Below are 72089 nucleotides of genomic sequence, written 5' to 3'. Positions count from 1 at the left end.
GGCTGACGCCGGCTGGACCAGGACTGGGACGCCGCTGGACCACCGGACTGGACGCCGCTGGACTCACCGGACTGGACGCCGGCTGGACCACCGGACTGGACGCCGGCTGGATCACCGGACTGGACGCCGGCTGGATCACCGGACTGGACGCCGGCTGGACTACACAGGACTGGACACAGACTGGACGACACAGGACTGGACACAGGACTGGACACAAGACTGGACCCGGCTGGATCGCCGGCTGCACCGGACTGGACTCGACACTAGACACGACACTGGACACCGGACTGGGCATCGGCTGCACCAGACTGGACACCGGCAGCACCACCGGACTGGACGCCGGCTGCACCGGACTGGACGCCGGCTGCACCGGACTGGACTTCCCCCTCCTCAGCTTCTTCTTCCTGGACCGGCCCACAGGACATGTGGCCGGTTGTTGAGAAGCGGTGGGGGGCACGGCTAGCTCCGTGCTAGAGGAGTCAGACGGGGAGTCCCACGACTCCCTCCGTCGGCGCCGTCCACGGAGACTGGTGGGCGGAGGAGGGACTGAGTTCCCCAATGTGGCAATGGCCAGGACGCGACCCTCTGGCACAGTAGCTAGCGGGCGGGAAGCCCGGGCCGGTGCAATGGACTTAGGGTTGTCCCGGTCAGCCAAAATCCAGACCAGGTTGTCAAAACTGGGGAAACCCAGCATCCTCATCTCGCTAGGGGAGAGGGGTTCGGTGAGGCCACGATTAAAAATGAAGCCAAGCTCCTCCTCACCGAACACCCAATCTGCTGACGCATCCAGGAACTCATCCACATAGTCCATGGAGGACCGGCTCCCCTGGCGGATCCCGAAAAGGCGGTGAGTCAGGGAGGATCACTGGGAGTCAGCCATGCTGCCTGCTGGGTTCAATGTGGCTCGTGGATTCAGTCACGATCTGGCAGAGTGGAAGAACCCAAATGCAGGCAGACAGTAAGGGGTTAACAAGAATATTTATTTTACACAAAACACGCAAAACAAAAACCCACAGTGGGGAACAAAACACGATAATAAACGGAGGAACAAAACAGGCACATAAACTCACTAACCTAAAATACAAAGACTAAGGACCACACTGGAAAGACTACAATAAACTAACAGACACTAAACTCACGGAACAGGAACACACAGCACTAGGCACGGAATCAAGACAACAGGCAAGAATACAATACACAGTACAATCCACGAGCACAAGACAAAGAAACAAGAGGGTATTTAAAGGGAAGACAAACGAGGGATAACGACACGGGGCAGGTGTGGGTAGTCAAACACTTAGGGAAGGATAACGAGGAAACGAGATGGATGGGGCCAATGACAAGACGCTGGAGAGAACGTATATTATTGTCAAACGGACAATATGTTTCTCTCCACACATAACCAAAGACTTTGTCATGACTCTGCTACAGTACCAAGAAAAACATAACTAAATGAAGCAGAGCCATGACAGTCAATGGTGTCGAATGCAGCACTAAGGTCTAGCAGCACCAATAACGAGATACAACCTCGGTCAGACGCCAATAGCAGATCATTTGTAACTCTGATCAATGCTGTCTCTGTACTGTGACATGCTCTAAATCCAGACTGGAATTCTTCATTGATGTCATTCCTTTGGAGGAAGGAGCATAATTGAGTTGAAACTAACTACTTTTTCCAGAACTTTAGATATGAAAGGTAGATTCGATATAGGCCTGTAGTTCCATAGTTCTCTAGGGTCGAGTTGGGTTTTTTTGACAAGGGGCCTTATAACAGCCACTTTATATGCTTTAGGCAAATGTCCTAATGTCAGAGATAAGTTAATAATACCAAGAAGATGATCTATAATTTCTGGAAGCATCTCTTTCAGTAGATTTGTAGGTATAGGGTCTAGCATGCATGTTGTTGATTTAGACAGCTCATCTTAATCTACGGTATAAAATAATTGCATTTTCTCCTTAAGGGCGCTGTAGTTAGTTTGTTCAGCGGGTTTCACTTCTGATTGCATTGTTATAATTTTTTCTCTAATATCTTGGATTTTATATGTGAAGTAGTTCATAAATTCATCACTGCTATGCTGATATACAGGATCAGAAGTCAGTGACGATTTTTTTTTACATTCATAAATACATAATGTTTACCTTCCCCAGTATTGTTGCACTGTAGGAATAGTGGTTTAAGCAAGGGAAGTTTGTATAGTGCATTGTGTTGCATACTTCTTGTACACAGCAGGTTTTTAAGAAAAAAGCGATAGAAAAAGTAATGGGGGGCATGTGCCCCAGTAGAGCTTTAGTTCTAGCAACGCCCCTGGTTCAGTGAGTCTGCTACTTTATTTCTACATTTACTCCTGACGGGAGGCTTCCGTAAATATTTAGTTTATACGTAACGTTACGCTTCAACTAAGTTGAATGGTGCCGATCAAATTACTTAGTAGTGCGTACATTGTAACTTAGTGCCCATTTAAGTCAAAACTATGCTAAATTGTAATTTAGTCACAATTGGTGCCACTGGCCCAGTAGTGTAATCTGCATAGATTAATGAATTTCTCACATTTTTTGTGTTTAGTCACGTGACTGGCAAGTGCGCCTAAACGTGGGGCATGTTCAAGCTCAAACCGGTGCGCAACGTTTTGCTACGGTTTCCGGTTTGAATGACACGTTACCTGGAAACGGTTTGCAACGGTGTGCAACAGGGTTTGAGATGCGTTTTCTCTTGTTTGGTGGGTGTGTCAAGAATGTCAGCCCAATCAGCAGCAACATGTATATAACCCACGCGGTATTAAAGAGACGGCTCGCACAATGGGTCCAACTAAAGTCGTTTAAATGTGTCCACTGCAGCTAGGTATACGCAACAATTTAAGATATTAGAAGAGATGTATTTTGCAGTACTCAACACGTATTTATACCGATTTCATCAGGCTCCGAAATTCTTCAAAAAGAACATTAAGAATGGACTTCTCAGCTTCCATAGTTCAACTCTTGCGTCATCACAACAGAGTGTTCAACCGCCCCACCGTTTCCGTTTAAAAAACGTTTTGCAACGTTTTATCGGGGCTGAACGCAGCCCTGATCACTCTAGCTTCAAAGAGACATTTTTTCGCTATTTATAAACTCTTTAACAAATGCACCTCTTAACACTCGTGCAGAAATAATATTGAACCAAAATTCGATATATTACAGGATTTCAATTTAAACGCGTAATAAATTGAGGTAAATAAACTGTTTTACTGAAAATACAGCTTACACACACACAGTCATCTTTAAGATGTTTTAACACACCTGAGCATATTTATGACAGTATTTACTGTCCTTTACCTGTAAATACTGGAGAAACGAGGAGTCTCGTCTGTCGTCAAAATAAGAGTACTTAACTCTTTAACACAAACAAAAAGCAAATTTTCTTAGGAACACATAGGAATCAATACAACCATTTATAAAATGAGAAATAGTGACCGAAAAAAAATCAACACAAATGTGTACACAATTTGTGTGTATCACACTCTCAAAAACCAAATACAAATTAATTAGCTAAATCTCAAATACAATCAACATAATCAACATACAGTTGTAGTAAACCCATAAAGCGTGTAGATGGGTGGTATGTATGAATTGGGGTAAGTGATGGTTACAGTGTAACTGGGCAAGCCCCAAGCAGGTAGATATGTAATGGGGTAAGCTGTTACAGAGATCACTGTTGCATAGGGATGTACCACAGGTTGACCTAGTGTATCATATGTGTACAGCTGCTCTGGTTGATCTTCTAACCTCAGTTTCTTCCCTTAGTGGACTCTCAGATTCTCTCTCTAAATCTCCTGGGTCACTCCCAGCATTCTACCCCCCTTCTTCGACAGCGGAATTTGGACAGTCGAGGTCAGTATTTGTATTTCTATTTAGTGAACTTTCATTTGCATTTCATTTCACATAAACCATTTTCTCCCAGTAAGAGCGTAGTTTCCCTGGGCCTCCACACACTCCGAGGTTCCTGAGAGAATTTGGTCTCCTGCTTTCTGTACAACTCATCTCGATTTTCGGTTGTATTGCACCTTCTCTCTTGCACTTGCTTATTGACTGTTTGCCTCAGCAATCTTGTATGCTTCAGCCATTCGTGCTGCCCACTTGCTCGAATATCCTTCTGGTGTGATTGCTTCTGTTTGATTCACCAGGCCGAATATCAGGTCTATGGGAAGGTGAGAATGACGCCCGTACAACAAGTAAAAGGGAGAGAACCCCGTTAACTCATGACAGCATATGATTTGAGGCAAGTGATCTTTCCAGTGTTCCTTCTCTTTGTTGGTCAGCGTCCTCAACATCTGTAAGAGGGTCTCATTAAGTCTCTCGACAGGATTCCCTTGAGGGTGGTATGGCGATGTTTGGGAATGGCCAATTCCAGCAAACTGTCGAAGGGTTCTGAAAAGCTCATTTTCAAATTCTCTGCCCTGGTCGTGATGCAATTTGGCCTGGTACCCAAACCGTGGAACGTAATCCTGGAACAAGTGCTCAGCTGCCGTCCGTCCTGACTTATTCTCAGTAGGGTAGGACTGGGCAAATCTTGTAAAGTGGTCCATGACCACCAGGATGTATTCAAATCCTCCATGGCTTGGTTCCAGGTGCAGATAGTCAATGCACACCAACTCCATGGGTGAGTGTGTTGTATTGGACCCCCTGGGCGCCCGGACGTGAACGGTCAGTGTCTTTTATTTTATGCATGGGCACTTCTTGGTCACGTACTTCTCCACTTCAACCTTCATGTACGGTCAGTAAAATCTGTCTCTCACCATACTCAGTGCTCGCTCCGTGCCGACATGTCCCATTTTATCATGAAGATATTCAAGGACGACCTTTTTGTACTTGCTCGGTAAGACGAGTTGTTTCCTCTCCTTTGTTCTTTGGTATAAGAGTTCTCCTTCTAAGTGTAGCCTGTTCCACTCATACATTAAAGGGGTGATATGACACGGCTAAAACTAATATTATCGTTTTTTTTAGTTGTAATGCAATGTGTATACACTATTTAAGGTTTAAAAAATGCTGTATTTTCCACATACCGTGCATGTTTGTATCTCCTCTTTACCCCGCCTCTCTGAAATGCACAGATTTTTTATGAAGCTCATGGCTCTGAAAAGCGAGGTGTGCTATGATTGGCCAGTTAACCAGTGCGTAGTGATTGGTCAAAAACTGCAAGCATGTGACGGAAATGTAATGCCTCTTACCATATTCGGAGCATCATGTTCCCAAGTAATTGTTCTGACAGGTGATGTCATTGGTACTTTCCTTATCGAGCCCGAATCTGATCCGGAAAATGAAGATGATCTAGCCGATACATCAACTTTGTCAGCGCAACTTGAGGTGGATGTAAAGGATTGGTAAGGTTTTTAAAAATATATATTATGTTAAATAGTTAAAACTATAGCTAACTGTTTTACCTTTTATATACAACGTTATAAAGATTTGACATTAGTGATCAACCAGTGTTACATTATGTCTCATCGTGACTCAACAAAGACAATAAACCCCATTATAAACAAGACATTTGTTGCCTCTAGTTGGAACATAATTACTGCTTATTAGGACTTATGTTTTTTTTGTTCACATTGCGCGCGTGTCTGCATTTGCAGATCACACAAAGAAACTACATGCGCTACAAACACACAACAAACTCAACTCGCGTTAGTCCATAACAAAGTCTTTTACAATGAAAATATACTTACAGGCTGCGAATCTGAAACGCCAGACTGTCCTTGCAATGTTGTAATGGTTGGAATTACCCCACTTTTTAACAAAAGGTTTCGTGCACAGCCGGCTTTGATCTCTCCCAGGTTCATGAAGCAATTATCTGTGAAATGTGCTGCACACACTTGAATATTCAGATTGTACTGTTCTGGAACAATATTGTAAATAAAATGTAACCATTTGTTTTTAGTTGTCTCATCTTTTGGAAGGGCAAACAAAGAGGCTTTCTTTTCGCAACGAAACACACAGCGTCTCCACGACATGGCTGCGGCAGCAACGATACAATGAGATTTACAAGTACGCCCACCTCACTTGCGTATAGATTTGGGCGGTCTTAGTCAAGTCATACCACGAAATGACGTAGATTTGTGGGGGTGTGGTTGCACAAGGCATTTCAGGCAGGTCTGTGTGAGCATTCGCTTTTAGATAAAATGCATCTTTTGTTCCGACACTTTAATTTTTACAATGTTATGTGTCTAATACATGCATGGGCAACTTATAACACACCAAAGACACAGAAAAACATGTATTCGCGCCATATGACCCCTTTAACTTTCTGCTGGTTCCCGTCACTCCTCCTCTCTCCATAAGTACAACACTATCCTCTTTCCACTGTCTCACCTGTGAGATTACTGGATCTTCTTTTTGGGCTTGAATCAGCTCATTATGCTCTATTGCTGGCAGGCAGGTGGTAAGTTGTCTAGGTTCTTCCTCAACAGTTGACATGTACAGAGCAGCAACCCAAGCAATGCCCTTTTTTTCAGCTACATGACTTCCTTCCCAAACTGCACTGCCCCCATGGGTAGCCCTTCGGTGCATTCTGACTCATACGCTTCAATGTCCAGGGGAAGCCGAGACAGGGTGTCTGCATCAATGTTGATCCTCCCTGGCCGATACTTGACATTGCCGGAAGTCCAACAACTCCCCAACCCATCGATGGCCTACAGCATTGAGCTTTGCCTTGCTCATCACATATGTCAGGGGGTTATTGCCAGTATACACTGTGAAGTGTGGACCGTAGAGCAGGTAATCCCGAAATTTCTCGCACACCGCCCGCTTTATGGCCAGAAATTCCAGTTTTCCACTATGTAGCCGGTAGTTCTTCTCTGCTGTTGTCAGGGTTTGGGAAACATATCCAATGACCCTCCACTTCCCATCTTGCCGCTAGTACAGGATAGCCCCTAGGCCCCTTTCAGATGCGACAATGTGGAGCGTGAAGGGTAAGTTGAAGTCCGGATATGCCAGTACAGGTGGGTTTACCAGCATATTAATCATCCCCAGAGGTGTAAAGAGTACCTGAAAACCATACTTAAGTAAAAGTACAGATACCTTGCAGTGAAAATTACTCCATTACAAGTTACAAGTCACCAATTCCAAAACGACTTGAGTAAAAGTCTTTGAGTATCTGATTTTAACAGTACTTGAGTATTTTACTCATACTGAATGTAGGTTCAAAGCAGCACTAGTCCTCAACACTTAAGAGACACATCAGTGAAAAACTAGAAACAGTTGATTTGTGAGGTGAGCAATCGCATTTATTTTCTTAAATCATAATAAGACTGAACACCTCAAAATTGCAACAAATCATGGTCGACACCATAACCTACGTCATTATAAACACCCTAAGTCTCATTTAAGCTCAAGTGCTCATAAGTAAACCAAAGTCCTTCAAAAAGGTCTCTTCAATATAACAGATAAATAAAATAATGTTAAGTAGAATTAAAAAGTCAAAGCCTTTTTGCACTGGACATGCTGGTTTGGGCCTCATCGCCAGCTGCAGTCATGTCCTCATTTCACATACACTGTTAGCCCTTACCTGCCATTTCTACAGTAATACATTGGCAACACTGTTGCCAGCTAGTTACTGTAGGTGTTTTACAGTAAACTACTGCAATGGCTGTTTGAAGATACATTATTAAAGAATCTATTAACGCACTTAAGTCACACAGTCTTAGATGAACAAGTGTAAATAACAGATGAACACAATAAATCTGTCAAGATTTCACCAGAGGAGAATTAAACACAAACATCAATAACATCTTCACATATTACAGACACCACTTTCACTTTATTTCTGTCATCTGTGTAAGATCTTATTGAGATTTAACTCTAGTTCATAGTGGTTCAATTATGTTTTAAGTCACCATTATGGCGATCAGTGTTTGCTTTGGTTGGACTCTTTGACTTTCTTGTAGCTTTAAAATGTACACTTATACAATAACACTGAAAGGGACTTTACAGGAACCGCAACTTTATGTTTGCTTAGTAACTGAAGATACATCTGAAAGAATTCAATCATTAAATAATAATAATATAGCATTTAAGATTTATTAAGATATGTTTGGTAAAGTGATTACATGTTATAATGGAAAGATCTCTGTCAGAAAATCTTTCTTTGCAATTGAGACACAGTTAGACACTTGACATACAAACCTCATCAATGGTGACAAACAATCATGAATGAGTTTTGTACTATGTACCCAGCATGCATTGCAGCATGAAGCTGTTCAGTTGATTGTCACCATTGTTGAGATTCATATGTGAATTGTTCATTTCTCTGTGTCCGACTCATTCTATAGGTTAATATTTTGTCTATATAGTGTGAGAGCACTTTTGAAAATTGAAATACTATACATTCTTTTTACTGGTTTACATCACTTCATGGCAATAGTCCCACCATATGGTCAAATTTTGAGCAAACATGTTTAGAGCACATTTAGGAAGAGTTAGTTTTAAAAATAAGAGCTTTTGTAGATGTGTGACCTACAGTAACTAGCTGGCAACAGTGTTGCCAATATATTACTGTAGAAATAGCGGGTAAGGGCTAACCATGTATAAACCGCCAGCGATTGACATCTACCTGATACTGCACTCATATTCATATAAAGAAGCCATGTTGACAAGTTTTTGTAAGTTATGGCAAAATCCACAAGATTGTAGTACCTTCAATGCCCTGTGAATGGCAATATTAATTATAAGATAGTGGCATGCAAAATGTAATGTGTAATTGCATTAGTCATTACAAATGTAGTGGAGTAAAGAGTACATATACTTGTTCAAAAATGTAGTAAGTAGAGAGTAAAAGTTGCTAATATCTTTAATACTCAGTACAACTACAAAGTAGCCAAAAAGATACTTAAGTAAAGTAACTAAGTACATTTACTCCAATACTTTACACCACTGGGTCATCCCTCAGATGTCTGGATGCTCTGTCCACTTTGGAGTCCTGAGGACTTTGGCCCTTGATTTTCTTCCTGCGGGTGATCAGTGACATTCAGGCTTTGCTTGCAACAATCATACAGGCTTTGCTACTTGGAGAATTGATAACACGTAGTATAAGAACAGTAATTCATATGTACACCATTGATCTTTTTGTTAATATCACTGTCATGCTCTGCTTACTCATTTTAGTCAGATTTTCTTGCGTTTAGCCGAGTCATGCAAAGCTTAGATTTTATGTGGAGAGAGATTGTTGACCTTCGGACCTTCCATACTCCTCTCTCTCCGGTCCTCGTTCCTGTTCCCGCCATCTCGTCAGAGGTGGGTAGAGTAGCCAAAATCTTTACTCAAGTAAAAGTACAAGTAACTAGAGAAATTGTTACTCAAGTAAAAGTAAAAGTCACTATTTTAAAAATACTTGAGTAAAAGTAAAAAAGTATGCAATGAAAAAACTACTCAAGTAGCTAGTTACTTAGTTACTTTGTATCTGATTATATAGGCCTACTACATAAAATTAATATTAACGCCAATATTTTAATATTACATTTTAATCAATATTTTTAATTATCATAAGCAGATATCTTTGCAATATACTAGAGAGACTAAAGAATAGACAAACACAGAAGAGACAAGCATTTCTGTAAATTTCATCTAGTCCTGATGTCAATGTAGTTTACACAACTTATTTAGAATAATAGACCATGTCAAACTAAAGCATGAACTAAACTCAGAGCATTTCCTAAGATGATCTAGAACATCTGCAGTGCTCTCTTAAATGAAATACACATTTTTGAACAAAGCTCATGTTTTCTCGTGTTGTGTCACGTGTGTGTTGTGAAACGCTCTTACTTGTAAACAAACAGTAAACAGTGAACCACACGCCCATCAACAAGTTTTCTTCCTTCTGTTCTTCAAATGTATATTTCTGCAAGCCCACGTCTCTGTGTCTGACAGGTAACGCGCATGTTGCTGTGTCTGACGAACAGCTCGCGCGGGTGCGCGCATATTCAATTCAATTCATATGGCGGGCATTTATCATTGCTGGCAAACAATATGACACATTTGCAGTTTTGATTGTATAGATATAGATTAATATCCACTTCATCCAACGCTCTTTGTGTTCTGCGTGTTCTTAAGTTTCGCGCTGCGAGGAGTGAGTAATCCTGCTTCAGATGATTCAGATCGCTCTGCGAACTGAACAAATCATTTGAACTGATTCATTAGCCTATTCAAATGGTTTTGCCCATTGTTCAATTAATGCTTTCAAAAGAATCGACTCAAAAGAATCGATCACTCGGGAATGCCCGTAAAAAGAGACGACAACATTGAAATAAACAACGCGTTTTAAAAAGCTTATTTTAAAATGAAGGAACGAAGGAACGTCACGCAATGTAAGTTATGTAACGAAGTAAAAGTACAGATTTTCTATTAGAAATTTACTCAAGTAAGAGTAAAAGTACACACTTTTAATTTTACTTAAAAAGTACATATTTTCCAAAATGTTACTCAAGTAAATGTAACGAAGTAAATGTAGCGCGTTACTACCCACCTCTGCATCTCGTTTCCTCGTTAACTTTACCTGAGTGTTTGATTACCCTCACCTGCCCTGTGTGGTTATCCCTGGTTTGTATTTCCCTATATATTGACCTCGTGTCTCTTGTCTTGTGCTGATTCATTTTGTATTCACCGCTGTTCCTAGTCCCTGTGAGTGTTGCTTATCCATTGATCCTGTCTTCTTGTGTGTATTTAGTGTAGTCCTGTCTTAGTTTTATATAGTCTGTTTGAATACCCTGTCCGCTTGTTTTGTCCCCCACGTGGGAAGTTTTTGGTTTATATTTTTATGTATTTTTAGCTCTGTTCCCATTTTGTCTCCCCTTTTTGTTTTCTTTTGTTTCTTTTGTTTTCCGTCCACGGTTGTCTGCACCTGGGTCCTCATTTCCACGATCATGACATCAGACAGCTTCCAAGACCTTATGGTTTATCCTCACCCCTTGAGCTGACACCAAGCGCCCAACATACCTGACTTTACTATGAAACATCTCACATTTCTCAGGTTTTAACTTGACACCATGGCGTTAGAGAGCCTACATGCTTCTCAAAGGAACTGGCATAGCATAGGACATCATCCAAGTATGGGATACAACACTCGTCCCGGAGTGAGTCGAGCATCTCTTCCATGCTGCGTTGGAAGGCAGCAGGTGCATTAGATAATCCAAAGACGACATGGACCCACTCATAGAGGCCCCGGGGTGTGATTAATGCAGTCATGTGTCTGGACCCCTCTGCGATGAACCCTTGATACACTTTGCCATGATCCAGGATGCTGAACCAAGTGTGTCCTCCTAGTGTGTCAATCAGATCTTGTATCCTCGGGTCCAAATGGCACTGTCGAGGAAGGGGGATGAATGCTGGGTGCCACCCAGGAGATTTAGAGAGAGCGGCTGAGAGTCCAGTAAGGTTAGAAGATCAACCAGAGAGCGAAGACCGAAGCAACTGTACACCTATGACACACTAGGTCAACCTGTGGTACATCCCTATGCAACAGTGAACTCTGTAACAGCTTACCACAGTGTATACAGTACCTACAGTACCTGCTTGGGGCTTGCCCAGTTACACTGCACCCATCACTTACCCCAATCCATACATACCACCCATCCAAGCGCCTTATGGGTTTACAACAACTATATGTTGAGTATGGTGATTGTATGTGAGATTTAGCTAATTAATTTGTATTTATTTTTTGTAAGGGAGAGTGTGATACACACAAATTGTGTACACAGTTGCGTTGATTGTTTTCGGTCACTATTTCTCATTTCATAACCATTTATACTGATTCCTATGTATTCCTAAGAAAATTTGCTTTTTGTTTGTCTTAAAGAGTTAAGGACTCTAATTTTGAGGGGGAAGTTTACAAACCTACTACATCGTTTCGCTCACACTGAAAAGAGCTGTGAGAGAACAGACGCGGCGACTCGTTCTCAATTTTTTCTCCTGTATTTACAGGTAAAGGACAGTAAATACTTGCATAAATATGCTCTGTTATGTTAAGATATCTGATAGATGACTGTGAAGTGTGTGTGTAAGCTGTATTTTTACCTCAATGTACAGTAACTGCTTTATACGTTTAAAGTGAAATCCTGTAACAATAAATCGAATTTTGGTTCAATATTATTTCTGCACGAGTGTTAAGAGGTGCATTTGTTGTTAAAGAGTTTATAAATTAGTATTATAGTATAGTATATATTAGTATTAAAGTGACAGAGAGGAAAATATATGTTGATGTTGGATACTAATGTGATGTAATAACTGAAATTGAAAGCAGACTAAGTGATGTCATGCAATGTTTTATTCATGATTTGATAAGCCAATTTTATAATTGATGTTTCTGTTATCAAATAAACACACTAAAGGCTAAAACACACTACAAGACTTTTGCTCAGATTTTGCCCAGATTGTCAGTCTGGACTTGTTGCAAGTCTGTGCCAGTCTGCAGATTTTATCAGTTAGTGTGTTTCTATCTGAAACTTTCAAAAAGTCTGCAAGTGATGTCTAGTTTAAAAAAAATCTGTTCAGATTTTCAAAGTCTTGTAGTGTATTCTAGCCATAAGAGAAGAGCTGTGAGAGAACAGACGCGGCTCCTTGTTCTTATTATTTTCTCATGTATTTACAGTGTACAGTAATCTGTCTCTGAAATCATGGCCTGCATAGGGTGACCACCACCCAACAAACCAAATGTGGGACAGGTAATCCGTTTGTGTGGGACACCATTGAAAGGTAGCGTGAAACGGTGATATAATAACGGAATGAAAACATTATTATATCATTTTTTAGCTTATAAAATAATTTGTTATTTAGTCCATTCCAACTACAACATAATTAAGGCATACTGTAGATAAAATGTTAAATAACATTAAACAATTTTAATGTTGATTTCAATTTAAGGTTCACTGTCTCTTTAAATTTTGAGCACAGATCAGACGTGGAGTTATCATTTGTAAACTTTGAAAATCTTCTCAAAAAGAGACAACTAAAGGAAAAAAGAACAAACAAATAATGAAAAAGAGTTTCTCTTTTAAAATGTATTATTGTTAAATAATGCATTTAATGATTTGCAAATCATTTTTATTTTAATACGCTAACCACAACCTATAGCTAAACACAGTTTCAAAGCCACACAGTTTACAATGTTTTAGTGAGTTTTTATTCGGCAAGTTGACATGGGAGGATCGACACCCCTACTGACAGATGCAGCCTCTTGATGACTGAAATCACTGCCTTCTCATACATTAGGTAAAAGTCAGGCTTTAAAAAATAGTTGCGGTTGTATGAGCTCGTTGGACCCTGGAGTGCACCTGGTTGCTGCTTTTGACACAGCGCTGTTAAACTGTTAAATAAACAATGGCACAAACAAGCGTCTCATGTGCGATTCGGGTTAAGGAACGTTTTTCTTAATGTGACAACTGAAACTAACAGACTGATGAAAATGCGGGACATTTTCTCAAAATGCGACATGCAGGACAAGGGGTGAAAATGCTGTGTGGTACAACGCAAAGCGGGACGGGTGGTCACTCTATAGGCCTGCAACATTTAGTTACTAATACCAAATTTATCATATCGATTGCCAGCAAAGGTCTTTAAAGTGTGAAAATGATTGTATACTGCAGGTGAAACTATTTTATAATCAAAACATTACATGTACAAAACGTTTATAGGCTATTGAGTAATTTTTACATTTTAATTATTTTTATAAATACCATGCAAATATCATGATACATAAAGACAGCGACCATTGTATTACCAATAAAATCTCATTCGCTTCAACAAAATGGCTGCCTTAATGGATTGCAATAATGCTTTAAAGGAGCCATTCTTTTGCTGTTTTTGAAGCTTTGATTATGTTTTTTGGGAGTTTAACAATGGATGTTCATGTTTCTAGTTTCAAAAAACGCTTTATATTTCACATATTTCAAGTCTATTGTTCACCACTGTCCCTCTTCTAACAAAACCACTGGATTTCTTCCGGTCTTTATAAAATCCCTCCTTCCGAAACGTTCTGATTGGTAAAGCTGACGAGGTCTGTCGTGATTGGTTCCCCACTTAGAGCGTGTGTCTGAAGATGTCCCACCCATACCATATCAGCGAGCTTACGCTTCTCAGGCTGTTGTGATTGGTCGGTCCCCCTCTCAGTGCACGTGTATTCCTAAGCTTTGGCTTTTAGCAATAAACAGTAACAATGGCGTCAACTGTCACGGTTCTCGTGGCTGAAGAACCCAAGCGCAGGCAGGCAGTGAAGGGGTTAAACAAGATATATTTATTACTTACAAAAACACAAACTAAACACCCTCGATGGGGGAAAAACGAAACTAAGAAGTATATATACACAAAACAAAAGACTTCCCACGTGGGGGCAAAACGTAAAACCAAAAAGAAGCAAAAACCTAACTCAAAAACTCGACCAAACGTCTCACAAAAAACACGACAGGGTAAACAAGGTAAACACACAAAACTCACACATCAAGGACAAGGCAGAGACCAGGAACCAGGGTAACACCACAAACACAACGCATACACAACGTAGTACACTCACATACATATAATCCACGAACACAAGACAAAGAAACATGAGGGTATAAATAGGGAGAGACAAACGAGGGATAACAACACGGGGCAGGTGTGGGTAATCAAACACTTAGGGAAGGATAACGAGGAAACGAGAGGAATGGGGCCAATGACAAGACACTGGAGAGAACGTATATTATTGTCAAACGGACAACAATATGTTTCTCTCCACACATAACCAAAGACCTTGTCATGGCTCTGCTACAGGACCAAGAAAAACATGACTAAGGAAGCAGAGCCATGACAGAAGCCCCCCCTTTAATGAGCACCTCCAGGTGCTCACCAAGGGGTAGACGGACAAGACAAGGCAGACCGAGACAAAGACAAGACCAGACAAAACATGGAGAACAGAATCAGTGGCAAACAAGACAAAATGACAATGGGGTTGGGGTGCGACAATAAAAATAACAAACATGGGAGGGGGGGAGGGACCAAACAAGGGCCCATAAGGGGCAGTCCATAGGGGTGGGGAAAAGTCCCAGTCCCCGGCTGCGCTCGAGGGCGCGGAGTCCTGGGGGACTTAGGGGGAGTCCTCGGGGGGACAGTCTTTGGCCCTGGCAGTTTCCCAGGGGCCGGCTGGACAGGGCTTGACGCCGGCTGGAAGGCCGGCTGGAAAGGGCTTGACGCCGGCTGGAAGGCCGGCTGGACAGGGCTTGACGCCGGCTGGAAGGCCGGCTGGACAGGGCTTGACGCCGGCTGGAAGGCCGGCTGGACAGGGCTTGAGCCGGCTGGAGGCCGGCTGGACAGGCTTGACGCCGCTGGAAGGCCGGCTGGAGTTGACCGGCTGGACCGGCTGGACTGGCTGCGACTGGACGCCGGCTGGATCACCGGACTGGCGCCGGCTGGATCACCGGACTGGACGCCGGCTGGATCACCGGACTGGACGCCGGCTGGATCACCGGACTGGACGCCGGCTGGATCACCGGACTGGACGCCGGCTGGATCACCGGACTGGACGCCGGCTGGATCACCGGACTGGACACAAGACTAGACACAAGACTGGACACAAAACTGACACAAGACTGGACACCGGACTGGACGCCGTTGCACCGGACTGGATGCCGGCTGCACCGGACTGGAGCGGCTGCACCGGACTGGACGCCGGCTGGACACCGGACTGGATGCCGGCTGCACCGGACTGGACGCCGGCTGCACCGGACTGGAGCCGGCTGCACCGGACTGGACGCCGGCTGGACACCGGCTGGACGCATGACTGCACCGGACTGGACGCCGGCTGCACCGGACTGGACGCCGGCTGATCACCGGACTGGGAGCCGGCTGCACCGGCTGGGTGGAGTCCGCTGCCCCCCTCCGCTGCCTCTTCTTCTTCAACCGAACGCAGGGCCTGTGGTCGGTGCGAGGCAGCGGTGGAGGGTGTGGCTAGCTCCGCACCGGAGTCGTCGGTAGACGCTCCCCCGGATGCCCTCCTTCCCCGCTTGCCGCGGATAGTAGTAGGAGGACCAAGAGCTGCGGAGCTAGTGGAGGAAGGCGCCGAGTCCCCCAGGGTGAGGGTACCCACCATGCCGCCCTCCGGGATGGACGCCAAACCGGGACGAGAGGAGGTCAGATGGCAGCTGGGAAAGGAGTCCTTGACTGACTCCTCTCGAAGCTGCAGCCGTTCCACTAACTGTGGGAACGGCTGATACACAATCTCCTCTCGCTCCGATAAAGGTGGAGGGTCGTCCATCCCGGCCACCAGGTAGGCCCGGACCAACACCTCGGGGACGGAACCCCTCCGGGCTTCGACCTCCCGGGCGTAGTCCAGCAAGGGACGCTGGCGCTGGGCGGGAAATGGTCCTCCTCCAGCGTGTGACTGGGAGGCTATTGCCTCCCACCATACCGGGTTGGAGGTGCAAGACCATCGGTCGGTGGGTGAATTGTTCATGGTAGCCTGCTGGGTTCAGTTCTGGTTCGTGGATTCTGTCACGGTTCTCGTGGCTGAAGAACCCAAGCGCAGGCAGGCAGTGAAGGGGTTAAACAAGATATATTTATTACTTACAAAAACACAAACTAAACACCCTCGATGGGGGAAAAACGAAACTAAGAAGTATATATACACAAAACAAAAGACTTCCCACGTGGGGGCAAAACGTAAAACCAAAAAGAAGCAAAAACCTAACTCAAAAACTCGACCAAACGTCTCACAAAAAACACGACAGGGTAAACAAGGTAAACACACAAAACTCACACATCAAGGACAAGGCAGAGACCAGGAACCAGGGTAACACCACAAACACACCGCATACACAACGTAGTACACTCACATACATATAATCCACGAACACAAGACAAAGAAACATGAGGGTATAAATAGGGAGAGACAAACGAGGGATAACGACACGGGGCAGGTGTGGGTAATCAAACACTTAGGGAAGGATAACGAGGAAACGAGAGGAATGGGGCCAATGACAAGACACTGGAGAGAACGTATATTATTGTCAAACGGACAACAATATGTTTCTCTCCACACATAACCAAAGACCTTGTCATGGCTCTGCTACAGGACCAAGAAAAACATGACTAAGGAAGCAGAGCCATGACAGTCAACTTCACTTCATCAGTTAAACACATGCGGATCCATCGAAGTGTAACAGAGGTCTACTAGTGCAGGTGCAAACGTCAATCTTTGTTAGAGATCGCAATTTTTCTCCTACTATGGCCAGGGAAATGACACCGGACCAATTGGGTCAGACCGGTTATATTAATTAACACTAATAACAGAAGCGTTAGTTTTGCCTTTTTATATTGGACCTAAGTTAGATAATAAAACAAGCAGATTGACTTGGAGACATTTGCAAGCAGGACTTCAAAGGACGTTTCATTGAAGTGTTTTAGAGGTATGCGCACACACACACAATATCAGTGTATTACACAGAACAGCTTTCACAGCCGATGGTAAAGTCATGGAAGCTGTTATTTGACTGTTGGTTATCTTAGAATGTGTGTAGCTGAATTCTTATTACCAGCTGTAGGACTGTGATGAAAGTGAAAGTAATTAATTGCGCAGCTCAATCACTGCAAACACTACTCCAGCGGCTCTTCATCTTCTCTACGGAAGGCCTCGCCCCTTTTTTGGCGTATTCCTTTGGGCGGAGGTTTTTCAAAAGCTCGGAAGAGTGACATCATTTACCCGGGAAGTATAGGGATATAGTCCGAGTCCAGCCATCTCTGGTCCTTGAAAAGCGAATTCTGTTAAAGACAATATCTCGCTTGGCATTGAACTTTGAGCTTTATCATTTTGCAGATATTGTTCATGCTCTAACAGCAACATTACACACAAACTATAGTTTGAAAATTGGCATCACGGGGCATAGCTGCTTTAAGTTATACATGTTTATTGAAATTTTCATTTAATTTATTTTAAATCAAACTCTTTGTATTGTAACTAGAAACTTGCCACTTTCATTGGTACTGTTATTACCTTTATTTGTATCTCTCATAAGTACTTTTACCTTTTAGTTAGTGTCTTTACCTAAATTGGCAAATCTAATATTTAAACAGAAGCAGAGAGACTGCAATGTTCTGTAAGACTTTGGCATGTTTTTTTTCAGTATTTGTGTTGAATCCTGTAGCGTAAATGTCCATTGAGTGTAATGTTATCGAGGCATCAGGCATTGTTTCCTGGTCATTGGATGTGACACCCATCTTTACTTCATGCCACCCTCTGCATTGGAGCAGAGAGCTGTTGTGTGAATCAGGCCTTAAACCAGTGAACAGCTGGAGCAAAAAGGCATATTAGAGCTGCAACACACACTTTTCCATTTTGGATGGTCAAAAATGTTTGGTGCTCTAAGGGCTGGGGGAAATGCATCTGCAAATTTCCCTAATTGATCAAATGCACTGCCTGCTGGAAACTATTTAAGAGATTTTCAAACAGAGCATTCATGTAAGTCAAAATGCAATTTCACCTTTCACAAAGCACATGAATAACATTTCTCTCTGTGGTGTTATTATTCCATATGTGGATTAAATGACTGCTCATACTGCTCACGGTCAGATGAAGATGAAGTGGTGTCAGGTCTTCAAAATGCATCTATGTCAGATCTATTTGCTGCAAAATGAGCATTTAATCCTAAAACAATTCAAAGTACAGTTGAAGTGTAAATTGGCGCACTTGTGCATCAGCATGAATATTTTTTGACCCGCACAGGCCTTTATAGCTCTGTAAGGGCACAAGGGCATTTTGTTGAGAATTCTGAGCCAGTCAGCCACAATGTCATATTGCATTTGTTGGGAAATAAAAGGTAATTTAATAGTAAGCCATTAAAGGGATAGTTCACTCAAAAACAATCTGTCATCATTTACTCACCTTCGAGTTGTTCCAAATCTGAATTAAATTCTTTGTTATAATGAACACAGAGAAAGATATTTGGAAGAATGCTTATAACCAAACCATTCTTGGACCCCATTGATTACCATAGTAGGAAAAAATACTTTCTGTTGAACACAAAAGAAGATATTTTGAAGAATATGGGCAGCAAACAGTTCTGGGGCACTTTTGACTACCATTGTCATTTTTCCTATAGTCAATGGGGTCCAAGAACTGTTTGGTTACAAGCATTCGTCCAAATATCTTTCTCTGTGTTCAACCAAACAAAGAAATTTTATACAGGTTTGGAACAACTAGAGATTGACTAATTCATGACAGAATTTTCATTTTTGGGTGAACTTTCCCTTTGACCAAGACATAAGTGGTTTGATAATTTTTATGATAAGCAGACTGAAATTTTCCAGTCCAAATATCATGACCATTGAGGGTTGTCATGATGTCTGGTTACAAGGCAGAGAAGAACCGCGTTTGTCATCACATTTTCACACTGGAAATGCAAGTGTAATGCAGGGACTCAAGTCAAGTCATTTTTTTTTTGCATTGCATCAAAGCAGCTGTTCAGGAAATCCAAAAAAAGAGATTATAAGGTTCTATTATGACATTTTGCTTTTATTGACATATTCTTATTCTGTGACAACTTATTTACCATATGTGATGTGAGAGGCAGGCAAAGTTTGATTGATGTGCTGAAGATATTTATTAAACAAAACACAGTAACCAAGAAGCTACAAGAAGCAACATAATGAAATATAAAGAACAAACAACACCCGAGAAAGGTCACAAAAAGTGCTCAAAACACAACATAAATTATGAACGGTTTTATTTTGGCTGAACTGTTTTTTTTTATTAGAATGATTTTTAATTCAAACATTTTCTTAGAAGGCATACACCTCGCTGTAAATCCATTCTCACTAATACAAATTACCAAGACAATTACACTGTTATACAATGCTTTCATGGTTTATTACAAAAATCTACTTAAAAACTGCTATTAAAAACCAGTGTAGAAAGCTTGTAGTGAAGGTCGTCAGGAGTTTTCATCATAGCCTTTTTACCATAAAATGGATGTAAAGATTGGATTTATTCTTGCATTGCTGCACATTTACACTACACAGCTCACAAAAACATGCCACTTAAATACATGCTAGCCCAGAGGTGCAGCATACCTCTGTGACCTTAGTGACATGCAGTGGCAGATGAGAGTGTTTGTGTCCTCTGGCACAGACATGAGCAAACAATTCCCCTCCAAAACAGGCTGGGCATAGCAGTCATGGCAGAGCACACATCCACCGGGGAGCACACTGCAGCTGACATGCTGTATGAGGGCATTAACCTGGAGACAGGACGAGCGAGAGAACGGTGACGGTCAATGCATTCAGATTAAAGAAAGGAGGATGCCATTGTCACTGTGTGTTTGTGACTGTAGTGGGCAAAGCCATCACATGACCTTGCTAGCACAGAAAAGTTTAGGCAACACAGGAGGCCCTGTGTATAATGAGGGATATTAAGAGCATATACAATTAAAACTCATCTCTCATCTCTACAATTAAAACTCAAAACTCATTATTAAAAATAATCACAGTTTATGTGACTGTTCTGGTTAAAATATGATAATAATTGTTGACAATTAGAAATGATCTTATAATTAAACACAAATACTAGAACAGAAACCATTTAGAATCCCATTGGCTCAGACCTGCCCACACAAAATGGGTTTTTTTTATTTTCTCTCCTGACAAATATTTTACCTTGTGATTTACAAAGGATGAGTGATTGGAGTATACCACAAAACACTACAGGAATATAACCATATGTTCCTTATGTTAGAAACAAATTTGATAAGCTTCACTGAAGTGATTTGATCTTGATCTGTCATTGCACAGGCCTCAACAATATCATAATAACGGTCAGATCTCCCTTATTCCTTAAAGCTCATTCCACCCCAGATGCAACATTGCATTCCATTAATGCTCTGAGTGGCCAGGGGCATTCCCTTTACAACACTTGACAAAATATGGATCCCTCATTACCCCCAAGTATACAACAAAGCGTGAATGTGGGTTCTGTCACAAAAGAAAGAAACACTTATATGTTTCTCACTCAGAAACAGTGAGTGTTCTTTTAAGAAGGGCACCATAATGTGATGGGAAATAATGGTATGAGGCAGACGAAGATGGAACTGGGGATAGAGGATGAAATATTGTAAGAAATGACCCCAGGATAGTCTGGATAAGGAAGAAAATGCACATTCCTAACTGACCACTCATTTTCCATCAGAGTCATATTGTTTCCACTTCATGCTTGGATTCCCCATGAAGCTTTCTCCCTCTGTAAACAAAACACACATTTGCACAGAAAATTACAAATGCAACGAGAAAGCAGCTTTACACTTAATGCTTTGGACACTGGAGCTCTTCCAAATAGCAGAAAAACAAAGCCCCTTATATGTGGTTATGGGAAGACTGCACTTTATCATGGGTAAGCGTTTTTAGATAGGGAGGGGGGGTTGAAGGCAGAGTCTAGATCTGTCTTGACATTTTCAGTATCATGCGTTTGTAGGACAGCAAGGGTGAAGACAGATGTGAATACATTCAGAGACAAGCACTAAAGAGCATTAAACTAATCCAGTTTGGGACTCTTCCCATTTGTGTCACGAATGGCGTTCTAGAATCAAACCTTTGAAAATCCTTAAAAATGTGAAGTTCATGGGTTTAATGTAAGGGGTTTAATGAGGGGAATGCAAGTTGTCTGAAACACATGGAGCTATAATTGCAGCCAAATCGCATCTGACACATTTCTTCTATATCCATTTATAAATAGCTTAATAAATGCTCCTCACCCCTCGCTTGGCAAAAGTATTACCACACAGAAGGATAATGGGGGCTGTTTTTCAGGAAATGGAAAAAACACTGTACTTTTTAAACAATGAAATATTGTGTTGTCAAAGTTGACAAGCACTTTTTAATACTTTTTTATTTGTTTGATATTTGCAAAACCCAGTGACAAACATAAAGGGTGACTAAAAATAATAATTTCTGACAAAAAATAAAACATGGAGGTTTCAAAAGGACAGCAGCGATATGTAACACATTATTTTTATAACACTGTTGATACATATCAATGACATTTCATGTGAAAAAAGCAGCAGCAAATGATAGCTCTGAAACATAGGACTACTGTAGATGAATATCACAGATTAGTGCAAAATACTTGATACTTAAAGTTTTTGAAGAATCTTTGTGGTTAAATGTGTATGTTTAGGTATACAGTTTGCACACACGTGTAAAATCTCTTTATCAAATTGCTGGTCCATTAGAATAATAATAATTTGTTACATTTATATAGCGCTTTTCTGGGCACTCAAAGCACTTTACATGGAAGGGAGGGGAATCTCCTCAACCACCACCAATGTGCAGCATCCACCTTGATGATGCGACGGCAGCCATATTGCGCCAGAACGCCCACCACACACCAGCTTAGTGGTGGAGAAGAGCCAATTAGTACATATGGGGATGATTAGGAGGCCATGATGTATAGAGGCGAATGAGCGAATTTTGACAGTATAGTGTCCCCGTCACTATACTGGGGCATTAGGACCCACACAGACCACAGGGAGAGGTACCCCCTGCTGGCCTCACTAACACCTCTTCCAGCAGCAACCTAGTTTTCCCAGCAGGTCTCCCATCCAGGTACTGACCAGGCTCAACCCTGTTTGGCTCCAGTGCCGTGGCGGAGCCAGAGGGGGTCCAGGGTGGCACTGAACACCCCTGATATCTATTTGGCCACCCTGGGTGCCACCCCAAAATTTGATTCGCTACTTATGTTGATTGACATCTGATTTCACCTTTTGTTGAACAACGCTTTTATTTTGACGTTCGGTGATCCGTGCTTGCACGTGACGTCACCGCACACGAAATTCAAGCGAGTCTAGTTGAGAATGAGAACGGAAAAAAGTTGTGCGATGGATTGTACAGCGCGATATCTGAGATTTATTTTTAAAGATTGACGACCGCTGCAATTTGCTAAACAAATGGAATATTAAAAAGTACCCGCTTGCTTGCTAGCCATTTCAAGTACGACCCAGCCAGGTACGTTTTTTTGTTGAACCATACCATTATAGTGTTATCTACCTACTTTCTAACGTTACACTTTTAAATGCTGCGTAAATGTAAAGTTTTCCCAACGTTTTCTAACCTTAGATAAATATAAACAGTGTTGGGAGAGATCCTCTATTTCTTTTAACATTCTAAGCAGGTGTACTCCCTCTTTAGCCTTGGCTTTAGGATTCCTAAACAACTTTTCATTGTGTAAGTTTATGTTAGGCTCCATTAACAGGTAGTAAATCGGTTCCCAACATAACATACATTGTTTACATCAGGGTCGGAAATTAACAGAGGCTTTGGAAAAAATGACAACAAGGTGAACAAATCTGCTCTCCAAGTTCAAGACAAAAGAGGAAAAATAGTCCATGCATAATAAAAACTAGCTATGACAGTCGCAATCTAAATAAGATTTAGGTGAAAATGAACGAATGTGGATGACCGCTTCTTTGCTCTGCTACAGCTTTGAGCATTACAGCCAATCAAGTTCAGGGTATGAATATTCTGACCAATCAGAGGCATTTAAATCATTCACTGGTGAAGAAGAGCTGTGCGCTGAAGAGCGTCACGCTCAAAAAGTTGATCATAAACCGCGTACAGATACGATGTAAGAAAGAGATTCATTAGTCAGACTCTTTACTGTATTACCTGAAGCCATTGAGTGTTTTAGTGATGTTGGATGTTCTTTGTTTATTTTCTACATATTTCCCGTTTGAATAACTGCTTTTTATGTTCCTTAGAGAATCAGAAAAGCAATAAAACAGCAATACAATAATTCATAAACGCTTCTTGGCTTGTTTTGTAGCGTGTAAAGCGTGTGACAAGTGTTCATGTATCCTAATATCTGAAATTAATAATCAAGATGACAACATCAAGGGCAATAATCAGCATCAATGATTTTTTTTAATCTTGCAGTCCTATGGAATGATTTTATGTTTTATCAGATATATGCTGCTCTGATCCACATCAATTTGAAGACAACTCTGGTGCTGCTTTGTTTCTGGTTAAATTAAACAAGTTATCAGGGTTAAGCTATGTTTTCAACATTTTCATTATTTATAATTTATTGTTTATTTCATCTACATACATTTAGAAGTAAATTATCACTTGTACCTCTCATCAGCAATCCTAGGATTTATTTTTTAGAATTTGATGCCAGGTCAGGGTTAAACACACATTTTCTGTCATGGTCTGTTGACCCCTTGAAGTAGCCTTTGCCACCCCATATATAAAACTCTAGCTCCGCCACTGCTCCAGTGGGCAACCAGTCTTGGGCTACAGGTTGATGTGGCTGCTGGTCATTAGACATGCTCGGTCATCAGGAAGTTCCTGGTCAAAAGGGTGAATGAAGAAAAGGCTACTTATCTTATTAATGTTCCTTCAGTTAAAGGTAATTGCAAACACTCCACACCTAAAACAACCCTTCCAATTTTTCTCAATGAAGAGACATGCAGTGAAAGTTCACTCTCATTATCTTACATAGGAATTCAAACTGTGTGACAGGACTGGGTATAATTATTACTTGCTGACATATGCTAATAATATGCTGAAACCAAAATAACACTTCATCTGGACTGGTTAAATTATTTAATCTCTATAGCAAACTCAATCATACGGATCTATCAAAGCAAGTGCACTGGAGGTCAGCTGAAGAACATTATAAAACCAGCAAAGAACCTCACTTCAGCAGATGCGACAGCAAAACGTTAACGCTGATTTGACTTCATTTGTGGCATAAAAATATTGATTACCAATAAAATAATTAAATTTAACTTTGCAGTTGAGCCTATATTAAATCCAGAATATTTTTTCAAAAGAGTTTCATGACTTGCATGACTGCACTGTAGTGTAAAAACGTCAACTCCACTTTGACCAATAACATTAGATGCATTTAGCTCTGGCCCGTCATCGACTCATTACAGTAATGCTCATCATATGAAGCTGTTAAACTGAAGCATATTTCCATGTGGACGTTCAGTCAAATGGATGAAGCTGATGAACCTCCTAGCACTTCGCATTCCTCACAATTCTGGCCTGGCCTGTGTAATCTCTGCATGCCATGCTCATAACCCATTTTCAACACTAATATCAGCCAAGAGACAAGAGCAATGTGTGTGTGTGTGTGTGTGTGTTCATGTTTGTATATCCCGGTGGGGACCTAAACCTGAATACACACCAACACATGGGGACCAAAATTGAGGTCCCCACGGGCAAAAAAGCGTATAAATCGTACAGAACAATATTTTTTACAAATCTAAAAATGCAAAAAGTGTTCTATGATCTTTAGGTTTAGGGATAGGGTTAGGGATAGGGGATAGAATATACAGTTTGTACAGTATAAAAAACATTACGCCTATGGACTGTCCCCACGGGGATAGTCAACCAAAGTCTGTGTGTGTGTGTGTGTGTGCGTGCGTGTGTGTGTGTGTGTGCGTGCGTGCGTGCGTGTGTTTGTGTGGTGGGGGTGGTTAGAGAAAGCAGCAGATCTGTCCACATCGCTAAGGTTCAGCCTAATTGAATTCCTCTAATTAGTCGTGCACACGCCTGGTGGATCAGCTTGCTGCTTTATGTACATGACAAGGGGAGAGAAAGAACTGAGCTGGTGCTTTCAAACCACAAGACGTCCTAAAGTGCAAAAACATCACTTTCCACCCCCAACAGTCCCCGGCCCCCACAGGCCCCTTTGCTGTTGTTTGTGGTTGCCGATATAGGTTAAAGCAAACTCTCATGCGCTGTGAGAGGGAGCAGGCCGTGTAATTTAAATTCTGATGACATTTACTGTCAGGCAGTATTAGTGCACTGGCATCCTCCTCTGCCTGGGCATGAATCTTACTCAGCACCAGCAGGCCGTGGGGGCAGAAGAAAGACTCTCTCTTTTTTCCTCTCTCCTTCTCTACTGTAATTGTCCCAAGGACCCCCGTCAGTCTCTGGCATGGAACCTGAGCCTTTTGCCCTCCCCCTTCCATGTCTAAAAGGCCCCGTATTGTAGTGCTGTGCTGTTTATTGCCTAGTGGAATGTCACATATACGGGTCATGTGCTGCAATTGGTCAGACACCTTCAAAATGCATTCTGGAAGATGTGCCCTCTTGTTTATTCTGTGCCAATGAAATGTCACTTTCCAAAAACAGTTTTGAAAATGTTTAATCACATTTGAAATTAGTCTCATAGCAGACGTCATCACCATATGACAGATAAATTAAGTACAGTGAATTAAGAGTTAGACAAAATGGTATGTGTGTGTGTGCCTCTAATTGTGTGAGTATCAGTGTGCTTTGTGAGGATGTTTGCAGTTTTATCTCCTGAGATAAATATATTAGACAAGGCCTGAGCTTCCAGCAATGATGTGACCTTGAGTGACTAATGCAACAGCAATGATCAGACACGGCCGAGAGCCTATAACCTCAGGATTAATGGGGACCGTTTTAAAATATAAAAAAGAAAAGTTACATAATATGCTTTAGACTGGCCAATTACTGAAATGCATCTCTGTGATAAGTAAATTACTGAACATTGTTTGCTGCAAATCATGTACAATGTCTGGGCACATACCTTATCTCCAACACAGCATATTTGACTTATGTATTGTTTTATGGATTTTTAGAATGAATATTTATATTGACACAATGACAAAACATACTACACTTAATTCATTACAATTAATACAATCACTAATGTTAATAATGTAATATTTTAAGGATGTTATACATGTTAACTGAAAACTGGACCTTTTTTTCAGCAAAACCACAACACTTCAGAGATATATTATATATATTCCTACCTAATTTCACATATGACATGTCATAGCACACTCAGGTGGGAAGCACCCTCTTTGAAATTAATGGTGTGAAATGGTGACGTTGAGAGTCTTTCATTTGCCTCATCTCTCCATCCGCAGAATTGGGCGGTAAACAGGGCTTTTTTTTAGCATAACGTCTTTAACTGACAGCTCTGGAGCACTGACAGATCCTTGGGAAATTAACAAAGACTGCATAGAGCACATGTCATATATCATATACTCACCATGTACCCTCAACACTACCTGCAAGCTATGAATCTGTACTCTTTTCTCCCTCCACACTCTATAAAAGGTTGTGGGGGTGGAGGGTGTGTTGTGAGCTACGAGCCTAACAGCACAACATTTAGCCTGTTGTTTACTGTCATGTAGAAATATACAAGCAAGTGTAATGTACATTAAGGAATTTAAATCCATTTTCATATTCCCCAGCCATCCACCCAACAGCACTCTGTGTACACAGGGCAGAAGGAGCTGTGTGGTTCTGATGATGCATCTACAAGCAAAACCATCTGCTATGCATTGCTGCTGCCAATTTTAGAAATTGTCAGATAAATAAAGAGGTAGAGGATAAAACAAAGCTTACCAGTCCAATTAACGCATATCATCAAATGGTGCATTTTAAAATGTGCTGGGTGGTTTGGAACTGTAACATGAAAATCAGTCCAACGTGGATTTAGTGGGAGAAATGCAGGGGACATGAGTGACATGTTAGGATGTTTCTGTCATTGCTGTGCTCCAACAAATGCTTAAAACACAAACGCTAACACAAAAAAGATTTGCCAACAGAAATATTGCCTCACTTCTACAAAGTATAGCACCTATATTCTGTAAAAACATACACAAAGTTGAGAGGAAGATGCTGTGATGGTGTGACTATCTGAACTGTTGTTTTGAGTGTATTCACATTCCAGTCTTGCTAAAATTCTAAAATTCAAAGTTGATTTGTTTGGTGGGTAGTAAACAGTCAGCCTATTTAATTCTAAAGTAATTTTACCAGCACTTACAGTACTTAAAGATAAGAAACAGATTAGGAAACGGATTAAATCGTGGTGGCCGGAATAAATCAACATTGTCAATGAAGCCCTGCAGTTTGCTCCATTCCAACTACCAATGCTTTCTCATTTACACCAACTAACTGATCCAGATCGCTCTTAGATAGGTTTCGTTTTGGTTTGTAAATAGCACAAACAGATTAGTACAAAAACTGAGCATGTCATCTGTTTTTAAAAGTTGGCCAGCTCAAAAGATCTGAGGATTTTAAAGAGAACACTGAGAAAGACATAATCCTCAAACAATGAAATGCAATCGAAGGTTGGGATAAGCTGCATTTAATAGTTTAAACAAATTTATACTTTTATATATGTGATATATAAAATAAATAACATAAAATGTGATTTACAATATCAATCACAAATTCAATCCAATTAAAACAGAATATACAAAAATTCATACATAAAATGAAAAAAAAACTATTTTCACATTTTCTGAAATCTGTTGCATATCTGTAATGTGCCGTGGAACAAACGGTTACATTAAAAAGTGGCACATGTCCGATTAATTCTCCCTCTCTCCATTTTTCCTTCTATTACCATTTCCTTGTTCACATTGGTCACACTGAATCGAAGAAGAAACTATTTTTTCTCCTAATTAAAAGTTGGTGAGGACATCATGATGAGCACATGACAGAAAGCCATTATTTCCTGAATTTTAATCTGGTCCTGGTCATTCAGGGAAAGTAGACCCATGCTGACTTCCTCTTTAAGTGTCGCTGCTGCTGACCAGTATGATGATTTCTCCTCTCCGAGGGTGGTTCTCAAGTAGAAGTGGAGAAAATTGGCAGAACTTAAATTGGTGGCATTTTGTGGTCTTTAAAAGAAGGGGGTCTCATTAAAACTAGCCAAGAAAGGCCTTCAAGTTTTTGCTGTCATTAGTTCGCGTAACTGTGAATAAGAGGAACTGCAATTATGGATGCGGGTAAATCTTGTTGTCAATTTGTGGCTGATGAGGTAACACCTTTGGTTCTGACCCCTGAGCTAAATCTGCCCTCTCTGGGGTTTTCAGACTCTGTATGACTGGCATACATACAGTATAGTTATATGTTTTTTTCTTTAGATTAATGTTACAAAAATGCTTTCATGTTTCTATGGCTTCAAAATAAAATAATTTATTATATTGAGTTTCTACAATATAATGGCATAAAACACTTAAAATGTTCACTAATCTGATTATAGTAAACCAGAATTCATATAATTAATTAAGCACTGTGTCAGTTAAGGACTGTGGCACTGACCTTAATTTCTAAAAAGTTTGAAACTGAAAATTAGCTTCAGTTTACAAGAAAACATTATGCATCAAGTGACCTCTAAAATTCCTTCTGTTTAGGTCTGTTCTGGATTATCTACCAGTTAGCTTTGCATATATCCATTGCAATGCTCATTTATCCAGTTATATTAAACTCAATTGAATATGGAAAACTGAGGTTTGGGGATTTATTAGTCACCATTGTACCACTGTGATGTGGAGGTTCTCTTCTGATTTAATTGGACTGTATTGTGTGCTTTGTGGCTGGTGTGAGGAGTAATTTTCACACATAGAAAGGTCAGCCAGCATGGTTTGAAAAACAGCCTGTCTAACTTAGACTATTAATATATACTGGACACCCAGTTTACCTTCAGCTAGCCAGATACTCATATTAACATCTCTCACATATGGAAGTAATTTAATATGCCAGTTATAAGACTTTAACTCCTCTTATGAAAGTATAGGCAAGTCTAGAGTTTGACTTAATGGAAAGCGAATAGAGGGTATTGTCTGGATTCCTTTTGACCGCCCACTTTTATCCTGGTAAGACTGTCCACAGCTTTCAGAATCAATAGAGAGATATCAATGGCTCTAGACGGAGGAGGCCACACTTCAAGGGGACATAATACCCATACAAACAGTCACTGGAGAGAATGCTGTGGAACGCTCCACAAACACATTCAAGAGAAACGAGACGCTTTCAATGAAGAGACAATTGACTTGGTTAACGCTCTAGCCAGTGTTTTTACTTTTAAAAAATCTATAAAAGGTAAACAAATGTATTGATTATTTATCTGAGAAAGCAAAGAATTTGATTTATTTTATCCATTTGTTTCTCCATTTTTAAAAGAGGTGTTAAGCCCAAGTACTCGTGACCAATCAGAATTTCATTTCACAGTGTGTGTGCACTAAGCAGGATTAAACATTTGGGGAAATTGCTAAAGTACTGTATCTGATTCACCATTCAATTTAGACTTTGAAAAAATAAAGATGAAAAACGAAAAGAAAATGAAAGAAGGGAGGTAAAATCAGGTCCAAGCGTAGCAAAAGCCATGGCCAGGGGTTTAAGAAATTAGCAATGCTCAACTGGAACGGAAGTACCGCAACAGGACCTCCACACCAAAGGTCCTCTAATCATATGTAACATCTACCATTGGAACGTAGTGGAAGGAGTTTACAATAAGCTTAACCCCAACTTTTATTTTGCGCCCAGCGGGCTCTTCCCTGCATGTTGTGCACTTTGAACACTATTTTGTTATTCTGATTTCACTTGGGCTTCTAATCCAGATCTCCCTGTTTCCCAATAAAACACTGCCACTCTCAAAGCTTTCAAATTTTCCCTCAATCCTTTACTCAACCTCAAAGAACTCTCCAGTACTCCAAACAAATGAGCTCAAAGAAGAAAAAGTTAGCCCTCCATCATTTTACCACCAGGTCCTAGCTGAATTCTTTTTAACAGCAACACCAGTCATGCTCCAATGCACATTCTTTTGTACCATTTTACATGTAACCTTACAATCACATGTCAGACTGTTGTGGGCCGTGTGGTTTGATTTGATGGAAAACCACGTCACAGTTATCTACGTAAAGCAAACCATTTCTTGACCTAGTGGGTCAGCTTGTGCAGATGTGGGAAGAGACTTCTGCACCAACCTGTGTGGGGAGTTGAGGTCTGGCCTTGAATTAGTTTGGCTCTGTACATAATTTTCCATCAATAGGCTCCTCTATTCCACGGAAAGGGCTTGAAAAGGAGACACAGAGTTCGATTGCTCAATATTCATGTACATTTTTCCCCTGGATGGGCACAATATGGTGGGCTTAATTAACTTTTCTCAAAGGTGAAGCAGTGCGCACCATCTGCTGTGAGACAATCATGTTTCTATGCCACTGCCAATAATCCCGTTACCCCTTTTAGGAACAGGGGTGTGGGGTAAAGTGAAAGAAAGAGTGCGAGAGAAAGATAAACTCAGAAAACAAAACAGTCAGCCCCCCAAAATTATGGACCATCCACTCTCAACCACTTTCTCCTGAAATCTTTTTCAACCAAACTCTGGCCTTGGGTCCTAATGTTGTGAAACTACTGAGTGGTAAATACAATAAGATTTTTTGGTTGCATGCAAAACTTATTAATCAGTGGGCATTGTTACTTTTTTCATTCTTTCGTTTTTTTCTTCCTTTATTTTTACATTCTATGCTACATATGTCATCTACATTGAAGACAAGGATACATTTTAATATTTTTAAACCTTTCACATATGCATAATTCCTAATATATTTCAAGGACCACACAACACAATCAAGGGCCGAGTGAATTTGCCCCAAATCTGGGTCATTATTTGATCTTTGTGGCTCCTAATCTGATTAAGTCATTGTGGAGGTAAACTTCAGACCCAATCTTGTTAGCAGCTGGCCCAGATGGATTACGAAGGCCAGTGAGCTGGAAAATGAACTGAGCAGTTCAGCTTTGGACTTGCTCTCTTTTAACATCATATTGGCCTCTTCTTCTGCGCCTTCTGCTCTCCTTTCTGCTGGCCCTTCAAACAAGATATTATCCCCAGTTTCTGCACTTGCATGAGCCCATGATGCTTTTCTTCTCCTCCATCTATGCTGTTTTAGCTCAGCGCAGACAATGACAAAAGAGCCCAGCCCATTCTTAAAGGTTCGGATTCCAAGACGCTGTTTCAACAGTTGTTGGCACAATTTAAACGAAACTTGCACCGGTTAACCCTTTAGGCTGGTGATAGTATGCGGCGAGGATTCGTCCATTTGTTTGGGCGTCTCGCTTTTTCTTTTTATTCCTTAAATTATGCAAATGCTTAAGATGTGTGGTCTGGCTGAAGACACTCGCAGTTTTGCTTGTGGTCTTCATTGAGTGCTTTTACAGTCAATGCACACCACAGTCTAAAGCACAAAAAGTGCCCTTTAAGCTAAAAGAGTTCAAAGCATTCAGTAGACAAAGAAGATTAAGATGGGATTTTTTTATGTACACTGAAAAGAAGAATAAGATATAAGTTACCCATTGCAGCTCGTTATGACACTAGCTGCCAAATCAAAGCATTGTGTTAGAAAATAAAGGCTCCTGAAATTTGCTCTTGCGCACCATATGCAAAGAAGAAATGGAGAACAATTTAGACAGACTGCCATTTTGTTTCACAAACTTCTGAATGCTCTTTTTGACACTCCATTGAGTGAACAAGGAATTCAAAAGATGTTATATTCGATCAGGTTTTCTGCCTCAATAGGTTATAATCAGCGCTAAAGTATTGGGCACAACACAGTGTGGAGAGCCTCTAAGAGCCTTAATCAGGAGGTTTTCTCACTCGTATCGCCTCCCATACAGGGCTAACTACACAGTGAAGTGCTCCCTTCTATTGATTATATGGATGGGAATTTAAATATTAATACTCTGGCCCGGCCTAGTAGGCACTCGCTCATGGGTTGTGCTTCATGGCCGAGCACTCATTCCCCAGATTAAAAGCAGTCTTAGGTTTTGCTTTCTTTCAGCCTTTTTTTAAAGAGCAATCTTGATCTCTTTCAAGAGAGGGAGGGAAGAACTTCAAGCGTGAGCTGTGTAGAGATATAGGACTCTATACAGCAATTTCAAAGAAGAGGTCTCTCCTCAAGGCTTGATTCACTAATGATGCAAGAATCACACTGGTCATTTAGCCACTGTAGCCCGCTAGAGTGGGGGAAATGCTTGAACGTACCATCACCAAAATTTATTAAGCATTAAATAGGTGAAAAAATCTTCACTTCGAACTTGTTTCATGTTTCTTCTGTTCCAGAATGCAGTCAAATTAAAGGTCGATTACAATTTAAAAATTCATCTGAATTATATAAAGCCATGCCTGCTTCTTTTTCTCTTGCCAGGGAAGATAACATAAAACAAGTGCTTGGGTCGGTCTGTGCAATAGGAGCCTGCCCCCATGCAATGCTCTTTTGATTTGTGTGCTTCAGAGACATTAACCCGTAGAGTTTTGACCAGCCAACCCATTGGATTTAAGGGCAGTCTTGCCCCCAGGGTCTGCTTGCATGCAATGGGGACAGAAGTGTGTTTATATCAACCTTGGTGTGGGACTGCCACTTGGTTAAACCCAGCTCACATACACAAATGCACAAAACGAAGAAAGTTCTGGCCCCACTTGACATAAAATAAGCAAGCTGCCACAGAGAATATAAATCCTACCAGGGCATTTACATTAAACTTAAGGGTAACTTTTGTTGGACAAAATAACCGTGAATAATAATAATTTAGACTAAATGTGACTAAATAAGCACGGAATCATTGTGGTTATGGTTATGATTATTACAAAATGTAATATGTATAACCTTAGAAAGAGGGTTGTTTTTATAATCTGAAATATTTTCAATAACAATTACACCGTGTCTACAAGAGACAATAGAACGCATTACAACCCATTATAATTTTAAATTTTGTCCACACTGGATGCTGTGCAGCGCGACCACACGGTTTCTCCTTGACTGCAATAAGATTAAATGGATAGCAAATGTAAAGTCAACTGCATACTTTTTTCAACCGATGTAAAAGACCTAGAAATTGCACATATGTCTTAAAAGAGAGTTTCAAAAGAGATCTCAATACTGTCGCAAACTGTTCTGACATGTTCCTAGACACCAAAGTTTGTAATTGAAAGATTTCAACATGAGTTTAAACATTTCTCATAAAAATAAAAGATAAAAAATTTTATTGATTCATTTTTATCTATTGTATCTTGGTGTTAGAGGCAGTACTGTAGAAATATATTCATGTCAAAGTATGTTACAGCCTTGAATGCCTTTCAACAATTACCACATAATAAAAATATGAAGGACATAGATGTTTTTAAGATGTTGCTTATATATAAATAAAAATTCCTTAGAAGATATAATCTCTGATTTGTAAACTTGCAGAGCCTCCTCTTTTCCAAAAAAGTAAGCGTCTATCAAAATCATAAATGCCTAAATCTGCCGGCAATTTGTCCAGCCTGGGAAAGTAGGCAAAGAGCATTAATGCAGGAACACAGAGGTTATTAGTATCACTGCATGGTGTAGCATAAAGCAATCAGCCTCGGAGAGTGTCTCCCACATCTTACACCCTGCATGTTCTCCACCTGCTGAGCCGCTCGACACACACACCAGCAGCTAATGATGGTGGACGGAGATATCAAGCTACATCTAGTCACAGCCTGGCATGATAATGCTTCTCTTCCTACACCTCCTTCTTGGTGACAAGACAGAGATACCTGGGATTTTCAGCTGAGGTGGATTCTGATGTTTGTTTGTGGTGTGATTACAGGGAGGTGAAAAGGTGTCAAATTTGATTGAAATGGAAGCCAGTTACATCTATTGGAATTGACAATAGCATGGAATTGTTGAGCTCAGGTCATCCTCAGATAAGGTACAGGATCTAAACATCTTTTAAATGTAAAAGGTTGTTTGTTCTGTAAGCACAACTACATCACAAAACAAAGCACTAGTTTCTATTTGTTTTAGCTCTAAATATTCTTGAAAGACACCCTCTTATAAAGGGAGGTTCTAATGATTTTTTGACAGGGTCTTGTGAATCTAGATTTTTAAATTCTAAACACAGTAGATAATAGACATCTGCTTTGCAGTACTGTAAAAACAGAAACCTGTAAAACATTTCGTGAAGCCAACGCATTGACAATGAAACATCACAAGAAAAACATTGTCAGGATATGTCAGTACAAAACAGAATGCTTCCCACTTTAATAAATGGCATCTAAGTCGTTTTCTTCTGTGATTTATGAGAAGTCGTCATGATCCATCAAGGGAAGGAGTAAAGCAGGCTAGGGAGACGTGTCTCATACAGTGGACACTCCAGGGAGCTCATTATTGAACCTATTAATCTGTTATTTGACCCTGGTGAGAGCACTGGCCAATTTAACAGCTACCTAAGCTTGCTTTCACCAAAGATCAAGAACAAGAACACCATGTTCTCTTTAATTCGGCAGACATGCTTAAAAATGTATTGATAGCATTAATCTAATAAATACTCAGCAAGTATCCAGATCATTGATTGGGGCAAACATGTGAACTCAAGATGTTTTTAATTGGAGTGCTCTATTTTTGACTACAGACATTGGCAATGCAAGCAAATTTTCTCATCATTTTAAGTAAAATGGACAATCATTAACAAAACCTGAAATACACATTTTACATTGTAATTACAGAATAATTACATTATATTACAGTGTTATTACATTAGTACGTTTGGTTTACATTTTTACATTTTTGTATATATTTAGTTAGGTTAACTAAAAATAGGTTAATTTTGTGGAAAACCAATTTAAGACTCCCAGTAACAACAGCTGTTTTTATAACTTGCCATGACTGAAGCAGCTTCAGCAAGCTTTGCATGAGACAGTAAGAACAAGGTGGGTTTCAGTACCTTCAGGCTGCAGGTGTCTGACTGCTAATCTTCAGCCAGGTGCACAACACTTTATTAAGACAATGTCATGACTGAAAGTGCTCTGACAGTGGCACACACAGCACACACTTAAAGTGACTGTCTGATATCTGTGAGACAAGGAGACATCTTCCTTGGAGTCACTGTCTGTGCCCAGTCCAGCTAGTGTCCTACTGACTGCATGTCCCATGTGTGCTTGTGTATAAAACATCTAATGCCAAAAACCAACAACCATGACACACTTAAATAAGATACTGTTATGCCTGTAGTAGTTTATTGTAACATTCTGATTATTATTTGTGTTAGTCGTGTCTTATATGGGGTTATGTTTAACAGAACAAACAATGATTTGAAGACTAATTGAGTCTTGAAAATCAACGAATCTCAAAAACGTGTTAAAAGAATGTTAAACGAATAAGAAAACCAAGCAAGCTCTTCAAATTGCATAAAATAGGTAATGTAGCAGAAAGTACAATTGCCAGTTTCATACATCGACTGTGTGTTTTTGTTTATTCACAAAAAAATTTTTTTCATTTGAAAAAAAAACTAGTTAATTTCCACAAACCAAAATAGAATTATTTTTAGGCAAAGGCCATTTCACACGATGAATGACAGCCAGATGACAATATCAGTATTGGTGTCTAATACTAAGTCATTATACTGTATCACAACAACTATAACACATGACAAATGTAGTAGTGTTGTAGTACAGAAAAAAATCTATCCGGATTAGATAGTTTACATATGTCATGAGAAGAAGCCCTGCCGAGGGTTTTATTAATACAGAATGCAATGTGTGTTGATCTTTTGTGACTTTAATCTTCAGTTTTATTTAAGTTCATGTAATATTACTCTTCCTTGATCCTGTTGATTTGTTCCTTAAAGAATCTAGAATAAACCTTGTTTTAATCTTCGCTTACACTGCTCTCCTCGGAACACAATGTGACTTAAATGATGTCCTGATGTACACAATTGAATTAATTGACTAACAGCAGGTGTCTTATCTAATGCCATACATCAATACTGGGGGATCCCTGGATGAGCAGGGAATCAGATAGTGCTGTCTAAGGGATCCATTGGAAAGCTAATCAGCCTCTCAATAGACTGACTGCAGCTGCTGTTAGTGATGCTCCCAGTATTTACACCGGGCGTCTTTTCAACTCTGAGTGCAGCTTTAGAGAGCTTACTGTAAGATCAGTGTTTGGTGCATTTGGTAGGACGCATGGTAGGTGGGGAGATGCTTGCATGGTCTACGAGAGATGTCATGACTGAAGAACATCATTAGTTGTCCCACTGGGGAGACAATGGAGCCCCTGTAATCCCATCTAACCCTCCCCTGAGTTTCTAAGATCACACATGCATGGAAGAGAGACTGGCCCCATGTGGTTCTGCAGTTTCCAAACCACTAACCACTGAGTTGCTTGTGTACTGTATATGAAGATGATTCAACAGGCTGCCACTGCCGTGGACAGAATTGAAGATGATTTAGACCATTAAACAACAAGTCGTAAGGTTAAAATCCCTTGAAGTAATCAAACTTTGTTTAAAGGAAATTCTGGTCATTGTTGTATTGTTTAGGAAAACCTCTCTGCATGGGGGAAAATGTCACCTAATGACATGTTACATTTGGTCTTGATTGTTTTAGATTTGTTGGTAATACTGGCAAAGTGATATCGGTATCTTGTGGTAACGTTTAAGCACAAAAGACTACATTTTTACAGTATTTTGTCAATTTATGTGTGTGATTCTATTTCCCTGGGTAAGTTAAACATGCAAATTGAAATTTGAGCATGAGTGGGTATGGGGTTCATGGATGATGACATTGTTTGGACTCATGCTTCCAAACTGACTTTCAGCGAAACTTTGAGCTTTGATTTCCTTCCCCTTGTGATAGCGAGAATGAAAGGGGACAGTGATACATATGTCAGGGCTGTAGGATCCACAAAGGGACCGGAATAAAGAGGTATAAACCTTTGAACTAAACAAAGGTCCATCACCCGCATATCATATCAGACATGCATGTAGCTCTTGTAGAGATGAGACTGCAGTGAGAGAGGAAGCTAGAAAGAGTAAGAAAGGGAAAAAACCATAAAGACAGCAAAACCAGTGAAGACCAGGATGACTTGGCTGACAGGTTGTCTGAGTGTCACCCCTATGTCCTGCAGCCATTGTCCTCCCCTGAACTCCTGCCCCAATCTTTCCACTGTCTGCTGGACCACAGGGCTTCCTGAAAGCCCCATCTCAGGCCTCCATCTGTGGAGCTCTTTGTAAGTGACTGCTGGTTGCATTAAGTTGATTAAAGTGGTTGGCAGACACTAGTATTTGTACTCTCTCCCTTCCACAAAGATGAAAGAGTCAGGTATGTATTTCCAGTTCTGAGTCTACGGGATGACCCCCTCCTCCTTCCACTCTGCTCCTAGAGGGGTCAACAAAAGACAAAGGCTTTTGGATTGAAAGCAATGGAAAGCCTCTTTCACCAAATGATCTCTAATTGTTCCTTTCTTCCTCCTGTATCCCTTGTATGATATCTGTGGTGGTTGAATGACTTCGTCCGCAATTGTGTCTCTGAAAGCATCTCTTGAAAGAAGAATCAGGTTGAGGCGAAGGCTATTACTTATATCATACTCCCGTAAAAACAGACAATTGACAATTTTCCAGTAATGTATCTATCAAAGGAAAAGTGAATTTTTTTCTATTGCTTTGAGTCTGAGAAAATCTAAGGGCATTTCCGTAAGCATTAAAATGAAATGATATTTACTGTTGGTTTTATGAAGGGATATTTGTACCAAGAAATACTGAGATGAGGCTTTCGATGCACTGTATTAAACATCAAAACGGTAAAATTGAACATATTGTAGTAATGTGAAGTGACTGAAATAGTGTACAGGAACTGTGGTGCCTTGCAAAAGTGCAACTTTTTGTTCTGATTAAAAAAATTGAATACCGAAAGCAACAAAAATTATGTCTAATTACTGTTATCATTATTATGTGTTTAAAAATAATTAAATGATGAAAAAATGTTCTATATATATATATGCATATACATACAGTTTAATATACTTCAATATCCTACCATTTAGTACCACCTTTTGCAGTACTAGTATGCACCAGGTCCACACACATTTTAAATGTTTGTTTACACTCCCGTTTTGTTCAAGGTTACACAGAAGCAAATGTTCAGACAATATTGGCAGTTGGACTAAGATCACGGCATTTATTGGGACTTATACGGTAGTACACTTACCATCTTGTATTAGATAAATTACAGTGTTCTCTTTTGTTTAAGATCAATTAAGTTGGTTAAACATTATCTTTCTCCCAATCCTCGGTTTTAAAATAAATGAAACACAAATTCTCTTTAAATTTCGCAGTGGTTTCAATATCTCACGTGGCATCATCACTGTAGTTAATTGTTGGCTTACGCCACTTGCAGAGCTCTTAAAAGAAACGTTCATCTAAATATAAAAAATCTCTCATAATTTACTAACCCTTTTGATATACCAACAATGAATCGCTAAATAAGCTCAAAATATTGACCCCCCCACACACACACACACAAATGTATCTCTATTTCACTTCAGATAACACTTACCTGTATTAACCCACTGGAGTTATTTAAATTACCATGTATGCTTTTTGAAGCTTTGCCGTGTTGACCCCCAAAAAAGAAGATAACGTGCATTTTAATAATCAATTATTTGTTTGTGTTAAACCAAAGAAAGGAAACTAAATGTTTGGGATTGCATGATGTTTATTTTAGAGAAAGTTTAAGAGATTTTTCATATTTAGGTGAACTATTTCTTTAATATGTTGAACTGGAGTAATTTTACAATCTTGTTGTAAAATCAAAGCTGCTGAAATGTCCTTCGAAGGGATCAGTTGCCATTGTTTGTGGTTCTTTTACAAGGTATTCACAGCGCTCTGAGGAGCAACCTTTAACATTTGCATGAATGCAATTTGGAAGATGCTTTAATCCAAAATGACTCAGTTCATTCAAGTACTATATTTCATAATTTGGTTTATTTACCGTGAACTGAACCAATGATCGTGCACTGTTGAAAAGTCAGTACTCCACTAGCTGAAGGATTTTTTCTAGGTGGCGTCTGAGTGGTCTCACTCTGCTTCCTGACATTCCTGTGGATTCCTAAACACCTAAATACTGGTATGTAATTATACAATTGTAATGAATTTGGAAAAAAATATGCTAGATTAAATTTCCAGTATTAAATAAAAGATCATCAATAAAGGTCATTTTTGAAAAACAAAATCTCTTCAATTTATCAGTGAACCAAAATAATTGAATAACATAGAGCCAGTATCAATATTCCAAGAGTATAGGGTTTAATACTGCTTAAAAGTTTTATCTAAAGACCTTGATTAACAGTTTGTGGACATTATTCAACATCTACAATGTAGGAAGTATGACAGTTATTGAAGCTCTGCTACAATATATATATATATTTTTTTTTTTTTCTAGGCATGATTAATTATAAGGGATTACTTCAGTGATCAATGGGACTATTACATTCGATAACTCCACAATTCCACAAAGCTGACAAAACTATTTTTATTTTTTTGCAACAAACCTGCAAGATTCCAGATATCATCCAAATATCCCTTAAACAGACCTGGAGAAAAAAATAGGTTTGATAGAATTATAAATAAAATGGCAGCATAAATTACCACTAGATGTCAATTGTGATTGTGTGCCCTGTTTTTCTGTGTGTCGCCTTTTTTGTCACTGATGGATGAAATAAAGTATTCTCTTCCCAGCACCGACAGCTCCACTCTGAGCACATTGTGACACTTGAAAACGATCGGCATGGTGGTACCACAGCTGGGCTGGCGTTGATTGGCTGGTGTGTAGATTGCCACTAAACTTTCGGTGCTTGAGGAGCTGTCTGCGCCGGGACAGGTGGTGTTTATGCAGATGAATGAACACATTACTGTGTACTCTTCCTTTTGGTTTAAACATTAGTGTTTCAAATGTGACAAATCAGATGTTCGTCTCCCGCATCCTGCCTTCATTGTTGTTGCCGGAAGGATGTACATGTGGAAGAGTTTGTGTGTTTATAGTTTTGCTTGTGTGTGTGGGTTGGTGGTTGGGCGTGTGCATTGAGCACGGTGAATAATTTTTGGTAGTTTATCATAACTGCTTGGAAGTATTATATGCCCATATACAGTACAAGCAGTGGCAGCCCACCGGCGTTCTTATTTAGCCATTTATAGAAATTAGGTTAATTTGGTGATTACATGTACAACATGTTACAAACCAGCCAGAGCATGGTAAATTGAGAGGAACATCAGCTGGAGTCTTTGTTCATGAGAGAGTTCTTGTCTGCTACCAGAGAACACAGGGCTTAAGTGGGTATGACAGTAAGTAATTACCTCCTTATTATAACAGCACAGCGGCTGTAATTGCCCCTCCTTCAGTAGCAATCAACTAAGCAGAATTATTAATCCTGCCAATGGACAGGAGGTGCTGTATTCCTGTATTTAAATAAAGAAAACTTATAATAACAATTATATTGTAAACTGGTGTGACATGTGAAGAGTGCACACAGTAATTACAGTATATCATCTCTCATCTCTTGATATAAAAACAAACATCATATTTACATGCCATTGATTGACCAGTGTTTATACATAATTGGATAAATGGCAAATAATAATCTGGAGACATTAGTGAGGAACTAATTAATGTTTCATCAAGGTATGCAGTTTCTTCACGTGAGAAAAAAAATATAAGGTGAGACCATACAAAATATGTGTCATGCATTATGTGTCTCACTTGCATATACTGTATACTGTAGAGCCAGACCATACAGCAATAAAACACTGAAGAACAGAACAACACATGTTTAAAGGACTTTCTATTTATACATCAATATTAATATCATATTAACTAATATTAATGAATTCCGTGGTAAGGGACACATTTATGACATAATTAGTGAATAATATGCTACTACTCTTTTTATGTGCATTTTTAATGCTAATTTAACAGACAAATTTACTTAATTCTTGTATATTTGTTATATACAATAAGGTATCTGAAAATTTTGTTTAAAGCATTCATCTCAAGTACAAAGCTTCCTTATCCATCCTAGGAATGTGCACAGTTCGACGTTCCTAAATGTGTAGTTCTTTGTTTGTGTAATACTTTGTTTCGGCTTTGGTAGTCAGAGGGAATTGGTTCAGAGCAGTCTTCGGTGAGAGACTTTAGCCCATTGTCGGGCTCAACTTGACCCGACCTGGCTGGTTAAGCTGATGTATTGTGGACTGCAAATCGTTTCAGCTGAGGGGGCCAGTTGCTTTGTGAAGCAACGGAGAAAATAACGTGGTTAAAAAGAGCATCCCTGCAGTCTTGGGAGAGGCAGATCGGTTTTGTTTAGCTGCTCCAGACAACTCCAAATCTGATGTCTACTGGCTGGAGGCAGCAAAGAGAGGAAAGAAAAAATACCTCCACCAATGGTGAGAGGTTTATTGTTGCCAACTCTGAAAACCCTGCACCAGATGAACACCAAGCTGAAATAACAAGAACATCCACTGTCACCAACACATTTGAAGGGCTGCTTCTTAGCATTTCTTTCCATATTCCAATTTCTCTCCATCTTGCCAGTTGTCCACACAGGTGCGAGAAGTGGGTATTAATAGAATGGAGCTCCACTGCCAGTCCTCACAGGCCTAGGAAGTTACGTGACATAAAAAAGCTGACAATTCAGCAGCAATCAACAACTTGTTTTCTAGCTGGATCCCCACAGCCGTCGAGAGGGGTTGAGGAAGACCTGCTGATGCTTAACGCCGGCTTCTAATCACATTTCTGCCATGCGGCAGGCCCGGGCTTGTACCTCACAGGTATCTGCTAACTCGTCTCAGCCATATTTCTTCACACCCTCGTGCACTTAATAGCCTGGCTTTGTCACTCTTCTTCAGCAGCCGGCCCAAAGACAACCTCAATTTAAAAATGTAATTAACTCTGACATTGCATAAGCTATACATTCTATGTCTTCGGAGAAAAAACAAAACAAAACAAAACACACCCAACCTATCACCCATCAAAAGTAGTGTAAAGCAGGAGAAAAACTATGCAGACGCTATTGGGGAGCATATTTAAAATGTAATTGGTGCTTGTGATTGTTGATCTCCTTCGAGACACAGTTGGGCAGCAATCTAATGCTTTAATTGATTTGCAGAAGTAAAATAGCTATGACTACACTTGTCATGATTACGCGTAAACTGGGGACAATTCTGTTTGTGCAAGTGAGTGTCTACAGGCCAGTCCCAAATGGATCAATCAAAGGCAACACAAGTCAATAAATTGCTTCTGGTCCACGGAAAGCCAGTCATGACTTGTATGATTATCGAAAATGGGCACAGCTCTTGTTTGTAGTCTCTCACAGCTCAAGGTTTGGGTACAGGGTGGGACATCAATCATTCCCTTACGGGCAATGTGCCACTGCTTCATTTCCTGCAGGAGCTCGCTGAGCGACACTTCCAAGTGTCTAATTACCACTACGGAGCTAAAGCCACACCAGCAGCTCTCCAGCGAGGAGTCCTAGCCTCTCTGTGAACCACTCAGCTAATTGTTCCATTGCTCCCCTAATGACGCAGTCAAAACAGAACAAAGTATAACACCAAAAGGTAGAGACCAAGTTGATGTGATAATTTTCATTAACCCTGCTCTCCGTGTTCTTTCATCTACCCTCCCCCTTTACCCTGAACTGTGTAGTGAGGTACTCAAATTAACCACAAGCATTTCAGCCTGTGCTAATTATCCAAAGAGTTCCTCATTAGACGATTTTAAATCCAATCTTAGATCAACACTTTCTCAGGCCTCAGGGATTCTATGTTCCCAACAGCAGTTAAACAAACAATCAGTTCAAAGGATCAGGTATTCCACTTTAAGAAGAGGGAAAAAGCGAAGGGTAAACAACTGCTCACTTGAAAGAAATGACTCCAGCCGTTGCCCAGCATGCATGCACCAATCTATAATTCATTTCACTCAAAAACGCTCAATTTTTCCCCACGCACCAGCCTTCTAATTTGAAGCGTGGTCCATGCGCTCACACACCTATGCCCATATGATGACTGCAGGCGAAAGCCAGATGAAACCTCTAAAAAATAAAGGGAGAAACAAAGAATAGAGAATGGCCTGCAGTAACAACAATTTTCATGCAGTTTGCAGCAAAATATACAAAGCTGATTACCATCTTACCTGTTGTGAGTCCAGTTTCTAGTAATTATTTATATTAATATATTACAGAACTTAGGCCTCTACTAATTCAAGTACAATCTCTGTACTTCATGAGCTTAATATACAGTGTAAACAGCACTGTACAAGTTCCACTTAGACGGCTCTTTCACACTCTGTCTTATCTCACCTCGCATTACTGTCATTTGTTTACCTTTACTTGTCATTGCTTACACTTTGAAATGGATTTGCTGAGGTTTAAAAAAGTAAAACCCTATATATGTATAGGCCCTTCAGGAAGCGACAAAATTGGCATTGAGTAGATTTTTATGAGAGCACAACTTGACCACATCACACCTCTAATGTGCATTAATTTCAACAGCGTTTCTCCTTCGCTGCCTTTCTTTTCCCCTTACTCTTTTTTTTCTCTCTCTCTCTCTCTCTGTGACCCTGCTGCTCTCTCTCTCTCTTTCTCATCTTTCTTTATGTCAGTGTGTTGCCACTGTGAAGCATCACAGAGCTAGAGTCTGTCACTTAAAATAATGCTGTCAGATCTGTAATTTTAACCTTGAAGCAATTAGCTGTTGTTGAGTCGTAATGAATGCTGACACCTCTCGCAGATGATGAAACCCCTAATTGCTCTGTAAAAATTGAAGCTTTTGACATTGCTGCTGACATGACTTTTTCCTCTTCCTTTCTTGTGCTCCTTCATGTGGCCACACGTACAATGACGGTGGCTGGTTCGAAACTTGAAAGCTAGCAGAACTTCTCCGCCTTCAGCTGTCCCGTCACTTGGGCAGAAAAGAGAGAAGGAAAAAGGCTGGTTTTGCTGAAATGATGAGAGCGTTTAAACCATGATAGCACTCAGCTAATGCATCATTCAGCAGAAGTGTCATGGATGAGCGTTAATGTCACGACAGGAGCAGGAAGATGACTGTTCTAGCTTAGACAGGAAAAGGCTGATGAAATGATGGCTTGGGACACTTGTAATAAGTTTTCCCCTTAAATACCTGGCAGGACTGAGTGAAGAGAAGACTGTAGGATTGACAGAAATAACAGTTTACTTGCACTTTCCAGCACCTAGTCTTGGATGTGGAGATGTAGAAGATATTGTGCCCTTTCTAGTACATTCAATCAATTATTTCTTTCTCAAAATGTGTTTTACTTGTTAAAACAATATCTTCTGCTTTTTTTGTGAAACAATGTGTTACTAATACCGGTACTCTCACTACTTGTTTTCTATTGTTTTCAATGTTGAGGAAGAGTAATAAAATGAGAACGCTCAATACAATATTTGTTTAAAACTCTAATAATCATTGTGAAAAAAACAGGGTGCACTACCAAAAGTGATCAAGTATATCAGCAGCAGGCCTAAGTCCTGATAAAAACATGTTTCAATTTAGTATAAAATCAGTACTAAGGGACAGATGGTTTTGTAATCATGATAACTGTGCTTCTGAAAAGCCTTTTAGAAGTATGCGCTTGAGATATTAGTCCATTTCACACCTTCGGTAAATATTCTAAAACTTGTTATGAATGCAGAGATACACCATGATGCCTGTCAACCATTCCTGCCTCTTGGCAGAAATATCCTTTCACACTTTTAACGATTCTAACCTTGTTACAACGTTTCTCCAATTTTACCAGCATTGAAAATATGCACCTACCATCTTAAAATTAATCATCCTGACACCTCGCCATCACCAGGATTAAGAATCCAAACCATGATAGTTAAGGCACAACCAAATGCTTAATGTGCTGCTTGCGCACTGTTTAGCGAGGCAGTGCCATCACTTGGGCCTAGGGTGCGTCATTTAAACCCCACACTACTGATTGTCATCTTTCAAAGATTCAGTGAGTGACCATGCATCATGACCATCTTAAAGACGTTTGGTTGGTTATCCCTGCCGTTTGAGTATCAAAGATGGTGGTGCACTAAAGTGAGAGCGAGTAATGTGGTAATGAGAGGGCCTCTGAGGGCTGGTTCTTTTCCCTCATTAGGATAATAAGTAAGACATCCCTAACATGACATCAGCTGGAAAATGTGGCAATTACAAAACCTTACTTGGGCTCCTGGAAGCAACAAGAACAAACCAATTCCTTGCAGCAATCTGTTCCCTATAATGTGTGTCATGTAAATGAAAGGTCTGAACATCCTATTTTAATTTCAACACCCCCCTCCCCCATCACAACCACCTTAGCTTGTTACCAGTGCCTGACTTCCCTCATTTCTGCCCTTTGGAAGTCAATTTTAACCATAGGTTAAATAAAATGAAAGTATCATGGTCAGAAGGTCACCACAAATTGATCATTTACCGGCCCACAATGTTTTGAGGATGATATCTAGCATCGCATTACTTTCGGTAATGGGGCTAATGGTCTGCACTGAGGTCGCTTTTGGAGCAAAGCACAGTGAAATAGCTTATGTCAAGATTTTTTATTTGATTTACAAATGCTGAATACGAAAATTGGTGAATTGCAGTTTTGAGGTATGATACCTTGTATGCCCTAAAGGTTTACTTCCCGCGTTTCATCGTATAATATAAATTATCATAGCTCAGCTTTTAAAAAGCCTTAAAAATGGAAGAGCATTTTAAAATGGCACTCATCTGAATTGCAAAACACGGCGGAACGTCGGAATTTAGAACTTTCCAGCTTTTTGTAATAAACTACATAGTCTATGTACGTTAACTGAAATATGAATATATTTAGAAGCGTATCTAAATTATACGGTCCTTAAAATTTGTTATTTTTTAGCATATTGCACGCGTCGTACGGTTGTGGAAAGCATTTTCGATGGCATTTTCATTTTTACAAACCCTACAAAAATTGTAGCGTATAAGGTATCCCAATTCATTTGGCGCACGAATATCTGTATTAATGGCCATTATCAAATCAGGTTAGAAATTCATAGTAGCCTATAATATTAGACTGTAGCATTTCATCTGGACATATGTTTTTCCAATTGAGTTAATCATGTACTCAATTAATTTCACAACTGACTAAATGTGTCAGCTTTTCCGGAAAACGCCACTGATTAACTTTTTTTGTCGTTATCCAAGAGCAGTCGGTGTGACCTTACATTATTTCGACTGTTTTTCAAGCGCATTTTTTTGTTTGTTTATTTTACCTAAACTTGTATTGCATTTGTATTAAAAGTCTTTGTATGTGTGCTCTTTGTATGCATGTATTTGTAGACTAATAATAATAATAATATGTGTTTATTTTTTATTTTATTTTAATTGTATAGGCTTTTCGAATATGTTTTACATATCTATTATTAATATTATTGTTATTTTATTATTATTGAGAGAATGCAATACATGCACTAATATGCATGTCACATTGTTTCTAACGACATAGCAAAAGCCAGCTTGGCTTAAAAAAATTAATAATGTAGAAATTATCACATATTCCCCCCAATTAGAGGAGTCCAAGTAAACGCGCCCTGAGGCTAGTCTATTTTAGGGTCTCTATTCTAGATTCAATCAAGTCCGCCAGGGAATGATATTGTAAGAAAATCATAGTAATGTTCACTTAATAACATTTACTTAATTCCTTTAAGAAAACCCATGTGATCAATTTGTTGCCTATAGCCGTATTTAGTTTATTTAGGCTACTGCATTGATATGTTTTATACCTGCGTCGCTATAACTACAGCTTTGCTGATGTGCTGTATTGACGACTGTGGTCATGTATTATGCATGGTATAATTTTTGGCTCATATGTTTCTCATTACATTTATCTGCGTTTCTTATTTAAATTTCCGTTTATTCATTTTGGACCACGTTAGTACACATCCACTCGCGGATACCTTTTTAATAGAAGTGTTATACATAGGCCCTATACGACGATTTTTTTATTTACACGCTTATCTTAAACAGAATAAAACAAATGACAAATAGTAAATGTTATCCCCGGGAGACTTCTACAAAGGTCCATAATTGTTTATATAAAATGTTTCTTTTAATTTACTCACGCTGTGAAGACCCACGCCTGCTGTCTGTCCGCGGCGGTTCTCCTATAGAACAGCTGCCAGACCGGGAGCAGCTTCGACATTCCCACAGCAAATGCATCAAACTATCTGTTCTCATGTAGCCTATAGCAGACCGGTCCCGAGCTCGTTTATTTGAATAAACGCCTATGCTAATGAGTACTGACGGGTTTATACAGTTTTCAAAGAGCTAATGTTTTGTAGGTATTAAATGTAAAATTATATACTACAAAATTTTAAGACTTATTTTATTAGTTCATCTTAAATTGATGATTAAGGTTCAATACACTACTGCAAAAAAGTTAAGTGTAATCGGGCATTTACTTTTTAATGAAATGTCTTGAGCCTAACACATCCGAACGTTTGGTTTGTTTTAATTTCCCTTAATTTTCAACATTTACAATTATGGGACTTTTTTTAAACCACAGGATACCCTGAAAATTTTTTTTAAATACATGAGCCTTAAACATGACCCTTTTTCAAGAGAAGGCTTCTGACAATAACTTTTTATCATTTTGTCTTTATTTCACCCTTTCTTTCCATCTAATAAACTTTATAAGTGTATGTAGTATAAGTGTATTTGTACCAAAAAAGAGAAAACAAACAATCTGACAATGAACAGTCATTTTACTGTCACGGTCCCAGGCTTGTCTGGTTTTTGTTTGGCCTATAGGTCAGAAATTGTCCATATTAAATAATACATCTTTTTCTTAGATAAAATGGCCCCTTGGCGTTTTCTGGAGCAAAAATGCTTCTTGTGAAAGTCCAGCGCAGTCTCTCACACCATTTGTTTGATACTTTTGTATCGCAGTGTCTTTTAATAATTTTACCGAGGATGCGGTGTGCCCGGTATTGAGTTTGATATCGGGTTTAGTGCCGGTTGTCCCCCAGGTCCAAGGCCATGAATGAGCACTCTAGGGACGAGCGGTCTCTGGAGTGATGGATGCGGTGTAGACGGAGTCCGGTACATACTGCTGTACATGGCAGCGGCGGCGGCGGCCGCTGTCGTGCTGTCCACGGTTCCTAACAAGCTCGGGTGATAGAAATACGGGGACGGGAACATTCTCTGTAAAGCCGAATAATTTCCTGCTTCAGCCAGCAGTTCTAATCCGACAGCCGTCTGTCTTTTCCATTTCGTCCTGCAATGAGATCAAATACAAGAAATAAATGATTAAATTCTCCACTTGGGGTCTTGTTGCCAGATTATTCTGGACGTGCAAGGTGGCTTCTGCCACAAAATTTACACAAAATTTAATTTATATAGGTTATATAAGTTAAACAATAAAGGTAAATGTATAAAATTATGTAGGACTTGTAATAGAACAATTAATTAAAATGAAAAAATCAGCTAAATGTCCACAATTTTTCCTCACTCAGCTTACTGTTTACTGATAGGCCTAATGAATGAAATTTTTTAGCAGTAGCATGCATAAAATTCCCTTTTTACGTTTTAATTAACACATTACAGTTTAAAAGTAACAAAAACGATAAACGAAATGCAAGACCAAATTAAAATGACTTTTTTCAGCAAATCTAAATTTTATAGATACAAAAATAGAAGAGAAAAATAAAGCAACTCTTGGGGCTAACCTTAAATGTGTGCATGTAAAATATCTTATTTTATACAGAATATTTATATATAAATACACGTCTACTTTTTCTGCTCCCAACTTTAAAAATATTCTCCAACCATATATATATATATATATATATATATTGTTGTTGTTGTTGTTGCACTTGTTATTATTAATAAATTATTGTTATTATAAATTGCTATTTGAAATCTTACCGTCGATTTTGGTACCAGGTCTTGACTTGTGTGTCTGTGAGGTTTAGGGCTGCTGCCAGGTCCATTCGGTCCTGTACACTGAGGTATTTCTGTCTCTCGAAACTGCGCTCCAACTGGTTGAGCTGATGGTCGGAGAAGGCCGTCCGCGCTTTGCGAGGTTTCTTGGAGCGGATGGGCGGACTATCTCTGGAACTAGATATTTCCCGATCTCCCTCTTCTTTTGTTCCTAAAAAAGTTAATGCAAAGTTATTTCAGATGTATTTCACCATTTCCTAATTAAATAATACGTGTAAATAATTGTAGACTATACTTAGAAATGTTATAGTAACACTTAACGTTTCTTAAAGTTACAAAACATTATATTCAATTTATTTAGTAATTATTGTTTAAAAGGTTTCATTAATAATTTCGCTGTAGGCCTAAATTATGCTCTAATGTGTATAAACCTGGTGCTTTTTTGTTTTGTTTAATTTTTAAGTTTATCTTCAGCACACCAGTATCGTTAAAAAGTCTAAGAGCAGCTAGACCAATAAATGTTTCAGTCTGTTTTCTCAAAACAAGAAAGATTACATATAAGAAAATATTACGCCAAAACTAACTGAATCGATATGTCAATCTGTCTCATGTGTAGCAGTTTTTACTGGGCTCCGAAATCCCCCCTCAAGGAAGAACAATAATCTCTCTAATTGACCCACTAGGGAGGGTCCCACACCAGGCAAAATTCACCAGCCTTTACATCTGTTGTGCTAATATCAGAGAATAACCTCAGTGACAAGCTAACAATATTATTTTCGCCAATTGTTCTAATTTGTTCTTAACGTTTTTTCGTATCGAAAAATAAAATATTTAATAAAAATAAAGTATTAAGATGTGTGTTACTATTACATGCATGCATTATTCCACCGATGGATTTATAATATGTATTAGTATAATACAGTGAAGAAGTTTGACAGCATTCATTAACTGTGCTGTGCTGAGCATTTTCTTATTTCAATTGGTCGGATTTGTAAATAAACTATATTTATATTATTTAAAAACATTTTAAAACTGATTAATTTTGTTTCTAAATCATTTATTTGATTAAGCTTAATTTTGTAATGTACATAGCAATGTTCATTATGTGGTGTTATTACATAGGCCACAGCGTAATACAAAAAAAGAAACATATTTATTATGTACTTTATGGTCCTTATTATTACATATTAATATTCGTATTCAAATAAATTGAATTAACAATATGCAACGCGAACACTGCGGTAGTGTTACCCGATTTATTGATCAATATTATTATTATTTTGTGCACGTAAAAACACAGCCTTACCGTTGCACTTCAAATCACTCTGAATGTCATCTCTTTTGTCAAGTTTGCTTCTGTTTTCGTCTTGTTCTAGTTTGGGTCTGATGCCGTCCGGGGCGCTCTCTGTTTTGGGGCTGTGATGTGGAGATGGTACGCTGGTGCTGTAAGGAGCGCACGCTGCCAGCGGTTTGCTGTCGCCCAAAATGTCTTTGATTAGAAAGGAGGAGGTGGCAGTCCTGGGGGCACAGCCGGCCTGCCCGAGCGGATGAGGCGGAGAAAGCTGCAAACTCTGAGCCTGACTGTGATGATGGTGGTGATGGTGAAGGGTGTCTTGGACCAGATGCGGTTCTGGATGCTCCATCGTGACTGAGATCGGGGATGATGGGGCTGTTCCCACAGTGTCTATCTCCGAACATGGTGATGGTGTCGCCTGGCTCCTGAAATCCGCTGTTCTGTTGTTGTCACTAAGACGAAAATCCCCGTTCATTAGTACTGAGCTGCCAGAATTGGTTGTGGACAAAATAGTGTCTATTCCGAAACTAGACCCACTGGATCCTTCCATAGTATAAGAAAAAAACAGAGTAGTTAAGTCGTCTTCATAACTTTTCTGTATTTTTTTTATAAAAAAGGGTTCTTTGACGAAATCAATTGCGCGCCAATTTACGGAACATAAAAGTTAACGCATTAAAAAATCCCGAAAAAGTACAAAAACAACATTTCTAAATACAAAATCCTTGCATTAAAGGAAAGAGAAATACAGCCTGCGCTCCAAGATGTTGTAACATTCAAGGTGAAACGTGGAAAGCAAGTGGATCGTATAGTCCACGTCCTTTTGTTATAGTTATTGAACTTTCTTTCAAAGTTGAGGTGTGGAGAGATTCGGATGCTCTAACTCCTCGACATCACGCTCCCTTTTGCCACTAATCGTTGTAGTGTTGTTCTACAATGACTTCCTACATTGACGTCATATTTTCTCCTTTATTATAACACACTCCTCGTGTTCCCTTCTCTCCTCTCATTGGTTACATGGTACTGCGTCGGTCCAATCAGCGATTTTTACTTCATCATTACACTTTAGAGCCACTCATTGATTTCGCTATGCTCGTTTGAAACCTTCCCTCCGCTGCTGTCTCAGATGGCATCTTCATTAGATATAAATACGTATTTTAGAACATCCAAGTTAACATTTCACATTGTCTATTCTATACATATTACATGTTACTATAATAATTACAAAAACAATAACTGTGTAACCACTAGATGAGCCACAAAATGATTACGCGAAAAGTACACGCAGCATAATAACTCCATATGATAGGCTGTTACATGAGCTTTATGATGTAAAGAATATTATACGTTTTTTAGCCTGTACACTAAACACAGCCAATGCAAATGAAGTAAATCAGAAAATAATTGTTGAACCTATGTATGTTATAACATCTAAGTTTTCAGTTTTAAAAAATGTCTAAGAAACGTAACAGAAAATCCCTATAGGCAAAACAAAACTGCCATTTATTCTTTGAGAGCAGGGAGACAGTAAAACGCGCTGGAAAATAAACCCGTTTTGAGCTGATAGTCATTGTGTGTGTCAGGGCCTTTGAGTTAAAGCACTGATTCTAAATAGCTCAAGGGAATGAAATGATGGCGAATATTGTACATGACACATGCCCGACTCTTGCCTATTTTTTAATAAACCCTGAGTCTACTCGTTGCAAGCGTTATACCTAAGCTTTAGTTCGTTTTGTTTATTTACATCCGAGAATATTATTTTTAGTTTAGGTAGTGAAAATTAACGAAATTCCTACGACTCAGACTACAGGGAAAATATCTGTGATAGGCTAATAGCATAGCCTAATAATAAAACTAATAATAACAATAAAACGAAAAATGACACTTTGGCGTCTACTTTGGCGAATCTTACTATGATGATATATTTTATTTTAATGTCAGACTCTAAATTCCTATTTTAAAATTTTAACTATAAATATACGCCGCTGAGTGCAGATACAATAATGCGATGTATGTATATGGCTTACCCTCTCTGATCTCCTTCAGACGGACTCACAGCTAGTAATATCGGACTGCTCTCTTCGTCCTCTAACGTAGGCTTGTTGCGGTCGTATTTTCCAGTGAAGCACTCCACTGTGCTTTCAAACCTGTTTGCTACCACATCCCGTAACGGACGAAACCGAGCTCTTTTAGTCTTTTTTACTGAATTACCGACGTGGGAGTCGTCATAGGTTCGTTCTTAATTCCTAAACAGGACTACATCAGAGAAGAGTTTTATATACATTTTATTTTTTATATTATTAAATATAATAGTAAATACAGTCATGTTAATTCAAACGTTTTAAATTATATTACAATCAATATAAAAGACGGCACGTTATGAGTTTTGCATTAAAAGTTCATAGAGAATACCAATTGTTTCTAGTAAAATTTGGCAAATTGTCTGATCTTCCTGGAGATTATGTTTTATTTGATGAATTTCTAGAGTGTAAAACAAGTACGCTTGTTCTGTATAATTTCTGTTCCATTTGTCTCACGTGCTATTTTGGTGCGACCTGTTTTCTTAGCTCCTATAGTAAATATTAGGTTTTAAAGTATGATGTTGATGTGATTTAAAGAAACGCTTTTGTATTAAAAAGAAACATTAAAATATAACCCAAAGCCCGTCGAAGATTTTAACAGTGTGGGTTATAAAATTTTGTTTGCAATTCTTGTAATTCTTCTAATGCCATAATTGTAAACTGCACTGAAGATACCACAGGCGTAGCTAATTGGTGTTATAAGACGCACACAATCTTAGATGATTTTAAACGTTCAATTTGAACACTAGGCGGCGACAAAGCTGTGAATCCACGTCAATAATTTAAAGATTGCTTTTAATTGCAGGACAATATCAATCTTTTTCACACACTGACAAATTTTTTTTTCCAAATCCAACCTTGTTTATTAGGTTTATATATATATATATAGTGTATATTTATATATCAAAGCAATTAAACACGAATCATTAGAAATAAAGGTTACAGTACCCCCCAATGTATATTTACCAATTTACTCAAAATATAACAATTTTACGGTCACATTTCAAGGTTATTTATAATGTTTTTATTTTTAAAAATTGTATTGGTCAAAAATTTATGTTATGTCTAGAAGCCTAATCAAATGCAAAGATATATATTCAAATAAACAAATTAATTGAGATAGAGGGGCGAAATGTTTTGCCTCAAGATATGTGAAAACGATCTATTGGCAATGTATGTCGCTCCGTTGAAGAAAATCAAAGCGATGGTTGAACACGCCAGTCAATCTCATGAGACTACAGCAGCATGTTAATTAACAGTTCAGTAATTGCAGCAACTCATTGAGCCGCAATCAATCGCTTTATTAGGTTTAAGGGCGCCGCTGGAACAAATTGAATACAACCAGTCAGGGTATCATCTGATCAGCCGGGGCCAATGGTCGATGATCGGGCAGTGAAATTGTAGTTTGCACTGTATTGATTCTCTTTGCGGCTGTCTATTGAAATTGTCACCTCTGACAGAAACACAGATCTCTTCTTATCTGTCACACACACTACAAATGATTTACTCCACATAAATCCTGGATGTAGTTTACAAAGCCTAGTTATAAAAAAACACAAAATATCACTGTGATAGGTCTTAGTTGTCAAGGAAATATATCATCAAAGCAAACAAAAGTATTGTGGTCATGTTAAATGCAAGATAAATGTTAATAAATACATTACTTTTTTTTCTTTTTCCAGCTATAATTATAAAATCCTTCTGGTAAGGTGAAGGTGCAAGAAAATGTTAGTATTCAAGGCAAAGTTTATGCAATCAGTTTCTAATAATGACAGTGAGTAAACAAATAATGATGAATTGATTTCTGTCAAAACCAGATGTACCATGTAATGCACTTTGTTCTTTCTTTTATTTTAATCATGCATGTTTAAACCCTGGCCTTTCCATGACCACATGAGTACAGTTCTAGTACCTGAGTAGTAAATAATATTTCATCTCTATTATGCCACTGAGTATGTCCTTAAAAATAAAAGGCTGCTGCCAACACAACCAATTCCACAAATGTCCCTCATCTATGACATATGCTGTTGTCCATAGACCTAATTTTAAAACATATAAATCAATATGAAATCTGAGCTGTTGAGCTGTCAGTGGTGTGCTTGCAGATTATCTTTGTAGATCTTTTAATACAATTAAGATGGTATACAGGCCATATTACAATTATTATTACAAATAGATAAATATACAGAAGTTTACAGGCTTCCCAAAAATTAGTGTAATCACAAGAAAATACCATCTTAATTGTGTTTACATACACAAATATTATTTTTTATTTCAGTGATACAAAACACAGCTGTAACATATGTGCCATACACATATTTACAAATCTGTATTGTAGCTGATAGGGTTGGTTACAACAGACAGTCTCACAAATGTCTCTCACTAATCATGTCTAACAGCTCTATTTAAGATGACAGAAAAAGGCTAACATAAAATTGTCATAAGAGTTAAAATTCAACAGGAAATGTTATTTTAGAAGCTCTTCTACAGGAGGTTGGTGCTCTCCGTGAGCTATGACATTTGTAGCAGTGGCTTTCAAGATCCCAATTTTGCAGTTTTTACTACATCTTAAGAGTATTTCCCCCTTCCTTTCAGCTGTGCCCGAATTTACACTGTAATAAAACATGTGACATTCAAGTTTAATTTGAAGCGCAGCTAGTATTAATCTATAGGCAAACAAGGGGGAGAAATAATAACCCTGCGACAAGGACACAGAAAGGTCCATGGCCTAGATGAACATCAATTACAGTTTTAATTCAACACTCTTATTAAATGTTAAAAGAGATGAGAGCGCACGCAGGGGACGGAGAAGTGTGCATCGCCGATACCCCGTACCGTTTTGTATACGTGAAACAGCAATTTTAGTAAACGGCAATGACACATGCATCAGATGATTGTCCATCCCCACATTGGATCTCTTTGTGTTCTCTGTGGTGCATGCTCAAGGAAAGAACATTGATTTCTACGCTTCGGCCACAGACCAGCCCTGACAATGTTGTTCTTGCAGATAGAAGCGTCTTTACAATCACCTAATTATCGGAGCTGTCAATCAGGGTGGGCCGCGGCTGACTCTAACCGTGTCCGCGAGCTGCATTCCTGCGCGCGACTGAGTGCGTGATTGATCTGTGCTGATGGCATCGAGCCGCCTCATGACGTGTGGTTCTATACCGCGTGCACGCTTCACGAAGGTAATCGGGGTCAGTAGGGGTCAGTGCCACTTCCTATTACCTGAAGTCTAAAAGCGCAAAAATCATAAGTATATAAGACAGAAGATTGGGGAATGAGGGGTGGAGAGTGTGAACACCGAACCTCGCTCAAGGGGTAAGCGAGTAATTGAGCAAGACGCGAAAATTATTTCTTTTCAAAGCAACAAAAGGAAGATTTAAATTGTCCAGCGCTGATTTAGTCAGATTTTACACCATTCGCACGTTATTACCCTAGGCATTAGCAATGGCAGAATATTTTGCAGGCTACCAGGCTATGCTTATCGATGTGTTTTCTGTGGGCTTTAACTGCTGTCATCTAAATTTAGCTCAGCCCATATGGCTCAGCTTTCAAATCTAGCTCTAGAGGTCTTAGTAAATTACAATTTCGGTTTTTGCATAAGTACACAACTTAGGCTATTTACAAGTTAAGCATTTGTTAATTGTAGGCTACTGTTAGTAGGCTACATTTACCAACGTAACGGGCATAATGTTTATAAGGAACCTGGATTGATCGAGTATTAATGGACAATTTATAATTAACGTAAAAATGTCCTCTACAAATATCATATTTAATGTTAGCCTACTGTTTGCTTCCGCAATAAAAACACAATGAAAACCATCCTTTTTAAAATATTACTTGAATAGTTTAACGCTGCGATGTGTGATTTTTTTTGTGCTGATATACATTCTATAATTAATAATAATTATTATTATTATTAAATAACTACAATACGATAAGTTTAGTATTCTCATTCTTCTTATTATTAACAGTTAATAATAAATATGACTTACATAATTTGTTTGATTAAAATATTTTTTCTTAAATACGATTGTGTATATATATACAACTAAAATAATATTAATAGTAGTAGTATATTAAATTATTTTAGGCTACATTATATTATAAAGGCCACTAGCTAGATGACATGGGCCTATGTTTTTTTTTCTATTTTTAAAATATGTGGATTTGGTACAACAATAATGGCATAAATCCTCATTTTTTCTTTATATGAAAACTTTAAATTGTGATCTTGTCTCATAGCCCCCAAGCGACAGTTGGCAGGGAGGAAGAGGATGACGACGGCCTGTCAAGAATATTTATAATCATTAAAAACAATCGCAATGTGTAGCCTCCTTCGGTCCGTTCACCCGTCCCACTATGTGTAAGAGTGAAGACACAATGCAAGAACACGGGACAACAAAGTGTAAACTGAAAATCAAGCGGGTAAACAGTGTACAGATGGCTGCTGTACATAACGAACCCTGCAAAACCGTTGCGCGAGTAATGAGAGACAACACAGCATTTTGCAACACGTAAAATAAAGGTGAAATCATCAATGAGAGGGAGCAGGGATGAAAAAAAGAGGGGAAGAAGCAAAGCAGTGATTAAATGATCAAAAGCTGGCGGAGTGAGTCTCCATGTCACTGCCAAGCACACTCATCTACCTACAAGTGAAAGTTAGGTTTCAAGCACAGTGTAATTATAGCCATGGATGTCAGTTTGACATTAATGCAGCCAGCAGAAATTCCCTAATTGGCCTCAGAGGAGAAAGTGAACCAGAAAATATATTAACATTTTAAAAAAGCATATTTTGCCTAATCCTTTCACTTTCCAACAATATTTGAAGACCAAAATGCCCCAGGCATGAGAATTTAAATGAGCAATTTTGTTTTTGAAGGAAACGGCCAATGAGACAGAAAATAGACTAAAGGGAAATCATTAGTGTATGAGAGCTCCTGACAGGCTTGCTGGCTGACTGGCTGGCCTGTCACAGGGTGTCTGTGTTCTTTAGCTCCATGCTATGAGCTAAGCAGATAACATGAAAAGACCTTTAAACGTGCAGCCAAAAGTCAAAGCCTATTATCTTAAAATTCAAATGCAGTGTGGTGAGGAGGAAGATGGGTTGGTGGGGTACAGCCCTAGTTCTCACAGATGAAAAACTGTATCCAGGTGTTAAAACAGGCCCTGGTATGTAATATCAGCATACAGTGGCTGTGATAAATGTCCAAACATGGTTCATATGCAGCAGAAAAATGGGAAAGGTGGAGATAGCTGCAAAATGTTTAAAGTTGGAAAGGGTGGTTCTGTCACAGGAGAGTGGGCAGATGTGATATGACCATATCACGGAAACACAGCAAAGTGCACTCAGGAGATGTTAGGCCAGTCCTCTGGTGATGGAGCAGCTGAAGCTGACATGGCCCCAGGCACGCCACTGCAGGGCACTCACTTGCCCGCACTGCACTGCCTTTTTGAAACAAAGCACAGACCAGAAGAAGCCATCATGGCACTGACCACAAGGGCCAGACATATTACCTCCAGCAAGAAAAACGAAAGGGTGAGAAGATTGGGTGGATGAAGTGAATGGATTGATGAAGGAAAGTGAGAATAACAACAGATTGGAGCCGGTGTGACACTTCAGTGTGATAACAATTGTATCATAGCTATTTCTATCCATCACAGTGTCTAACATTGCTAGCAATGGACATATATATTTCACAGGTAACTTATAAACTTGTTTATGCCTGTGTGAGTATAATTTGACATTTTCCATTTGCACACCGTCTCTGACATTTTTTTCTTTCTTACATTAGTTACTTTCCAAGGTTGGGCAGGGTATTTGATCTCTTGCTGCACTAAATACAATGAGCAAGGAATTTAATCAAGGCCTTTGATAAACATTTGGCATGAAGCAGTTGGGCTCTTGTCTTTGACACCTTCAGCCCAAGGCGAGAGATTGCGACAAAGAACCATTTTCACTTGTAATTTCAGGAATTCTACCCACCCTGTCAGCCAAAGCTGTCACTCATTCTTACATGAGGATGGTGGATATCAAAGGAAGACAGGACTTTTCATCTCAGAGAAGCACATGTACGTTAGAAGTTAAGACAAATTTCAACCAAAAAAAGTGCATCTTAGCAGCAGTCAACTAGTTTTTACAAGCACAGATGTTTTGTTGTCTAAGCAATTAGTGTGATGTGCAATAATAATTCATTCAACTAGTCACTTGATTTTAAAATAATTTAGTATTTTTGTAATCAGTGGACGGGAACAAAATGATGTGCAGTTTCCAAGAAAATAAGAAAACATTTCACCTTTGAACAGTTTATCTATATGAAAATTACAGAGAAAGCAAACTTACACTCAGGGTTTGTCAGCATTTTTATTGCTCATACATATCATATTTTTATTAATAAATAATGAAGTACGCTGGAAAAAAAGAGGACCATTGCAACATACAGTGCACAAACGTTACATTTGCGTCCTTGATGTTTTCAGTGAATGAACGGAGACATTGTCATACCAGCAGGACACCATGTGTCTGACTGCAACACTAGGCTTGCTGTGGGCAAGGAGAGAGAAAAGGAACGAGAAATAGAGAGAGTCAGGCCTCTCCTATGGTTTCTCCTCGTTACGTGCTCTCCAGATGGGAACATGGAGAGCTGGCTGTTCTCTTTCTCATCAATACCGTGTAGCCTTTTGTCAGTAATTTGCAATAAGTGTCCACACCACATCTTTAGGGAGCTGGAAATCATTACTGGCTAAGGTCCTGCTCAGCTCCTAATTGGAAGCGTAGGGCCTTATCAACTGAGGATTTTTCCAGACCTCTGACAGATACCAATACGAAAATCATTGTTCGGTTGTCAATTTAAGAGACCGTTAAAGGAGCTTATTTTAATTCTAATTGGAAGTTCCTCCCCACTTCATAGCAACTGCAAGAATATGAAAAAACGAGCCCATGCCAGTGTGTGTATATGTGTCTGTGCCTCTGAGCAAGTGTGGTGTCTGTGGCGAGTTGAGAGAGTTAAGGACCTCGGGAATCAGCTTTAAAGTGTTGTGCTATAGGTCAAATTGACAGGTTAGAGCTGTGACTAGCTTACAAATGAAGACAGTGAGCAAACACATTAGTTTACAAAAATCCTCACAGGTGGTTTCCAGGGACTTAATCATGGGCATGGATGTGGCTGAGTCGGGTCTGAAAAGCTTCCAATTAAGCAAAACTGCATCTACTTAAGACGTTTGTTTGGAGTGAAGGTGGGCTAGTATCGATTGGGATAAACTGACCGCCTGATGCAGCTCCTGCATATTTATGCTTGACTCTCCTGGTGTCCTGAAGCTGGGCTTTGCTCCTGTCACTGTTTTTAATCCAACACCAGGGACCTTGCAGGACCCTCTTGCTCAGGAAATAGCTGCGAACGCCACCAGATGTGGCAGTGACTAATATGAGTAAACGTTCCACGCTCGCCGATGCATGAGGCTCATGGAGAGAATTTGTGTCTGATTCTCGTTTAACAGCCAAGGGCGACGTCAGTACGCTTTCAGAGGGGGAGAAAATTTGTTTTGACATGACAATGTTGGTTGATCATCTTTAGTGAAGACTAATTGCACTCTTGAAGAACACACACTGACCATTCACATCACATGATATTTATGCGGATTCATCACATAGTGAAAGGATCCACAGAACATAAAACAATAAAAGAAAAAAGTAGGAAAAGCTGAGAAACAAGAGGCATGTTTGCAGCGTTTTTTTTTTTTTGTCTTTGCATCATTTTCCTAATGTCCACTCTCTGGGAATCGGTGTTGTGTTTGCCGGCTGTTTTACTAGCTGTCAGAAAGCATTTAAAATGAGGAGGCATCTAAGCATACGCGTACAAGGGGATTCATTTGACCTCATTATACCGCAATAAAGCAAGAAGCCAGAAGTTTACTAAATATCACTGCACCACTCAGACTTCACATCATATCATGCAGAGGAGCACGCTAAAAAGATGATTTCAGAAACGTCTGGCGAGGAGAGGGAGGGATATGTGTGTGTGTGTGTGTGTGTGTGTGTGTGTGTGTGTGTGTGTGTGTGTGTGTGTGTGTGTGTGTGTGTGTGGTGGGGGGTTAACCTTCACTAGCCAGAAGGGATTCTGACAAACGCAGGGGGAAAAACAGCTACATAAAGCCCTGTTTAAGAGCAGATCCAGCGAAGAAAAAAGATTTATGCTTTTAATTAATGGCAATTAAACCATGCCTGTTGGGCTGGCCTATGGCAATTGTTCTCACTAAAAAGGAGGCTGGTGCTGGTGACAAGCATTTGAATCTACTAAGTTCTACCAGGGGAGATGACACTGCAGGCATCAAACCCAAACTAAATCAATAAAAGAATTAAACTTTTATAAATTGCATTTTGACAACTATCAGATATTGCAACGCTTTGATATTACAAATTCCTTGGAGGTGATGCAAACAAGAGGAGCGGCAGTTAGAGAGCCAAACAATCAAAGGCTTTCGGTAACATGCACTGTCAGATGCCTCAGTGCTATTAATTACTACAAATTAATGTGACTCTGCCCGTCTTGCCTGGAATAATAATCAGGCCAAAGCAGGCAGAGACATATGCACCCCTGACAAAAATAAAAAGACAAATCGTGCTCTCACACCCATATTTACTGAGCCAATCAGTGCAGCTTTGAAACATATAAACACACCCACGCATACACCGATCCAAACTCAAATGTATAATTTGTGACAAATTATTTTTAGCTACAGTAATGGTGAAATTTGATGGTGACCTACATTAACAAATGTTGGCAAGGTCCTCCTTTCACAGCATTAATTCAGGGCTTCGAGGGTGTTAGTATTCGCCCGCTGCAGACTCTTTGCTAATAAGCACACGTACTGTAGAAAAACAGATATTTTTAATCAACAGAGAGCACAACGGCACATTAGATGATTGGTAAATGCTTTGCTGTATTATATGCACTGCTGTGCTTTGCAGTTTTCATCATTTTTTGTCACTTCCCTTTTTATTAGACTGAAGCTACTTTGACACATAAAATACTATAAATTAATGTAATTTGACTTGACTAAATTAAAGATTCGCTAAGCATGCATGCTTTAGAGTCTGCAGCTCAACTTTTTCTGTAATTCGTGTCAGCGTGAGAACGTGGGCAACACCATGCTTCTGATACAGCAGGCAGTGACATCATTCATCTGGGAACCAACAGACTTTCTAAATGAGTCTATAAGCTCTGTGAGTATGCCCCCTCACTAAATTGTTTGTTATGAGCCTAATCAAGCTTGGCAGCAGTGCTTACGCACCCAATTTCTCATCCTTAACAGCCATATCATCAGTTGCATACAATACTACACAAGACTGGGCTGAATTTGTGCTAAATTCTGGTAATAATCAAACTCATGTTATATTTAATCCCCACAGAATGCCAAGCAATTTTTGATACCATTCTCAAGTTTACACACCTATCGTGAGTTAATTTGCATTACATAAAAGTGTGGCTCTGAAAAGTTTAATATAATAATGTTTTAAAATATAATTAGGAAAGCACTCTGGGTGGTTTTCTCAGCTTTTATTTATAACGTTTTAATATTCAGGTTTTATTTTACATTCTCAGAATACTTTTTCTCAACAAAGTGATAAGAAAAGGCACATATTGCAGATATAATCACCAGGTGTTTGTTTGCATGCCTCCAAAGGTGAATAAAATAATAAGACATATTGCATTACTTTGTGCATGTTAGCGTTGTTACTTTTTATTGGCAGGTGTGTTTACTTTATCTTTAAGGTCAGCGGCTGTGTTTCCTTGCTGATCTTCTCTAAAACTACGCATTCTTATTCCCCTGCCTTTAGCCACATTTGACACTTGTGAATCGGGCGAGCCCTTTGGGAAGTGAGGGTCTGACCTCCCCCTGTATAGCCTAAGCAGAGAGAATTAAGGGGGTGAGTGAAAGAGGAAGTAAGTTTTCTGGTTAAGTGATGTCTTAAAGGGATATTTCACCCTAAAATTAAAATGCTGTCATCATTTACTCACACAATCAAAAGCTATCCGACCCTGACTGGAGACTCACACTGACTCTTTCACTTTTCAAATAATTTCCTGTGAAATTCTCTTTCTCTGATGTCGACTTAAAAGGCACCTCTGTTAAATTTAAAGAAATATCTGCGTCTTTTTATGCTGTTTTCAATCTCACTCTCAACTGCTTTATCTTTAATTTTACCATAAAAGTTGCAATATTCACCTGAAGCGAATAAATCTGAAACGATAAGAGCTTTTGAGAATACCAGACATACCCTCCCTCATTAAGTTCTAATATGATAAAAGGAACCTGGAAAATGAGTGTGAGTGCTTGCCTGCTTGTGCGTAGAGAGATACTGTTTAGTAAGCCGCGAATGTAGAATAATAGATTGTGCCCTAAATCTGTAAGTGTACAGTAAGTCATGCATTGTTTAATGGGGTTGCATTAAAGATTTTAACCAAATTTCATTTACACAGCAAAAAGACACATTTAGCAACATAATTTTGTACATTAAATGCAATTTCCCTCAGTTTAAAACTGCTCAACATTTATATGCATTTAGACTTCATTATGATAATTTGATATTTTAACTCAATGGCCAGAGGCTGGATTATGTGTGCTGTCTCTTTTATAATGTTAATGTCTGCCTTTGAAAATGAGGCATGTAGCCATTGATTTTTGGAGCTTATCTGTGTAACGCCATTGGTTTAATCTTGTTTCTGTCTCATTCTCTGTTTTAAGCTTTACATGTGCAGGGCGAGTACAACATAGATATGTAATTGATAAGATAATAAATGCTTTGTTTGTATATTATTGTAAATACATATGTCATATGTTTTTTTGTCCTCACTTTTTAATATATGTAGTAATGATCATGTAAGAAGAGGAGAAGTAAAAAAAATAAAAGTACCAGCGAGGAATCAGAGAGACAGATTAGTGCCTCTCTGGTACTTCAGTGAATCAGGACAGGGATTACCGTGCCAACAGCTGCGCCTGCAAGTCCCCTGACTGAGAAGAATTACATGTATTATCACCTAGATCATTAAAGCAGGGTTCAGCGATTGCCGAATTGCTTCAATCAATTCATCCACAGATAACACGCGAGCAGCCAGACCCCCTGCATGAGAACTTGACTTAATTGGCCAATAAGTGGTAAGGAAGGGTGCATGCTATTTGATCAAATTACTGGGGACCTGGCGAAAGGGATTACTTTTCTTCAGGGGGAGGAAAGAAGAGAGGACGAGACACAAAAGGGAGGAGGAGGGGTCGCTGTGGGTCAGGGCTTCTGGAAGGAGGGCCTGTCTTCAGCTAAAAGCGAGGTGGTTGAAAAATGTTGGCCCACTTGGCGGCGGACTGAGGAAGCGCAAGGAGGAGGAAAGGAGAGGGGGAATTCAGGTCATTCTTTTGCTTGGGGAGATGGTCTCATTCATCATCACCCCCTTGGCCTGGTTTCTGCCTAGAGATGGCTGTAAACTAACAACTTCCACATGATCCTGGCTTTCCTTCATTATGTTTCCTGCTTTATGGCAGATTGAATTTACATTCCATGTACATTATCTACATATATGCACAATTTCATTAACGTACGAGTCCGTTAGGGCAAGATTTATTATTATCACAATTCTTTAGCATTTTTAGCACACTACAACGGCTGAACTATGCAGAAAACTTAGATCACAGCCATTGTAACAAATAAGAATGTCAAGGTGCACACTGAAACATAGCACAACAGTGCATGTTCTTGCAGTTTTGTTGGCAATGTTTTAAATGTATTTAAATGAATGTTTTCAATAAGCCACGATTTTAAACATTCATGCTAAAAATAACTTGATATATTATTCATAAACGTATATAAGTCATGTGTATTAAAAAATATATTTTATTCAAGCCATTGTGTGCATATTCTATTGCTTAAAATTTTCTGCCCAGCTCTCGTGATAATTCCTGTCTGCGCAGCGAAAATGTGTTAGTCACGGATGCTAAAGTGCTATGGACATTAATTCTGTCTTTGCAGAAGAACCCACCTGCAATGAGCAGTGCATCTGTAATGCTAGCGAAATGAGCAGCCCTCTAGGGGGCCAGGCGTTAGAACCAAATATTGGACAGAATTAGAATCTCTGCCTCTGTGGCTATCCATAATGTCATTAACATAAAGGCAATTAAATGAGTTTTTAACCTCCAACCTCTTTTTGTTATTAATGAACATTGGATGTAAGAGAAGTGCAAGCGAGACTGTGGCGGTAATTATCTCCTCATAAGAGAGCCGAAACAGGCTTAAATGGGAAAGCAAAACAGATGATTATTGGAAGTGTTTGTAGCAGGCCTAGCCCATGGGGGGCTTCTTTAATTTAATCACATGACATGGAACCAGGAGGATTAATTAGATGGGCTTTTTCCCTTTCTGGGCATAGTGGTGCCAGCCTTGAATACTGGCATCCTACAATGCAAATAGAGATCTCTCCTCCTTCACAATTAGATTGTCACTGTGATTATTATGAACGACAGACCCGCCTGTTCGCTGAGGACATCCTCATGGAAACATTTTCTCCATCTGTGAGAAATTCGACGGAGCAGGGGAGGAGTGTGTGCTGTTTATTTACCGCAATCTCAGCTTTTATCTGTTTATTTTTACCTCCTGTTAGTCAAGAAAATAACAATAATGACTTGTGCTTTCAAGGAATAATATGTGGGCACAAATCCGTATTTCCGATGAAACAATGGGAATGGGAATTTTACAAGTATGCATACAAACTGAACAGCAATCACGGTGTAAAATAACTACACAACTTTCACACAGAGGAATCAAACTGAACGTGCGCATGACATGGATGATAAACTGTTTCTCCTTTAGCACCTCTGCGCGACACACAGGAGAAACTGGTTTATTTTTCTCAGAGATACAGAACATTAATCATAGCCATTAGTGTGTTGTGTGTGTGCGCAGTGCACTGTGCATGTCCTTGAGTTTTGGTGCTTGAATGGGTGCACAATACAAACAAGCAATGACAAAGTTACAGTTTATCAACAAAAAACTGGATGCATTTTTTCAAGTGGAGAATCGATACAAGCTCAGAGACAAAGCACCATGTTATCCTTACAGCTCTTCAGGCCACAGGGGTTTAACACGAGAGCCGAGACACCACCAACAAGAAATCACTTGAGCTAAAACACTGCTCTCCCTCCTCCTGTTTTTCCTCCCTTACCTCATGCTCCCCAGACAATGTGGTTGGAGGTCACAGGTCATCATCACTGTGTTCTTGAGGTCTGCAAACAACTCATTACTGAGCCAGTGGTCTCACCGGGGCAGAGGCTCATGGGAAAATGTGGCAGTGTAGCATATGACTGCCCCTGTGAGTTTTGGTGTCTCCTCGGGGAAGACCTTGCTGTTTTTATGTACCTCTCTCATGTTTAATCAATAGTTAACTCATGTCAACCCTCAGTTTACACATGCACATGGGGTGAGGTTAGAAAGGAAGAAAATAAAAGATGGTAGCTTCAAGCTCGATGTGCTCTTGAAGCAATTATAGTTTAATATAACTATAACTCTTTTGTATAAATATTTTATAATTTATATTTTAAAAATAAACTTGATGAATTCCCAAAATTATTTCATGAAATGTGCAATCGAATTAACAGTTTATCTTTCGTAACAAAAAAAAATAATGCAGAATTGTAAATGTGGCTTTCCATATTGAAAACATGTCCATGGTTATGGAGAGTGTGATATTTCACAGCTCTATCAACTGCTAACTAAGCTGTCAAACGAGTAGAATCAGCTTGATCTTACCCAACAAGCAATACACAAATGAGCTATTGGCAATTTGCTGTGATTATGTGTGCAAATGGGTAGACTTGTTTTTAATTTGCTTTCCTTTGACAAAGTGTTAAAAATGATTATCCCCTCATGTCCGCACCTCACTCTTATAGCCAAGAGCATTATTTGCAATGTGACAACAGAGAAATGAAACATATGTAAGAAAAATTGAGAGTGAGAGAGACGGTGATAAAGACATTACGATGTTTAAAACAAACACGTCAAAGAACAAAGAAAGAATGTCACGAAAGCATGCCTGCTATGAGGTTGTCCTGCAGCCAAAATGTGGTCTGCTGGAGACCTCCTCTCAAACAGAGACCTGACAGAGGATAAATCTGTCTGGCCCAAGGTCAACCTGCAGTGAAAAGCCCCTGTGAACCCAGTGACCCCACGGTTCACGTTGACATCTCTATTGCAGCCACATAGACCCCATCCTTTCGTACAGCAGTTTTACTTTAGAATACATTTTTTGGAATACACTAGCTGGATTATGTGTGTTTCCTCAACTTTGGAACAATTTTGCCCTCTGAAAAAGGAAACTTGAAAAAAAAACTCTCATTTACAAACTCTCACTCTCATTTACTTTCATTAACAATGTGTCCAACAATGGAATATAATATATATATAATTCTGTAATCACAATCTATGGTTAAAATTGTATTTTTGTAATAAAAGGGCAGACTGTGATGCCTAAAGCCAGATTTTACATTTCAGAATAATCATTTTTATGTATAAATATTAGTTTTATGAATTTTTTTTAAATGCTAATTTGTAATGTAGAATAAAAAACGTTTTATCATTATATATACTGTATATATTATATATGATCAATTATCATTCTATTTTCTTCTGACATATTGTCCTACCAATACATTTGCATCTTTTGTGTCCATGTAAACATGACAGAAGTTCCAAGCTAAACCAAACCAACCCAACCAAACTGTGGCAACAAACAATTATTATTACAGTAGTTACACTGTATGTTTATTATATTTGTAGTGCAGCTCTAAATCAGGACATCCCCCTGTTCTGCTGGCTTTATTCTCTGTATTATTACTCTCTGACTCCTTCACTGGTCTGAGAGCTGTGGCTGAGATGTAGTTAATTGACTGTCTATGTGTGATTAATGATAGGACTTAAACATGCACATCCTGGACTTTCTGACCCAGAACTGAAAGGCAAGTTGGGCTCAGTGGGTCATCTCAGGAGAAGCACTTATCTTTCTCACACCAAACTCAGCATTTGGAGTCAGTGAGGAGAGTAGAAGTCGTGGGAACCAGGAGGATATAGATGATCTAAATTCAATGTTCAACAAAGATATTTAAAGATAGCCATTATTCTTTTTATGCCATTAAGAGTGTTTTTAAGTTTCTATTTAAATCAATTAGAATAAAAAGTTATATCAGACTAATACCAAACAACATTTCCTCCATATCTTGTCCCATTCTTCAGTAATAAATGTAATAATTGTGTGATGCCAGTACTTTTGTGGGTTCCAAGGATTTATTTCATTGTTTCAATCATTATTTACCCACCCTAACCCATATCTCAAATCCAAACCCATGTTTTAGATTTTAAAAGGATATTTTTTGAAGAGTCATCACACACATCCTTTTCATAGAATGGCAGCTCACAGTGAAAACAAATCTGTCAATTTAAAGTCATGATAATGTTAACTATTAACTGTATGTTAATACAGTAGTTTAGCTGCTAGAATATAAGTAAGGGTTTGATGTTGAACGTGATGGTAAATTAACTGTTCCTTAAAAGACAAGACAACAAATGCTAAGCATACTCCAGTACTGCAGCAAGTTAAACAGTTGAAGAGTTTAATACATTTATCTGTAAACTTCTTTAACGTGCATTCATTTGCAAACACAAGTCAACACATTTTTCTGACAAGCCTGCATTGTCCAGTGGTCTCACTAAACACATTCAGAGCCTCGTGTACATCCTGCATGGCTCATCACGGCTCTGCTGCTACAGTGGACAGCGAGGAGGAGACAGTCTCCACAGCAATTACATGTACACAGTGTGATCTACAAGCAGCCACCCTGCGTGAGCGAGTATGGTCTACATCAATCACTCTGCCACCAGACCCCAGAACCAACCACCGGTCAGATTAATGACAAAGGTCTTCTTAACATCATTACTGAGGGGTTTTAATCAACTCCCACCTCTTACCTCCTTATACCAACCCAAACAATTGCTTTAACAAAGCCTAGTCCTGTTGTTGCTCACTCACAGCAATGGCTCTTTCATACAGCAGTGGAGACTGTTGGAGATGCCAAGTATCAACAGAAAAGAGGAAAACAAACTCACAGACAGGTCATTGAACAAGACAGGTCAATAAGCAGAGCTAATTTGAATTAGCAGCTGTGCTCTGGCCAGCACAGAAAATGAACAGTTTGCCTCAGTGATGTCAAAGCCCTCAGCAGAGTTTACGAGTCTTCAGTCAGAGGGGATGGCCATGCACTATGCACTAGTCTTAACAAGAATGGTGACTGTCTCAGGGCATTCTTACTGGATATGTACTATAATGTAGCATGACCTACCAGTCTCGCCCACAAGCACCGCCTTTGTAGAAAGGGCTGGCCAGACCCCCACACAGACAGACATTGCCCCACACAAGCCGAAGGGCAGCACACATAAATGCACCGCTAATTATCCAAAGCAGCGGCCATCCAATTATGCATGCTTCAATCAGAGCTCAGAGGTTAAAGAACATGCACGGTTCTGTCCACCTCAAGCACAAACAGACATAAACATTCTGAACACATGCCAAAAAAAAGTACAACCATTCAATTATTAACGCAAATTAGCCTGCTAACTAAATCTTTTTCTCAATTGATTTATACATTCTGTCGAGAGCTTGATTGCGAGAAATGTTTTAATGGTGTTCGAACAAGACAATGTTTTTTTGCCTATCCAAATAAGGCACTGTAAATGGGCTTTAGGGTGATTTTTACTTCTGCATCGACCTATGCTGTATCCTCTACCACATAGGCAACGCATCGGTTTTCATTTCATTCTTCATTGTCCGAGTTGACAGGAAATGACGACTAGTCATCAGTGTCCACGTCCATGTTTCAAGAACTGAAGAAGAAGCAGTTTGTTGTGTACATTGATGGCGGCAAGTAAACAATCACTTTTGTTGCAGCTTGATTTGGTAAATACAGAAAAACGAATAATGTATTTAAATAATTCATTTGGAAATGCATATGATATGAGTAAACGGGATGCTGTCCCAGAGTTTTATGACCTCAAGGAGGGGTTCAAGCAGATCAATCACAGTGCTAACGGTCCGCGTCAAATTGACGCGTTGTAAAATTTTTGGAGTGCTGCATAGGGTACGCCGTAAGTAAAAATCATCCTTTAGTGATGCACAATGTCATCGGACGGACACCTTAATGGGAAAATGTAATGCTACATGGATTACACAACAGAGACTCCAGCAGCCCCCCTCTCTGCAGCGGTGGTTGAGATGTGATTACTTGCTGTCACATTAATTTTCCTTTGCCTCTTTTCAATCTTCAATGCAATATGAACCTGCTATGTAATTATTTGTAGAGCTAAGCTGAGAACTGATCTCAAAACAGTGTAGCTCGATGCAAATTGTTTTTTTCACTGTCAAGATTGAGCAAAAAAGGTTGAAACATTGCAAATATGATGTTCATGCATAAGAGGCTACACTGGAAGACCTGGTTTATTGTGTTTGCCAATTAGTAATGCTGGGTTTTGAAGAGCAGAAGGCAGCATCCCCAGGTGGGACTGAGACAGGGTGGGGTGCTACTTAATCTGAAGTGTCTCAGTAAAAACTCAGCAGGTTCAGTAGATATATAGCCTCCCTGAGCTCACATCATAGTCAACATACACTGCAGGCCTAATACAAATGACATAATAAGCCATTCACAAAATGAGACGCAGACTTCATCCAATTTTAAAAGAATATTTTTTTTAATCCAAAATCAAAAAAACTGTCAGGTTACAAAAAATGTGCTTCATGTGAACATCTTATTCACATTTAGTTAAACTGAAAAAGTTATTATGACTGAATCACCAGAAATGTCATTTTAAGGGCTGGTCCAGCAGAAATAGCACTTTAAGGATTTTACTTTTTACAATGTAATCACGTTTCATAACATGCAGTATGTATTGTTCCATCAAACTGATGGCCAGGTTTGGGCTGTAAAACAAGCAGGGAGGGGTTTATTAATGTTTGCCTGTTATTGTGCATGATCAAGTTAAAAGCAAGAGCCATGGTGTCTGCATAAACCAATGCAACTGCATCAATGTTATGTTTGTCTAAGGGGAGTGTGTGCTCTCTGATGGAAGCCATATTTATATTCAGCTCACAGAGGACTGATCATCTGCCACCATCTGCATAGTTTTACTGCCTGTGATCAGTACGTAACTACAACAGCCTGTCAGCAGGCTTTACAATGCCGTTACAGCGCCACAGTGCCACATCAAGCAGCCCTCTCCCATCATAAATGGCATCTTTTCACAACACACAGCTCTTTTTCTCCCTCTCACCTCATCTCCTGTCTCCGAGATCCTCCCACCCCTCACCCCCACTATCTCTGCTCTGTGTCTGAGTGAATGAGGTGGGTTTGAACAGTTTTGTCCGCTCTCTGAACAGCCCCAGGCCAGAATATGACCACAGCTTTGCAGCACACCTCGAAACCAACAGTTGAGGTGTCTCAGCTGTGCATTTAATAAGTCTAGTGTCGCTCTATAGGGGCTTCAGAGAGGGTAGATAAAGGTAAAATATGTTTGTGTTGTCTCTACGTGTTTGTGATATGTATCACTTAAGGACAGCATTGGAAGATTTTGTATTATTTACAGTAGATCTCCCACAGAGGAAATCATTTCTCATGAATACACAAAGCATATTCCTTCCAGCCTTAAAACAAAAACACACATTTACCTTTAAATCCTGACTGAAGCTAATACACTTGTCTCCAACTTGAAGAAAAAGCCGAGACAAAACGTGCTTTTAAACGTTGTCAGTTCCTGAATTTTCATCCCCAGCCGTCCTTCCTACACAATCGAAATCCCCCGTGACGTGTTTAGCATATTGTTTGTGAATAACATCCGTCTGGGTTGGTGGGGAGTACCTGGCATTGCCCCTTTGGCTGTGTAAAACATCTTCTCACTGTTTTCTGTCTTGCTTGCGGTTATTCTCTGTCTATTCTTTAAGGATTTCCTTCTGCATTATAACAGCCTCTGTGACAAGCCTCAAGATGTTACAGATAGAGAGAAATGGAGAGAGAGAGAGATCCTTGGGGAGGGCTTATTGATTTGTGAAATGCATTCAAAAGGGTTCCTGGCCCGTTTTACTGTGGGGCAGTTGGGTTTAACAAGGACTTTGAACTTCTCA

At 39.5% G+C, this 72089-nt stretch overlaps 1 protein-coding gene across 2 annotated transcripts; it reads right to left on the bottom strand.

The window, feature by feature from the left end:
- Positions 1-48228: 48228 nt before the first annotated feature.
- Positions 48229-52870, bottom strand: barhl2 (BarH-like homeobox 2). 2 transcript variants are annotated; one of them, XM_057338393.1, is made up of 4 exons: positions 52831-52870; positions 50819-51349; positions 49498-49723; positions 48229-48847 (listed from the first exon to the last, which is right to left on the bottom strand). In XM_057338393.1, exons 2-4 carry the CDS (start codon positions 51279-51281, stop codon positions 48535-48537), a joined length of 1002 nt encoding a protein of 333 aa, XP_057194376.1. In that variant the 5' UTR covers positions 51282-51349; positions 52831-52870; the 3' UTR covers positions 48229-48534. The 2 variants fall into 2 exon arrangements, with proteins under 2 accessions (XP_057194376.1, XP_057194375.1); XM_057338392.1 differs by lacking the exon at positions 52831-52870 and having other exon boundaries at positions 50819-51700.
- Positions 52871-72089: the final 19219 nt, after the last annotated feature.

Source organism: Triplophysa rosa, linkage group LG7 (assembly GCF_024868665.1).
Source record: "Triplophysa rosa linkage group LG7, Trosa_1v2, whole genome shotgun sequence".
Lineage (NCBI taxonomy): Eukaryota > Metazoa > Chordata > Actinopteri > Cypriniformes > Nemacheilidae > Triplophysa > Triplophysa rosa.
The sequence above is the reverse complement of the archived record's forward strand: the minus strand, read 5'-3'. Positions and strand labels throughout refer to the sequence as shown.

Bases quoted from the DNA above. Each gene is read 5' to 3' on its own strand.
- barhl2 (XM_057338392.1), bottom strand. From the start codon at position 51,356: ATGGAAGGATCCAGTGGGTCTAGTTTCGGAATAGACACTATTTTGTCC. The intron at 49,724-50,818 runs GTAAGGCTGTGT...TAACTTTTTTAG, and splicing joins GAGTGATTTGAAGTGCAACG to GAACAAAAGAAGAGGGAGAT. The intron at 48,848-49,497 runs GTAAGATTTCAA...ATCTCATTGCAG, and splicing joins ACCTGGTACCAAAATCGACG to GACGAAATGGAAAAGACAGA.